The sequence below is a fragment of the Triticum aestivum genome, chromosome 3A (assembly GCF_018294505.1).
Source record: "Triticum aestivum cultivar Chinese Spring chromosome 3A, IWGSC CS RefSeq v2.1, whole genome shotgun sequence".
Lineage (NCBI taxonomy): Eukaryota > Viridiplantae > Streptophyta > Magnoliopsida > Poales > Poaceae > Triticum > Triticum aestivum.
The window spans coordinates 412,511,180-412,583,268 of record NC_057800.1 but is presented as its reverse complement, the minus strand read 5'-3'; the positions used below and the strand labels follow the sequence as shown (position 1 = coordinate 412,583,268).

At 47.2% G+C, this 72,089-nt stretch overlaps 2 long non-coding RNA genes across 27 annotated transcripts in view; both read left to right on the top strand.

Moving 5' to 3' along the window:
• Positions 1-5,979, top strand: part of LOC123061455 (uncharacterized) — a 28,047-nt gene extending 22,068 nt beyond the window's left edge. For 3 of the 11 annotated variants that reach the window (XR_006429019.1, XR_006429022.1, XR_006429031.1), the window contains 2 exons: positions 1-3,736; positions 4,629-5,104. The exon at positions 1-3,736 is cut by the window's left edge and continues 3,434 nt beyond it. This is a non-coding gene — a long non-coding RNA (uncharacterized lncRNA). Of the gene's footprint in view, positions 3,737-4,628; positions 5,473-5,584 lie in introns of those variants that run through there. The other 8 variants (XR_006429034.1, XR_006429030.1, XR_006429020.1 and 5 more) reach the window with 7 other exon arrangements.
• Positions 5,980-32,241: 26,262 nt separating this feature from the next.
• On the top strand, positions 32,242-46,679 carry LOC123061453 (uncharacterized). 16 transcript variants are annotated; one of them, XR_006429011.1, is made up of 11 exons: positions 32,242-32,404; positions 32,971-33,014; positions 33,075-33,149; positions 33,255-33,356; positions 33,490-33,621; positions 33,713-33,878; positions 34,733-34,837; positions 35,159-35,272; positions 35,887-35,990; positions 37,511-37,624; positions 45,569-46,679. It is a non-coding gene; the product is annotated as an uncharacterized lncRNA (long non-coding RNA). The 16 variants fall into 16 exon arrangements; XR_006429004.1 differs by having other exon boundaries at positions 32,242-32,451; positions 33,081-33,149; XR_006429007.1 differs by having other exon boundaries at positions 32,248-32,404; positions 33,081-33,149.
• The last annotated feature ends 25,410 nt before the right edge of the window (positions 46,680-72,089 follow it).

Genomic DNA, 72,089 nt, shown 5'->3' with positions numbered 1-72,089 from the left:
GATGGGGTATTTGTTTTTGATAGTCTGAGTATTGACCTTTTTGAAGTCATTGCAAAGTCTCCAAGATAGATCTTTCTTTTTCACCAAAATTGCAGGAGAGGAGTAAGGACTTGAACTATCTTTGATTACCTTATTTTTAATCATTTCCTGAATGATATTTTCCATAGCTTCCTTTTGGTGATAAGGTAATCTGTATGGCCTTTGGTTTATAACTTTTGCACCATGTTCAAAAGGAATTGCATGATCAACATTTCTCTTAGGAGGTAAATCAGTAGGAGTTCCAAAAATATCCTTGTACTGACCTAGAAGTTCTTGGACAGGTAGGGGAACAACAGTGTCCTTATGTTCTGTCAGAGCAATTTTGTTTAGTAGCAACACAGCCCCACAGATAGTGTCATCAGATAAGTGCTCCATGCTGTCCATTTCTTGAACTGGCTCACTGGGTAAGCTTTCATCCTTGAAGATTTTCTTTTCTCCTGATTTCAGTGTGACTTGCACTTCCATTTCCTCAAAATCTAGCTGGACAGGACTAACAGTTTTCATCCAATCAGCTCACAATATCACATCATAACCTTGCAACTGTAGGACTCGGAAATCATGGGAAAATTTAGTTCCTTGCACCACAAAAGGGCACTGGGTGGCAATGAATTCAGTCCATAGAGTTGCTCCATTGGCAACTAACACTTTCTTTTTCTTAGTTGGAGTAAGAGCACACAGAGCCAGCTTTGCAAGTGCAGGAGTTACAAATGTTGCGGTGCTGCCACTGTCAATGAGGTCAGTTGCAGGTCTGTCTCCCAACATGACTGTAACAGTGAAACTCAGCTTGGAGGAAGTGACTCCCATGAGGGCATGCATGGAGATTTGCAAGGGAGTGTCATCCAAGTCAGTGGGAGGTGGAGCTTCAGTATCATCAGCAGTGTAGTAGACCAGTTCTGCATCCTCAGGGCAGGTCTCTTGCAAGGCTTGTATCTGCATTTGATTTGCCAATTTGCAAACTTTCTTGTGGCCAGGAAACCATGGTTCTTTGCACTGGTAGCAGATTCCTTTCATTCTGGCCCGTTGGATGACAGTAGGTGTGTTGTTAGGAGGTGGCTTTCCTAGGTCCAACTGAAGTTGCCTCCTAACTGGCTGATTAATATAAGCCACTGGTGTTTTCTTGCTGGGCTGAGCTTGTTCCATTCTTCTGGCCAACCAGATAGCTTTTTGTAGGTCTGCTGGTTCATGACATTGAAAATAATGTTGGATAGTGTCACTCAGACCAGCAATGAAACTAGCTTTGTAATAATCAGCAGGCAGTGCAGGGTTGTCCCTCCTGAGTAAGTTCATGGACTGTTCAAACTTGAGCACATAGTCATTAACAGACCCAGTTTGGTTGAGAGCATGAAAAGTTCTGACATTGTCATATACTGAAGTTTCGGAAAACCTGTCTCCAATCAGTCTACAGAACCTGTACCAGGGTAGGGTATTGGCAATAATTCCAGTTCCTCTCCACCACTCTATTGCTGGCCCCTTTAAGTAAGTGACAACAATTTCAGTTTTCTGCTCCAGTGGTGTCCTAGCAGCTTCAAAGTACATTTCAATGGTTTGGATCCAAGAGTCAGTTCCACTGCCATCAAACTCCGGTATGTTATACTTAGCAGGTTTCACCAAAGTCAGAGGTCTTCTGTTGTCTTGGACTTGATCTCTCTGTGCATTGCCCCCTCTGCCAGCTATTTGCTGAACCTGCTCCTCAGCTTGCTCTTGTTCTAACTGAGTGATTTGTTGCATGTTTCCTATTTTAGGAATTGCAGTAGTTGCTCTGGCATTAGGTGGGAGAAGTTTGTTGTCCGCAAAGTGGGGGTGCCTGTACGAAATTTTGGTGCTGCCATCCAAGTTAAGTTCTTTTCCAGTGTGCTTATCCACCAAAGTTACAGAGCCTGCAGTAGGAGGGGTTTGGAGGCCATCGACTGGCCGAAGCACTGGGCCTTGTGGTGTATGATTTTGTCCACTGCCTTGAGGGATATCTTGGGAATGGGTGGGGTTTCATGTGGTTTTGGAAATCTAGAGATAAATTTGTTAAGTGTGCCCTGTAATTCCCCCAAAGACTTCTGCATTGACTGGAAGTTGTCTTGCACATGGTCCCTGAAGTCCTTGAAGTCCTGTCTGTCCTGCTCTCGATTTCTCATAGCACTTGCTGCAACCCGACCTTGACCGTAGATCCTGCCGCCGCCTGCACCGCCGCTGTCAGCTACACTGCCGCCAAGATTGTCCGGTGGGAAGTGAAGGATTTTACGGCTCCTCCAACTCCACCGCCGCCAAGCATGGAATTCAGTAAAACAGAGACTGAACTAGTGGAGTTTAGCTTGAATTTCAGAGGAATGATTAGCGAGTCTAGCTCGTTACAGAGGTTCTAGCCGACCAGGAACACTGGCGGCGGCAAGGGGGAAACCCTAACAAAAAAGATACCTAACCTCGATCCCAACTCCTGGCTTTATAGCCTTACAAAGGGAAGGAAAAAGAAGAGCAAAAGCAAAACAAAAAGGAGAGAAACGTTGCGGTCTTTGCCAGAAAGGGAACATCGACCTCCAGGGCAGTCCCCGCCACACGATGAAGATCGGACGCTCGTCGGGTCATCATAACTGGCGAAGTGGTACGACGACGTCTCGGCCGTGCGATCGAAGATGTGTGGCTCCTGACGTTTCCCGCCTGTTCGGACGGGTTTGAATTAACTGAATCCTATTTGCAGCGATCGGATCTTCAGACAGAGGCACTCGGGTCCTGACAACCTTGACTGAAATAAGTGTGCCTTTGAGCAATCGAGGCACCCGTGGGTATCAAGCTGGATCCTCCCTCTTGTCTCTGGAGTCCTTTTTGATCCTGTGATACTTGTTGTTCTGTCCTAGGATGGTCATTCTTGTTGAGTGATAACCAGGGCAGCTCCATTGTATAAACAGATTGATCTATGATAAAAGATGACGGGGGTAGGTTATATGATCGAGGAAAGCCGAATCTGAGCCCACAATGCAATGAACCCTGAACTATTTTTATTTGTACTTAAAGGTGTTACTTATTTATGCTCCGATGGCTTTCGTGCTGGGGCGATGATGATTAGCCGTGTCTGAAATAAGTGTGCCTTCGAGCAATCGAGGCACATGTGGGTATCAAGTTGAATCCTCCCTCTTGTCTCTAGAATCCTTTTTGATCCTGTGATACTTGTTGCTCTGTCCTTGGATGGTCATTCTTGTTGAGTGATAACCAGGGAAGCTCCACTGTATAAAAAGATTGATCTGGTGATAAGAGACGGGGGTAGGTTATATGATCGAGGAAAGTCAGATCTGTGCCCACTATGCAATGAACCCTGGATCCTTTTTATTTGTATTTAAAGGTGTTGCTTATTTATGCTCCGGTGTTTATAGTCGTCTTATGTAAAGATTTCTTCTCTCTCATACCTTTATTGCATATGAGTTGTTCTTGATCTTTTATTGTTTGTTGTTGGTCCTTGATTTAATCTGGTTAAGAGTAAGCTGCACTTTGTTATACTAGAAAGACATGCTCCCAGCAAGTTATAGGGGCCTCTCTTGCTGCCTTAAGTTTGTATGGTAAAGTATGCATCATGTGTGCCTCTGTTTTGTTTCCCTCTTGTATTCCTATGTCTTGCCTCACATATCATGGCACTTGATATATGCATGGTTGTTGGCGATCGGACGCCACCACCGCCGCCGATGCCATCGTGGCTCTTGCCGCCGTCAAACATTAAGTAAGTCGTGACCTTCTCTTTTTTTTTGCTAGTGATATGCGCATGGTTGCAACTACTCTACTGACTACAAAAGAAACATGAGCATGGCAGAGGTTGATTAAAAAAGTTTTCTTCATTCTTTCATGTTGGAGTCAGTGGCAGTACCTTGCCAGTTAAATTACCTTCTTTCCTATTAGAAAGCAGTGTATGCTCTCTAGCTACTTAGTTTTCTTTCTTGGCTGTAGTTTATTTCATATTTGTAGTTTAAAATGATATGTCAAACATGCTCTAATTTTTTCATGCCATTAGAGATTTCGGCTCATATTACTTCCTCTATGTTTATGGTTGGGTAGTGGTGCTTTACTGATTAGGTATTCTCAATCATGTATCATATCTACGTTCAAAAATATGTTGGAGTCAGTAGCTGCGACCGTGGTTCGGCCTGCAATTCGTGTTGGCTATGCTGATGGCCCTACCGCTGTGATTGACGCCGATGTCCTTCTGTAGTGACAGATGTTGCACGCCAGATAGGTCTCGACGGCGTGCAGTATTTAGTTTTAGCTTTATTGTGTGAGTTGTTTGTGTTTTTCTGGTTTTCCATTGGTCCTAAACTACACATCAAAATCAGTGTAGATGTATTAAGAGAGATGAACTACTATGTAGGCATTATTTGTTTTTGTTATGTACCTGGTTACTTAATAATCGTTCTTAATATTGAAAAGGGACAGAAATAGGCTGATTATTTGATCTGACTTGGTAGTGTTTGCCGTTTAACACATCTATGTCATTAGACCAGTTCTTTTTTCTTCTCACAGTTTGTCATTTAGAATGATTTTTTAGAGGAACCAGGAACTGGTTCCTGATTCACTTTGTCCTCTTTGTTGATGATCCTTTTCTTGCTATGGTTATGCAGGCTTGAGTCTCAGTTTGATCTTACGGTTCTACGGCTCAAAGGTTGATGACTGCCATGAGGCGCTACCCAGTTAAATCTTCGTAAGTTGTTGAGCATGAACTTTTCTTCTTAATTATTTTCATCTTCTTAGCCTTGCCACATCATCTCTTAAAAATAGTTTGAATCCATCAACTGTGTGCTCTGCCTATGCAATTCATTGAACCGTAAGATTAAAACCTTCATAAGGTGTAGCCCTGTCTCCAACTACCTTCTGAATATTAACATTTTTGTTGGAAAAAGAAGAAAGATTGAATCATAGTTTGCACTAAATGAAAATGAGTTTTTTTTACATTTTGTTCACTCACTAGGAGGGTCACTATTTATATGCTTGCTTCAACTTTTTCCGGATCACCATGTAAATCATTTGTACAGGAGCTCTGGAACAAGAAAAACAATAATCACAAGGATGGAGGCTTAACATGTATTTTGTTTGCCATCTGGTGTTTATCTAATTTTTTGACGGTGTGACCAAAACCAGATTACCTTTTCTAATGTTAGTATTGGAGTGCTATCTGCAATGGCATCTACTATATATATTGAAAGTAGTTTTATTTATCTTTAGAACTTGATATATTTTCTAAAACCACATATTATGCTTCTATTTGTATCTATGACTTCTGAAGCAAGTCAACACCCACACAGGCAAACAAACCAAACTGACGGTAGAGTCACTGCATATAAGGAAATTTACTTTGCTTCCAGTAGTGGGTTTAGGCTTGATAGAAGCTTCGTTGTTTATATTTTCAGAAAACTGGATCTATCATGATTAAGATATGGTCAACATGTATATATTTGGTTCTACTGTGCCCTCCAGTGTTGCTTACCAATGTGATTGCTTAATGATTACTATGACATATCTTGCTAGGTCCAAGCTGACAACAATCCTCTTGGTCTTAAATTTTTTTTCGAGGCGGCAGGGATCAAAGAATAACAGATCTGGGTCTTCGCCTTCCAAGATTAGAAGGGGGAAACCATCGCTCACTGTCCATATGCTTTAAAAACAAATCTCAAGTGCATTGCCTATACAAAAATAATTTTGTGGTCATCTATATCACAAACTATTCACATCAAGTTCATATGGAATGGCACTCACGGAGGCAATTGAGCCAAGCTATCTATTGTATGCCTAACTATGGCTTCGTAGTTTTATTGCCTCCATTGCCATTGTTGGCCTTTTCTTTCTTATGTTTCTGCTCATATTACTGAACTTAATGTTAACTAATTAGTTTTTCTATTCGTATGACCGTAGTGGATGCTGCCTTGCTTCTGGCACGGGTTAACTTTGATAGTCTCATGCCCATGTTTAACTTGATGATCGATGTTACTCTTCTGGTACATATTGAATGTTTCTTCTTACTCTTGAACCGGCCAGATAATCAGTTGTTCTGTTACATGTGCTAAAACTTGCCTTCATACTGATACATCATGCCATTTGATCTTCCATCGGTTGACCATATCGTTGGGACCGGCATCCTCGCGCCAAGGCGCGTTGCCGATATAGTGTGATAGTAGAAGAGCAGGCCACAGAGAAAACTCGTGTAGTGGCAACGACATTCCCCGCAACACAAACGGTAATATATAGAAGCACTCTCTGGTGTCCCACCGGGTCGGGGTGGCCTCTTCGGTTGGTGCTAGCGAGCCGACCTCCCGATGCGTCGGAAAGAGGGTGCGGTTGGCGAGCCACCTGAGTCGTCCGTTGGTCACGTCACACAACATCCACCGTTCTTTGTTAGGATTTGTGGTTCTGTTGATACGGCGATGACATAGACACGTACACCTTGTGATCAAAATGTTCGTACCTAATGCCAAAACGGCTCACAAATGTTAAAGTAAATATTGTCACCTTGATATATAATGAGAGAAACAGAGCAAATAATTGACATGGTTAAACGGGAGGGGGAGGGGGGGCTTGTAATCTCGAATTTTAGCTGAAAAAGGGGTTTTCCTTCACTTTGTATTTCAAAGCAAACCACCATTAAACACATCGCAATGCCGGGGCGAGCAGCACATCAAGCCCAAAGAAAAAGAAAAAGAAATAAATGCCAACAGCGGCAGCTCGACAAAGCGTGGCAGACCCGCGACCGCTGCGCCCTCCGAATACAAACTACTACAGCCCTAGGCTCCGATCTACCGTGAACTAAGCAGCACCTCCAGGAAGGGATGCGACGCCGACGACGCTGCTGCTCGGACAAGACCTAGGGTTTTCCCCAGTACGCGGAGGGAGGTGGGGGATAGCTACTCCCGACACCCTTCAAGAAGGGATAGTGGCACCCACCGGTGTCACCGCAACGGAGCCGGACGAACCGACAAGGATTTCTCCCGCACGCCAAACCCCACCAGCCAATCGGAGCCGACCAGCAAAACCATCGCCCAACCATGTGCCACCCCGGGTGCGCCGCCACCAACGCCGTCTCGCTGCGAGCACCACCACGAGGCCAAGAAGACCGGAGAGAAGATCCAAACGACGGGAACAGTAGCACCGAGGCCGAGCGGGAGGGAACCACCTCCACCGCCGTCGTGCGGGAGGCTCGCGCCTCCGGCACAGTCGCGGTAGCCGTCCGGACACGACATCGGGGCATACCAGGCCACCCCTGGCCCGGCCAGGCCCGAAATGGGCCCGCTAAGCCCCGTCGGCCACGCTGCAGCAGGCTGGCGTCGACGCCACCAGCCCCCACCGATCATCGCCGCTCACCACCGCCTCCTGATGGCCACGCCAACGCCACGCCTGTCGCCGGCCCACCCAGGCCCAGATTTGGGCCCCATCTGGGCCAGGCGGGCGCCGCCAGCCCACGCCGCCGCCAACGGCGCCGCCGCCGCACGGAACTCGCCCCTGCCGCAGCATAGGAAACCCCGCCGCCGCACAGGACCGCCGCCGCCTGAAGACACCGCCCGGAGCACTCCGTCCCGCCCCGGAGAAACCCTAGACGGGTAAGGGCCGGGGGCCGCCGCCGCCAACGTCGCCCGGGCCAGGCCGGCGGCGGGCGCCGGCAACGGCGGCAGGGAGGAGGAGGAGAGAGGGGGAGGGCTTGCGGGAAGGAGGGGAGGCGCGGCTGGCCGCCCGCGGGGGCGGCGCGGTCGCGGTCGAGAGGGGGGGTCTCGAATTTTCCTCTCTCCAGTTGGGTGTATATGGTGTGTGTTTGCTCTTAGGTTCTCGATTTGACTTGACAATATATGTGTTATGTGCGGTCAAAATGTTGTATTTACAATCTTTGTTCGAACATGAATCAAGTGACATATTTTTATCATATACAATGCATATTTCATTAATCAAATTGAGGAAAAGAATACCGTTGATCCTATTAACCCGACTGGAGAGAGTATTTGAAAAGGGCATGATAAACATGAATGAAGGTTGTATGACCATGTGTGTGTGGCAGACGAACAACGAGGCAGCTAGGATGTTGATTGTTTTTTATGTGTTTTTTATTGTCTAGATTTAATATTAGTTACCGAAAAAGGCTTTCGCCTCGCTTTAAATATAAAGCAATGATGAACCATAGCCAGGTACAAACGCACGCCACCACAATACAAGCACACACCTAAGGCAGGATACATAGGCGCTGAGCGCAGCAACACCACCCCTAGCACTACAAGAGCAACCCGATGTCCTCCACTGTGAACATGCCACCGTGAAGAAATGATGCCACATATGATGAACTGAGGGTTCCAAGGCGGCGCCTTCAGGAAGGTAATGCACCATAATGCCGCCACCGCCCGACCCGAGGGTCAGGGTTTCCCCTGGAGCAACATGATGGGTAATGAGAGCCGCGACAACACCTTCAAGAAGGGAACGAGCTTCGCCGTCGCCGGTCCATCCAAGGAAAGATCACATTTTCACCCCGGCCAACACTCACCGCCACCAAACGCCACACCCCAGCGACCACACCTCCCACACGCCCATGGCCACTGGGCAACACCAAGCCGCGGGCTCTACCCATGAGCACCACGGTACCACCACCAGGGCCGCCGCCCCGGAATCCAAGACCTTCACACCACCTCACCCGGGACTTGGTGCTACCCCAACCAAAGATACGAGCGGAAAGGACCCGCCTTTCGCATCCCTGGGCGCCCCCTGAAGGAAATATACCCTAGAGACAATAATAAAGTTGTTATTTATATTTACTTATATCATGATAAATGTTTATTATTCATGCTAGAATTGTATTAACTGGAAACTTACTACATGTGTGAATACATAGACAAATAGAGTGTCCCTAGTATGCCTCTACTTGACTAGCTCGTTAATCAAAGATGGTTAAGTTTCCTGACCATAGATATGTGTTGTAATTTGATGAATGGGATCACATCATTAGAGAATGATGTGATGGACAAGACCCATCCGTTATCTTAGCATAATGATCATTTAGTTTTATTGCTATTTCTTTCTTCATGACTTATACATATTCCTCGGACTATGAGATTATGCAACCCCCTAATACCGGAGGAACACCTTGTGTGCTATAAAACGTCACAACATAACTAGGTGATTATAAATATGCTCTACAGGTGTCTCCGAAGGTGATTGTTGGGTTGGCATAGATCGAGATTAGGATTTGTCACTCTGTGTACCAGAGAGGTATCTCTGGGCCCTCTCGGTAATGCACATCACTATAAGCCTTGCAAGCAATGTAACTAATGAGTTAGTTGTGGGATGATGCATTACGAAACGAGTAAAGAGACTTGCCGGTAACGAGATTTAACTAGGTATGATGATACCGACGATCGAATCTCGGGCAAGTAACATACCGATGACAAAGGGAATGACGTATGTTGTTATGCTTTGACCGATAAAGATCTTCATAGAATATGTAGGAACCAATATGAGCATCCAGGTTACGCTATTGGTTATTGACCGAAGATGTGTCTCGGTCATGTCTACACAGTTCTCGAACCCATAGGGTCCGCACACTTAACGTTCGATGACGATTTGTATTATGAGTTATGTGTTTTGGTGACCAAAGTTTGTTCGGAGTCCTGGATGAGATCACGGACACGACGAGGAGTCTTGAAATGGTCGAGAGGTAAATATTCATATATTGGAAGGTTATATACGGACACCGGAATGGTTCCGAAGAGGTTTGGGGATTTTTTGGAGTACCGGGAGGTTACCGGAACCCCTCGGGAAAGTTAATGGGCCTAATTGGCCATAGTGGAGAGGAGAAGGCATCCATAGGAGGTGGCGCCCCCCCTCCCAAGCCCAATCTGAATTGGACAAGGGGTGGGGCGCAGCCCTCCTTTCCTTCTCCCTCTCCCCTCTTTCCCCTTTCCCCTCTTCGTTGGAAGGAAGGGGGGGCGAATCCTACTAGGAGCGGAGTCCTAGTAGGACTCCCCCCTTGGCACGCCTCTCCTAGGCTGGCCACCTCATCCCCCTCTCCTTTATATACGGGGGCGGGGGGCACCCCCAAAACACAACAGTTTCTTAGCCGTGTGCGGTGCCCCCCTCCATAGCTTACTACTCCGGTCATATTGTCGTAGTGCTTAGGAGAAGCCCTGCACGGATCACATCACCATCACCGTCACCATGCCGTCGTGCTGACGGAACTCTCCCTCGACCCTCTACTAGATCAAGAGTTCGAGGGACATCATCGAGTTGAACGTGTGCTGAACACGGAGGTGCCGTACGTTCGATACTTGGATCTGTTGGATTGTGAAGACGTTCGACTACATCAACCGCGTTAACCTAATGCTTCCGCTTTCGGTCTACGAGGGTACGTGGACACACTCTCCCCCCTCTCGTTTCTCTACATCTCCTAGATAGATCTTGCGTGATCGTAGGAATTTTTTTGAAATTGCATGCTACGTTCCCCAACACCCCCAAGTGTTGTGACCCACTAGGCCAGCCAAAACTGGCCTCCCATCGACCTGTCCTGCTGCACCGGGCGCGAGACGAGCTCGGTCCCGTCGTCAGGCCCGAGACGAGCATAGTCTTGCTACCGGGCGCGAGATGAGCTCGATGCTGCTGCCGGGCACGAGATGAGGCCAGTCCCGCTGCCAGGCACGAGATGAGCTCAATCCTGCAGCACCGAGCATGAGATGAGCGATGGACCGCATCTGGGATTAGACGACCCCTTCAACGGGAGAAAGGGTCGAAGGCCGACACAGACCGCCTACAGACGGGCCGATGCCGGAAAAAACCAGCCACCACCCCAACCGATCTGCCACCACCACAACACCAACGCCTCCACGCCCTGGCCAGATCCACCCGAAGCAGCGGGGACACTAGCTGCATCACCACCACCTCATCAGGGCTGTCGGCCACCCCTGCCAACACAAACCCTCACCATCCACCGGATCTGGGTAGGGAATCCCAAATCCACAGCCCCCGCTAACCACCACCATCTAGAACGGGGCAGGGGCGAGATCCGCCACCAGCCCGCACCTGGGCACCGGAGCCCGAGCTATGCCCACGCCGCGCCGGAGGGAGGGGAGGAGGCGGCGCCAGCGACCGAAGGACGCCGGGAGGGGGAGAAGGAGCCGGGGTAGGGCTGGCCTGATGCCCAGCACCACCAGGCAGAGGGGAGGCACCCCGCGAAGCCCCTAACATCATGCGGGAGAGCCCCCCCGCCGCCAACGCCACACGATCTTTGGCCGGCGACGCCCCAGGCGGCAGCGAGGGAGGGGGTTGAGGCGAGGGGAGTGGAGGGGCAGCACTAGGGTTTCCTCCCGGGGCCTCCCGCGGGAGCGCCTCACGGAGGGAGCAATGGCGAACTCTAATATTAGTTAATACTTCTATCAGATATGTATCCTCTCACTAAGTCACCATAGTCGTAATCAACGGAAATGTCTCCGTGGTGTGAGCCCCTCGTCGTAATAATCTTAACTTGGAGACCCTTTGACTACAAGAGCACGCATTGAGCCCCTCGGTTGACTTTAATATGGCCGGGCCCTTGGTTGCTACTTGGAGAATTTAATATGATCCTTCATGCAGAGGAGAAGAGCAACAATAATCTTAACCGGTGGATCATGAGGAAGTTTAAGGAGTTCGTGGATAATTGTGAGCTCAAAGAAGTCTACATGCATGGGTGGCGTTTCACGTGGACTAACGAGAGGGAACAACTGGTGATGACTAAAATCGATAGAGTGCTTGTTTCCGTTGATTGGGAGCTTAACTTTCCGGACGTTCTACTGCAAGCCCTCTCCTCGAATATTTAGGATCATGCCCCGCTCCACCTGACCACGTAGGCCCCGTTCTACGTGAAGAGAAGGTTTCGTTTTGAGATGTTCTGGATGAGACTCCAAGGGTTTGAGCAGGCAGTTAGAGAGGCCTGGGTGTGCGATGATGATATTGTCGATCCTTTCAAGAGGCTTGACTCCCTCCTTTGCAACACCGCGACAGCCTTACAATCATGGGGGCAAAGGAAGTCTGGACACATTAAAACTCAAATGGCCATTGCGAACTACATCATCCTGAAGATGGATCGTGCCATGGAGGCTTGGGTTCTCACGATTGAAGAAAGATGGCTAAGGAGAACTCTAAAGCACACATTGCTAGGTTTGTCATCTTTGTAGCGCACCATTGAGCGGCAGCAATTGCGTTTACGCTGGATTCGGGAAGGAGATGCTAATACCAGGCTATTTCAAGCCGTGGCGAATGGATGCAGATCGAAGAATTTCATCCAGCACATTAGGCATAATAATGAATTGATCACGGATCAACAGAGGAAGGAGGAGGTTTTTACGGAGGCCTTTGAGCACCTTCTAGGCCATGCGTCCACAAGAGAGGCGGACCTGAACCTAGATTTTCTGGAGTTGGACAGGCACGATCTTTCGGATCTGGATGCGATCTTTACCGAGGAGGAAGTTTGGGATACGATTAAAGATATGCCGCTTGATCGTGCGCCTAGACCAGATGGGTTTATCCCTGCTTTCTACCAGAAGGCTTGGCCCATTGTCAAGAATGACCTAATGGCCGTGATAATTAAGTTGTATGTGGGGGTGGGAGGGGATTTGGCAAGTTGACAACGCATATTGTACTGATCCCGAAGAAACCGGACGCGGAGGTGGTGGGTGAATTCCGCCCGATAAGCCCGACTCACAGTGCTGCCAAACTATTCGCGAAGATGCTTGCCAATCGCGCTAGGCGCAGAATGTCAGAGACCATGGCCGTTAACCAATTTCCCTTCATTTGCGGAAGGCACCTCCATTATAATTTCCTTCTGGTTTGGCAAGTAGCGGGGAAGATTCACGCCCGTAAGGAGGCCACAGTTTTTCTGAAACTCGATATCTCGAGAGCTTTCAATTCGATTGCTTGGCCATTCCTCTTTGAGGTAATGAGACACAAAGGCTTTGTGTGTAAATGGTTGTCATGGATATCTATCCTGCTCAGGACGGCAACCACAAAAGTGATTGTTAACGGGATCCCAGGAAGAAGCTTCCAACATATGCAAGGGTTACGGCAAGGAGACCATGTCTCTCCCCTTCTGTCTGTCATCGCAATGGATGTTCTTTCCAAGATCATGATGAAAGTTGTAGACTCTGGGGTCTCAGCGACACATACTGTATCTATATATGCGGATGATGTGGCTATGTTTGTTAAGCCTTTTGAGGTGGACGTAAGGTTTGTTAGAGAGGCTTTAAAGATGTTTGGAGATGCGTCGGGCCTCAAGATAAACTATCACAAATCATCAGTGGTGATGATCCATGGCGATGATTCTGACAGGGACAGGCTGGTGTGTGTGATGCCCGGATAATTAGGCTACAATAATCCCACCTTAATGATGCCACGTCACCATGATTACTGTTGTTAATCTCGCGTTAGTCCAAAACCGAGTAAAATTCAAAATTCAAATAACAAGTCCAACTTTTTTTCTTCGAACAGTAAATTAAAAATGTTCGTTGGGTTGCCAAATTTCACAAACTAATTTTCATGAAGAAAGCAATGATTCTTCTTATTATTAAAATTCCCTTTCTTCATTTAAACAGAACCAACACCGTTAAATTGAGCTTTTTCAATTTAAACAAATTGTTAAACATTTCATGATGAGTTGAAACTATTTTTGATAGCTCAAAATGTGGTATGCTATTTATGTGCCCATTTTTAGATTCAACAAAAGTCAAACTGATTTTAGAATAAAATGCAAAGTAGAAAAGAATTAGAGAAAAACAGAAAAGAAAACAAAAATAAGGAGTAGGACCTAATCTTCTGGGCACTTTGGCCCATTAATCTAAAGGGCCAGCCCAGCCCACCTCCACCTTTCCTCCCACCTCACTACAGGAGACTTGGAAGCGTGGCGGCCATCCGCTGGCCGTGGCCACGCCATCCGCACGCGTCGGCCATCTGCTGTCGCTCTGGCATGGATGAGATCTCCTTGAGCCCCCGTCGATGAACCCTAGCCCCTGACTTTCCTCCCCTCATGCTGCTCCCCTCGATCCCAAGCTCGGCCTCACTACTGTCACCATGGACCTCGACGTCCGCGTGTACACTAAGCTCACCGCCGACTAGGACCTTGTCCTGGACCTCCTTCGCGCCCAGCTACATCACCTACGAAGACAAAATCGAGCTCAATGCCCCAGTATCAAGCGGATCGACCACGACTTCATCCTCGGTGTCCGCCACTCGTGGTCATCGATATCCACCACTGGTGCATCCCCGGCCAACTCGAGCACACCACCAGAACCGCGGTGAGCTCATCTCCCCGTTCCCCCTGGTTGCCCCTCGATTAGTCACCGTAGGTCGCCATTCCACCGTCGAGGCCGGAGCTTCGCTCGCGCGCGCCCCCTGGCCACGCTCGTCGCACCTTTGGCCGTGACCGGTTGTACCCAGCCACGCCCCCATGCGCGCTCCCGCACCACCAGCCGCCCCGCCGCTGCCGTCGCGCCCTACTCCCCTCGAGCACGTGCGCCCGCTGCCATCGCTACTTGCTTGTGCTCCCGTCGTCGTCGTGTGCAGGCCATGGCCTTGACCGCACCCTCGCTCGCTGCTTCTTCCCCGCGCTCGCCTCTCACCTGCTGCATGCGCCCCTAACGCCCAGCGCGCTTCCTGGCCGCGAGCCCGCCCGCGCTGCTGCCTGGTTACTGCTGCCGCTGTAGGCCGTCGCCACGAGCGCCGCCCCCTGCTCGTCGCCGCCTAGGGCCGCTCCGGCCGGCCGTGCCAACGCTCTCCCCGCGCCCGCGCTTGCGGCCCTGCCGCTCGCCGCCTGCCCGCGCTCCACCGCACCCCGCGTCGTCCGGCCGCCGTCGCCGGGACGCCCGCTCGTGCCCCTGCCGCAGCCCCGGCTGGCCTAGGCCAGCACCCAGTAGGGACGGCGCCCAGCGCCCAGTGCCCGCTTGTGGCCTGGGCCTATGGCACTGGGGCCCCACGACCCTGTTTACTTTAAAATAATAATAATTGTAATTGTAAAAATATATATTAATAAATTAAGTGATTAAATGGTCAATTAACTTAATTAATTAAATGGTTAATTAACTTAATTAATTAAATGGTTAATTAACTTAATTAATTAATCTTAATTAACCTAATGAAGTAGATTAGTTATTTTAAAACTGCAACTAGTTAAATCAGTCAATGACAGCGGGCCCCACCCCCTGTTGACCAGTCAAACGTTGACTAGTCAACTGGGATCCCCTGGACCCACTGTCAGCCTCTGGTGGCCTTGCTGTGTGCACTCTACTGGGTGCACATAGCAATTTAACCTTTTATTTTGAAATAACAATGATTTCAGAAAATCCAGAAAAATGTTTAAAAACTTTAATAATTCATAGAAAATAAACAGTAACTCCGATGAAAATGGTTTCTATATGAAAGTTGCTCAGAAAAATCCAACGAATCCGAATGCACGGTACATTTACCTATCGGATGCCACTAACTATATGAACATGGAACATTCCCCCTCCGGTCATCTGTTTGACACAGGTCCGGAACCGGCCATACGTTAGGTCACACCCGGCGCAACTTTTTGCCATGTTATGCTTTGTGATGCTTTGTTTGCTTTATATTTATTTTTCCTTCCCCCTCTTCTCTCCGGTAGACCCCGAGACCGATGCTGCCCCTGTGATCGACTACGTCGACGGCGACACTTCTTCCTTTTCAGCAGAGCTTCCAGGCAAGCAAACCCCCTTGAGCATTCCGATATCGCCCATTTCTTTCCCTCTCATGCTCGCATTAGAACTGCTACTGCTTTACGTATGATCCTACTCTGATGCATAGCCTGTTTTGTTACCTGCTTTCATACCTTACCTGCTTATCCTAAACTTCTTAGTATAGGTTGGTTAGAGATCCATCAGTGACCCCACCTTGTCCCAGTTCCCTCGCTTTATCTTCGATGACTCGATCAACATGATCGACGTCCAGGCTCCGGCACCGCACATCACCCCCTTAGTTGTACGGCTCTGCAGAGTTACCATCGAGTGCCGAGGGTGGAACCTCTTACATCACTCCTGATGAGAACTCTGTAGTGTAGCTATATGGTCGAGGTCATCGAGGGTGATTTCCTCCTTAACCACTTCCGTTACGGCTCCGTCGTGCAACCCCTCAAGTGTGAGCCTCGAGGGTGGATCCTCTTACGTTCACCTTGATGATAACATCGAGTGGAATTCACCGGGGGTGATTCCTCGGGTTTTCCCCTTGGTGTTAGACACCCAGTTACTATGATTACTACGACTTTACACTGAACCATGTTACTAAAGACGGGTCGGCCCTGAGGGGTACCCGCGCAAGCTTAATAGCGAGGGATGTGGAGTCGGGTTGACCTGGAAGGTGCCCGCGAGATACTTACGAGGCGTGGCAGGGCATTCTTAGCCCTTGCCGCAAGTACTCGAGACGGGGCGACGGGGTCACATCTTTTGTGAGTCTCTGCTTGTTACCGTGCGTTCCTAATCCACAACGATTTGGATATTTGATCCGCGAGGCCTCTGGCCTAATAGTACTAACCATCATGTGGGCATAGTATGGGCGTTCTGCGCCGTATACATCAGCCGAAGCTTAATAGACATCAGCGACTGAGCGGCGCGCGCTGGGTTGGACTGCGTAAGCACCTGCCTTTTGAAGGAGGTAGCTAGGTCTGCTCACCGGCGGCCCACGCAACGTGCAGGAGTTCCCGGGGCGATGGCCCATGACCCCTTGGGGCATAGGTTTAGTCCGGCGTGCTGGCCTCTCTATTAAGCCTAGGTCGGGCTGCGGCGTATTGTTTGGCCGAGGCCGTACATGACCCAGGAAAGTGTGTCCGGTCAGAGTTAATCGAGCGTGGTGGGTAAGTTGGTGCACCCCTGCAAGGAAGAAAATATCTATCGGTAGCCTGTCCTACGGTAACGGACACTTGGAGTTGTATCCCGATCGATACAACTAGAACTGGATACTTGAGATGATAAATGGAGATGAGAAATGGATATGAGAAATGGATAGTATGGCTCTGGGATTGCTTTCTCGCACGGAGTCGAGAAAGGATCTCTGGCTGAGGTTGATAACACTGCCTATTTTACATTATGTTAATCTGTACTCTTCTATATGCTGCAAGATGCTTGAAGATGCTAGTCTTTGATAGGATAGGATTTCCCCTTCTCTACTGGCATTCTGCAGTTTAGTCCACAGATACAACCCATTTCCTTTGATACAGATGCATACTTAGTTTAGATCTGATGTAAGTCTTGCGAGTACTTTGGATGAGTACTCACGGCTGCTTTGCTACCTCTTTCCCCCCATACCCGATTGTTGTGACCAGATGGTGGAGCCGAGGATCCAGACGACACCACCGACGACTCCTACTACCCCGAGGGTGCCTACTACTACGTGGAGACCGCCGATGACCAGGAGTAGTTAGGAGGCTCCTAGGCAGGAGGCCTTGCCTTTTCGATCGTTGTTGCTTTTGTGCTAGCCTTCTTAAGGCAAACTTGTCTAACTCATGTCTGTACTCAGATATTGTTGCTTCCTCCGACTCTTGTGTATTCGAGCCCTCGAGGCCCCTGGCTTGTAATATAAAGCTTATATTATTTTAATTTGTGTCTAGAGTTGTGTTGTGATATCCTCCCGCGAGTCCTTGATTTCGATCGTACACATTTGAGTGTATGATTAGTGTACGATTGAATCGAGGGCGTCACAAGTTGGTATCAGAGCCGACTGCCTGTAGGTAGCCCCCTTTCCAACTCCTTGGCCGAAGTTGAGTCTAGTCACTACAAAAACTTTTACTAACATGGCTATGTGTCTTACGGGCCCACGTCGCCATTTGGGTGGTATTAGTATCTTTTATTCCTCGTCTATACTCTAGGACTCTGATCTCTCTTCTATTCGGGTTAAATGGTTTTACTAACTCGAACATTAGGATCTCGTGATCACATCCGCCCGGAGAGCCCCTTATTTCAGATGATCGCCTGCTGCATCAGAAGATTCCGAAGATACTCTACGATATTCTCTCGAGACTTTGTGCCTGTTGCCTTTGCAATTCCTTACCACCGAAATATCCTTATGGATAACTACACACACTTACCAATCTTACATTCTATCCCATTGATCTTGTTATTACAAGATGCCCTGGACTGCTCTCCTTTTTCCGAGAATCCTTTGAGCTTACTGCCTTGCAGTTCCTTGTCATCTGAATACCCCTAAGGATAACTTTGTGCACCTATTGAGTATCCGCTCATCCTCAGTTGATTCTTGTACTTTACAAAAGTCTTTGTAATACCATTCGTTCTTGTGAAAATCCTCAACAACCTATTGTTCTTGAATTTCTTGCTTGCTTGCATTATGGTTAATACCATAAGTCTAGTAATCTTATTGTCAGACTTTGTCATTATCATTTTGAGTCCGTTGATACAATATGTTGCGTATGCTCGCAATCCTCAATCAGATCCTAGAATTCATCCTTCCGGCTCAGACGTCATTCTTGTTGGAAATATGCCCTAGAGGCAATAATAAAATGGTTATTATTATATTTCCTTGTTCATGATAATTTTCTATTGTTCATGCTATAATTGTATTATCCGGAAACAGCAATACGTGTGTGAATACATAGACCACAATGTGTCCCTAGTGAGCCTCTAGTTGACTAGCTCGTTGATCAATAGATGATTACGGTTTCCTGACCATGGACATTGGATGTCATTGATAAAAGGATCACATCATTAGGAGAATTATGTGATGGACAAGACCCAATCCTAAGCCTAGCACAAGATCGTGTAGTTCGTCTGCTAAAGCTTTTCGAATGTCAAGTATCTTTTCCTTAGACCATGAGATTGTGAAACTCCCGGATACCTAGGAGTACTTTGGGTGTGCCAAACGTCACAACGTAACTGGGTGGCTATAAAGGTACACTACAGGTATCCCCGAAAGTATCTGTTGGGTTGGCACGAATCGAGACTGGGATTTGTCACTCTGTATGACGGAGAGGTATCTCTGGGCCCACTCGGTAAGACATCATCGTAATGAGCTCAATGTGACTAAGGGGTTGGTCACGGGATGATGTGTTATGGAACGAGTAAAGAGACTTGCCATAACGAGATTGAACAAGGTATCGGTATGCCGAGGATCGAATCTCGGGCAAGTGCTATATCGATAGATAAAGGGAATTGTATACGGGATTGATTGAATCCTTGACATCGTGGTTCATCCGATGAGATCATCGTGGAACATGTGGGAGCCAACATGGGTATCCAGATCCCGCTATTGGTTATTGGCCGGAGAGATGTCTCGGTCATGTCTACATAGTTCCCGAACCCGTAGGGTCTACACACTTAAGGTTCGGTGACGCTAGAGTTGTAGAGATATTAGTATGCGGTTAACCAAAAGTTGTTCGGACTCCCTGATGAGATCCTGGACGTCACGAGGAGTTCCGGAATGGTCCGGAGGTAAAGATTTATATATAGGAAGTCCAGTTTCAGCCACCGGGAGAGTTTCGGGGACCACCGAAAGGGTCCCGGGGGTCCACCGGGTGGGGCCACCTATCCCGGAGGGCCCCATGGGATGAAGTGGCATGGGAACCAGCCCCTGGTGGGCTGGTGCGCCCCACCCAAGGGCCCAAGGCACCTAGGGTTGGAAACCCTAGGGGGGCGTTGCCCCCCAAGGGGGCATGCGCCCCCCGGATGGAAACCCTAAGGGGGTCGTTGCCCCCCGAGGGGCCGCCGCCCAGGGGGCCACCGCCCCCCCTCTAGATGGGATCTCCAAGGCCGCATGTGCCCCCTAGCCCCTCTATATAGTGGAGGGGAGGGAGGGCAGCCGCACCCTAAGCCCTGGCGCCTCCCTCTCCCTCCCGTGACACCTCTTCCTCCTCAAGTAGCACTTGGCGAAGCCCTGCTGGAATCCCGCTACTTCCACCACCACGCTGTCGTGCTGCTGGATCTCCATCAACTTCTCCTCCCCCCTTGCTAGATCAAGAAGGAGGAGACGTCTCCGCTCCGTACGTGTGTTGAACGCGGAGGTGCCATCCGTTCGACGCTAGGATCATCGATGATTTGGATCACGACGAGTACGACTCCATCAACCCCGTTCTCTTGAACGCTTCCGCTCGCGATATACAAGGGTATGTAGATGCACTCCTCTCTCTCTCGTAGCTAGATGACTCCATAGATTGATCTTGGTGATGCGTAGAAAATTTTAAATTTCTGCTACGATCCCCAACAGTGGCATCATGAGCTAGGTCTATGCGTAGTTTCTATGCACGAGTAGAACACAAGTTGTTGTGGGCATCGATTTTGTCAATTTACTTGCCATTACTAATCTTATCTTGATTCGGCGGCATCATGGGATGAAGCGGCCCGGACCGACCTTACACGTACACTTACGTGAGACAGGTTCCACCGACTGACATGCACTAGTTGCATAAGGTGGCTAGCGGTTGTCTGCCTCTCCCACTTTAGTCGGATCGGATTCGATGAAAAGGTTCATTTTGAAGGGTAAATAGAAATTGGCATATCACGTTGTGGTTTTGGCGTAGGTAAGAACGTTATTGCTAGAAACCTATAGCAGCCACGTAAAAATTTGCAACAACAATTAGAGGACGTCTAACTTGTTCTTGCAGCATATGCCGTGTGATGTGATATGGCCAAAAGGATGTTATGGATGATATATGTGATGTATGAGATTGATCATGTTCTTGTAATAGGAATCACGACTTGCATGTCGATGAGTATGACAACCGGCAGGAGCCATAGGAGTTGTCTTAATTTATTGTACGACCTGAGTGTCAATGAAAACGCCATGTAATTACTTTACTTTATTGCTAACCGTTAGCTATAGTAGTAGAAGTAATAGTTGGTGAGACAACTTCATGAAGACACGATGATGGAGATCATGGTGTCATGCTGGTGACGATGATGATCATGGCGCCCTGAAGATGGAGATCAAAAAGGAGCAAAATGATATTGGACATATCATGCCACTATTTGATTTCATGTGATGTTTATCATGTTTTGCATCTCATTTGCTTAGAACGACGGTAGCATAAATAAGATGATCCCTCACAATAATTTCAAGAAAGTGTTCCTCATAACTGTGCACCGTTGCTATGGTCCGTTGTTCCAAAGCACCACATAATGATCGGGTGTGATAGGTTCTAACATTCGCATACAATGGGTGTAAGCCAGATTTACATAGGCAATACACTTAGGTTGACTTGACGAGCCTAGCATGTACAGACATGGCCTCGGAACACGGAAGACTGAAAGGTCAAACATGAGTCGTATAGAAGATACGATCAACATGAAGATGTTCACCGATGATGACTAGTCCGTCTCACGTGATGATCGGACACGGCCTAGTTGACTCGGATCATGTATCACTTAGATGACTAGAGGGATGTCAATCTGAGTGGGAGTTCATTAAATAATTTGATTAGATGAACTTAATTATCATGAACATAGTCTAAAACTTTGCAATATGTCTTGTAGATCAAATGGCCCACGCTAATGTTGCCCTCAACTTCAATGCGTTCCTAGAGAAAACCAAGCTGAAAGACAGTGGCAGCAGCTACACGGACTGGGTCCGTAACCTGAGGATTATCCTCATAGCTTCCAAGAAAGCATATGTCCTTGATGCACCGCTAGGTGAAGCACCTGTTTTCCCAGCAACTCAAGACATTATGAACGCCTGGCAGTCGTGTAGTGATGATTACTCCCTGGTTCAGTGCGGCATGCTTGACAGCTTAGAATCGGGGCTCCAAAAGCGTTTTGAGCAGCACGGAGCATATGAGATGTTCCAAGAGCTGAAAATGGTTTTCCAAGATCATGCCCGGGTCGAGAGATATGAAGTCTCCGACAAGTTCTACAGTTGTAAGATGGAGGAGAATAGTTCTATCAGCGAGCACATACTCAAAATGTCTGCGTTGCACAACCGCTTATCTCAACTGGGAGTTAATCTCCCGGATGATGCAGTCGTTGACAGAATCCTTCAGTCGCTCCCACCTAGCTACAAGAGATTTGTGATGAACTTCAATATGCAGGGGATGGAAAAGACCATTCCTGAGGTATATTCAATGCTGAAATCAGCGGAGGTGGAGATCAAAAAGGAACATCAAGTGTTGATGGTGAATAAAACCACTAAGTTCAAGAAAGACAAGGGTAAGAAGAACTTCAAGAAGGACGACAAGGGAGTTGCCGCGCCCGGTAAGCCAGTTGCCGGGAAGAAGCCAAAGCATGGACCCAAGCCTGAGACTGAGTGCTTTTATTGCAAGGGAAACGGTCACTGGAAGCGGAACTGCATCAAGTACTTAGCGGATAAGAAGGCCCGCAATACCAAAGGTATATGCGATATACATGTTATTGATGTGTACCTAACTAGCGCTCGTAGTATCTCTTGGGTATTTGATACTGGTGCAGTTGCTCATATTTTTAACTCAAAACATGATATGTGGAATAAGCGGAGACTGGCGAAGGACGAGGTGACGATGCGCGTCGGGAATGGTTCCAAGGTCGATGTGATCATCGTCGGCACGCTACCTCTACATTTACCTACATGATTAGTTTTAAACCTCAATAATTGTTATTTAGTACCAGCTTTGAGCATGAACATTGTATCTGGATCTCGTTCAATGCGAGATGGCTACTCATTTAAATCTGAGAATAATGGTTGTTCTATTTATATGAGACATGTTTTATGGTCATGCCCTGCTGGTTAATGGTTTATTCTTATTTAATCTCGAGCGTGATGTTACACATATTCATAGTGTGAATGCCAAAAGATGTAAGGTTGATAATGATAGTCCCACATACTTGTGGCACTGCCGCCTTGGTCACATTGGTGTCAAACGCATGAAGAAACTCCATGCAGATGGAGTTTTGGAGTCTCTTGATTATGAATAATTTGACATGTGCGAAGCATGCCTCATGGGCAAAATGACCAAGACCCCGTTCTCTAGAACAATGGAGCGAGCAACCAACTTATTGGAAATCATACATACTGATGTGTGCGGTCCAATGAGTGTTGAGGCTCGTGGTGGTTATCATTATGTCCTCACCCTCACTGATGACTTAAGTAGATATGGGTATGTCTACTTGATGAAACACAAGTCTGAGACCTTTGAAAAGTTCAAGGAATTTCAGAGTGAGGTTGAGAATCAACGTGACAGGAAAATAAAGTTCTTACGATCAGATCGTGGAGGGGAATATTTGAGTCACGAATTTGGCACACACTTAAGGAAATCTGGAATTGTTTCACAACTCACGCCGCCTGGAACACCTCGGCGTAATGGTGTGTCTGAACATTGTAATCGCACTCTATTGGATATGGTGTGATCTATGATGTCTCTTACCGATCTACCGCTATCATTTTGGGGTTACGCTATAGAGACTGCCGCATTCACTTTAAATAGGGCTCCGTCGAAATCCGTTGAGACGACACCGTATGAATTGTGGTTTGGAAAGAAATCTAAGCTTTCGTTTTTGAAAGTTTGGGGATACGATGCTTATGTCAGAGACATGTTTTATGGTCATGCCCTGCTGGTTAATGGTTTATTCTTATTTAATCTCGAGCGTGATGTTACACATATTCATAGTGTGAATGCCAAAAGATGTAAGGTTGATAATGATAGTCCCACATACTTGTGGCACTGCCGCCTTGGTCACATTGGTGTCAAACGCATGAAGAAACTCCATGCAGATGGAGTTTTGGAGTCTCTTGATTATGAATAATTTGACATGTGCGAAGCATGCCTCATGGGCAAAATGACCAAGACCCCGTTCTCTGGAACAATGGAGCGAGCAACCAACTTATTGGAAATCATACATACTGATGTGTGCGGTCCAATGAGTGTTGAGGCTCGTGGTGGTTATCATTATGTCCTCACCCTCACTGATGACTTAAGTAGATATGGGTATGTCTACTTGATGAAACACAAGTCTGAGACCTTTGAAAAGTTCAAGGAATTTCAGAGTGAGGTTGAGAATCAACGTGACAGGAAAATAAAGTTCTTACGATCAGATCGTGGAGGGGAATATTTGAGTCACGAATTTGGCACACACTTAAGGAAATCTGGAATTGTTTCACAACTCACGCCGCCTGGAACACCTCGGCGTAATGGTGTGTCTGAACATCGTAATCGCACTCTATTGGATATGGTGTGATCTATGATGTCTCTTACCGATCTACCGCTATCATTTTGGGGTTACGCTATAGAGACTGCCGCATTCACTTTAAATAGGGCTCCGTCGAAATCCGTTGAGACGACACCGTATGAATTGTGGTTTGGAAAGAAATCTAAGCTTTCGTTTTTGAAAGTTTGGGGATACGATGCTTATGTCAAGAAACTTCAACCTGAAAAGCTCAAACCCAAATCGGAAAAATGCGTCTTCATAGGATACCCTAAGGAAACTATTGGGTATACCTTCTACCTCAGATCCTGTCGGTGTTCTGGGAACGGGGGTCCCCAGACTTGCCTGCTTGTGGCCTGCGGTGTGGCTCAAAAGGGGGCCCAGCGCGGCCCATCTTCACCAACACAAAACCAAGACCCTCGCGAGGGGCCAAGCCTCGCGGGGCGGACGACGCGGAGCTTCCTCAGGCACGGCCTCATCAGGCTGGCTCACGAGGAGGCGGAGAGACCAAGGCGGGGTACCTCACGAGGTGCCCGTGACACAAGCCATGACAACCAAGGGCGCCAGGCGGGTGCCAGCCCACGCAGTGTCCTCCTTTCCTCTTTGGTGCAAAGGTGGCAAGCGCAGTCGCGGAGTACCGAGGCATCAGGAAAAGGTTGCCATTTTGGTGCAACGAGACCAAGACCATGAGGACTACAAGACGGAGGTCATCGTGGAGCCGAGACAGCGTCATCACCAGAGCTTTGTGCAGGCGAAGACTACTTTTGTCAGGGTAGCTGGTACTAGCTGTCCCCTTTCAGATTAGCCCGCCATTGTTGGCTCCCTTCCCGCTCGATATTTGGAAAGAGGACCAGGGCCTCTATAAATAGGATCAGCCACTCGCAAGAGGGGGCTGCTGAGAAGGAGGAGGCTCTTTAGAGAGGGGTTTCGATCAGAGAAAGAGAGAGAGAAAGGTGACTGAACTCCTCCCAGCAGTTCATCGCCCCAGCCAAGAACAGACCCTCGCGAGGCCGTTCTTCCTTGTATTGTTCATCATCATCAGCCCAAGAGGCAATCCACCACACCACACACTGGAGTAGGGTATTACACCACAACGGTGGCCCGAACCAGTATAAACCCTGTGTCTCTTGTGTTGTTCTTTCCATAGTTTATATCTTAGCGAGGTGGAGGGGTGCAGGTAGGTAGGAGGCGAAATCTCCGCGCGCACCCCAGAGTTCGAACCTCAAGGGTCTGCCAGAACCCGAAATCCGACAGATCCGAAGGCAAGATCTTTGTTGCCAAGAGTGGATCCTTTCTAGAGAAAGAGTTTCTCTAGAAAGAAGTAAGTGGGAGGAAAGTAGAACTTGATGAAGGATTGCCTCTTGAACCGGAGAGTAGAGCAGCTCGAGAAAATGTTCCTGTGGTGCCTGCTCCAATTAGAGAGGAAGTTAATGATGATGATCAAGATACTTCTGATCAAGCTCCTACTGAACTTCGAAGGTCCACAAGGACACGTTCCGCACCAGAGTGGTACGGCAACCCTGTCTTGGAAATCATGTTGTTAGACAACGGTGAACCTTCGAACTATGAAGAAGCAATGGCGGGCCCGGATTCCGACAAATGGCTGGAAGCCATGAAATCCGAGATAGGATCCATGTATGAAAACGAAGTATGGACTTTGACTGACTTGCCCGATGATCGGCGAGCCATAGAAAATAAATGGATCTTTAAGAAGAAGACAAACGCGGATGGTAATGTGACCATCTATAAAGCTAGGCTTGTCGCTAAGGGTTATCGACAAGTTCAAGGGGTTGACTACGATGAGACATTCTCTCCTGTAGCAAAGCTGAAGTCCGTCCTAATCATGTTAGCAATTGCCGCATACTATGATTATGAGATATGGCAAATGGACGTCAAAACGGCATTCCTTAACGGTTATCTTAAGGAAGAACTGTATATGATGCAGCCGGAAGGTTTTGTCGATCCTAAGAATGCTGACAAGGTGTGCAAGCTCCAACGCTTGATTTATGGGTTGGTGCAAGCATCTCGGAGTTGGAACATTCGCTTTGATGAGATGATCAAAGCGTTTGGGTTTATGCAGACTTATGGAGAAGCCTGCGTTTACAAGAAAGTGAGTGGGAGCTCTATAGCATTTCTCATATTATATGTAGATGACATACTTTTGATGGGAAATGATATAGAGCTTTTGGACAGCACTAAGGCCTACTTGAATAAGAGTTTTCAATGAAGGACCTTGGAGAAGCTGCTTATATATTAGGCATCAAGATCTATAGAGATAGATCAAGACACCTCATAGGTCTTTCACAAAGTACATACCTTGATAAGATATTGAAGAAGTTCAATATGGATCAGTCTAAGAAGGGGTTCTTGCCTGTGTTGCAAGGTGTGAAATTGAGCTCAGCTCAATGTCCGACCACAGCAGAAGATATAGAAGAGATGAGTGTCATCCCCTATGCCTCAGCCATAGGTTCTATTATGTATGCCATGCTGTGTACCAGACCTGATGTAAACCTTGCCGTAAGTTTGGTAGGTAGGTACCAAAGTAATCCCGGCAAGGAACACTGGACAGCGGTCAAGAATATCCTGAAGTACCTGAAAAGGACTAAGGAAATGTTTCTTGTTTATGGAGGTGACGAAGAGCTCGTCGTAAAGGGTTACGTCGACGCTAGCTTCGACGCAGATCTGGATGACTCTAAGTCACAAACCAGATACGTGTATATTTTTAATGGTGGGGCAGTAAGCTAGTGCAGTTGCAAGCAAAGCGTTGTGGCGGGATCTACATGTGAAGCGGAGTACATGGCAGCCTCGGAGGCAGCACACGAAGCAGTCTGGGTGAAGGAGTTCATTACCTACCTAGGAGTCATACCCAATGCATCGGGCCCGATGACTCTCTTCTGTGACAACACTGGAGCTATTGCCCTTGCCAAGGAGCCCGGGTTTCACAGGAAGACCAGGCATATCAAGCGTCGCTTCAACTCCATTCATGAAAGTGTTCAAAATGGAGACATAGAGATTTGTAAAGTACATACAGACCTGAATGTAGCAGATCCGTTAACTAAACCTCTCCCTAGAGCAAAACATGATCAACACCAGAATTCCATGGGTGTTCGATTCATCACAATGTAACTAGATGATTGACTCTAGTGCAAGTGGGAGACTGTTGGAAATATGCCCTATAGGCAATAATAAAATGATTATTATATTTCCTTGTTCATGATAATTGTCTATTGTTCATGCTTTAATTGTATTATCCGGAAATCATAATACATGTGTGAATACATAGACCACAATGTGTCCCTAGTGAGCCTCTAGTTGACTAGCTCATTGATCAACAGATAGTCATGGTTTCCTGGCAATGGACATGGGGATGTCAATGATAACGGGATCACATCATTAGGAGAATGATGTGATGGACAAGACCCAATCCTAAACATAGCACAAGATCGTATAGTTCGTTTGCTAGAGTTTTTACAATGTCAAGTATCTTTTCCTTAGACCATGAGATCGTGTAACTCTCGGATACCGTAGGAGTGCTCTGGGTATACCAAACGTCACAACGTAACTGGGTGACTATAAAGGTATACTACGGGTATCTCCGAAAGTGTCTGTTGGGTTGACACGGATCAAGACTGGGATTTGTCACTCCGTATGACGGAGAGGTATCTCTGGGCCCACTCGGTAATGCATCATCATAATGAGCTCAAAGTGACCAAGTGTCTGGTCATGGGATCATGCATTACGGTACGAGTAAAGTGACTTGCCGATAACGAGATTGAACGAGGTATTGGGATACCGACGATCGAATCTCGGGCAAGTAACGTACCGATTGACAAAGGGAATTGTATACGGGGTTGCTTGAATCCTCGACATCATGGTTCATCCAATGAGATCATCGAGGAGCATGTGGGAGCCAACATGGGTATCCAGATCCCGCTGTTGGTTATTGACCGGAGAGTCGTCTCGGTCATGTCTACATGTCTCCTGAACCCGTAGGGTCTACACACTTAAGGTTCGGTGACGCTAGGGTTGTAGAGATATGAATATGCAGTAACCTGAAAGTTGTTCAGAGTCCCGGATGAGATCCTGGACGTCACGAAGAGTTCCAGAATGGTCCGGAGGTGAAGAATTATATATAGGAAGTGCAGTTTCGGCCATCGGGAGAGTTTCGGGGTCACCGGTATTGTACCGGGACCACCGGAAGGGTCCCGGGGGTCCACCGGGTGGGGCCACCCATCCCGGAGGGCCCCATGGGCCATAGTGGGGAGGGGAACCAGCCCATAGTGGGCTGGTGTGCCCCCTTAGGCCCACCCACTACGCCTAGGGTTGGAAACCCTAGGGTGGGGGGGGGGCAACCCACTTGCCTTGGGGGCTACTCCACCCTTGGCCGCCGCCCCCCTTAGGAGATCCCATCTCCTAGGGCCAACGCCCCCCTAGGGGAGCCTATATAAAGGGGGGGAGGGAGGGGCAGCCGCACCCTTGGGTCTTGGCGCCTCCCTTTCCCCTGCTACACCTCTCCCTCTTGCAGTATAACGGCGAAGCCCTGCTGCGGTGACGCCCTGCATCCACCACCACGCCGTCGTGCTGCTGGATCTTCATCAACTTCTCCTTCCCCCTTGCTGGATCAAGAAGGAGGAGACGTCACGCTGACCGTACGTGTGTTGAACACGGAGGTGCCGTCCGTTCGGCGCTAGGATCTCCGGTGATTTGGATCACGTCGAGTGCGTCTTCCTCATCCCCGTTCTTTGAACGCTTCCGCGCGTGATCTACAAAGGTATGTAGATGCAATCCAATCACTCGTTGCTAGATGAACTCATAGATGGATCTTGGTGAAACCGTAGGAAATTTTTGTTTTCTGCAACGTTCCCCAACACCCATTGTCGGCGAAAGATTCCATGCTCCTACCCACCGCCGAGCTCGCCATGGGTTCATGTCCATGTTATTCCTACCCAGAGTTGGCCTTCGAGCGATGTTCATGGATGCTTGCCTATCTGCTCTCTTCTGTGTGCACACGAGGAGGTGCAAACCTTAGTGCGCATATTTTCTAATGTCTGCTTTCTGCGTTTTCCTTTTGGTTCTTGGCGGAGTGCGCGGCTGTGTTCTCATTAAGGTGATCGTCGTTGCCATCATGCTCTTCTTCGTGGTCTGTCGCCCCAACTTTCCATCGGAGATGTCGCTGGAACTAGGCAGGGCATCCTCATCGTCGTTGTTGCGTGCGTTGGTGATACACTCATACGACTAGTGTATGTCTATTGAGGCCGTGTTCCCGGGGAACAGATTCATGGAGATAAGATGTTTGTAGCCCTTGACGCTCCTATAGTATGAAATGAACCAAAAGCCTCCTTGAATATATGGGACCAAGGGATCAAAATCTATAGGCTGGATCAAGGGGTTGCGAAAAATGTGCTAAAATAGCATGATTCTCACATGTAAGCGGTTGAAGGAGACAAATAAGAAATGACAGGTGAGAAGCTGGGTGAGAGATACATACATTCATGGGCGGAGGTTGAAGGGAATACGGTTGGATGGTGGACTTGGTTGGTATGTCGTCTGCCCTTGCTTTTACTATCATGGTCGTTGTCGTCTGAAGCGGCTTTGCATCGTAGTTGATGGGAAACTACTCAATGTCTTCCAAGGGTCCGACGTACTCATACATTGGGTTGGGCCTAGCCTAAGGGGTTGTGTCCTCCTATCTAGCCAAGTAAACAAAATCTCCATCCCTGTGAGGCGGTGTTGATGAGGCGTTGAACTTTCTGGTGGAGGTGCTCAACGTCCTGCATCTCCGTAATGGATGGTTTCATGCCCTATGAACGTCGGCGTTGAGGCCGGGCAGACGAGTACGACGGGAGTCCCTTGGCTATGCTATGTATTGGGACATCCGGATAGTAGAATCAGATCCATTTTCCATTTCTTGACTAAATTGGGTAATCCTAGGCTAAAGTATTTGGCGTGTGGCTTCAATTGAATGTTGGCTCGCCGCACTCGTAGAGCTTGCCCCATTTTCCAGGGGCGTCACCTGAAAGTATTTCTTCCACAACCTGAAGTGTGGATTGGTCTGTAGGAAGCTTTTCACACATTTTACATTCTTAAGAAGTTGCTTCCCATTTCTACCAATTCTCTCAACATGCACAATGTCCACGTCATCATAATGCCACCTCAGCGTTCAGTTGCAAATCCCAACCAATCGACACCGGACCCTCTCGGCCTCTCTCCTAGCGCTCTTCCCCTCATCATGAAAAATAAAAGAGAGCGACGGATCCACTGCCTGCCTACGACTACAGAGTACAGACTACGGCGGATCGACTCCTCTCCCCTCAGAAAATTACTAATTCCCATGCCTCAGCTACAGACAGCGCCGGATCCTCTCCTCTCCGCTCGAGAAAATAACTAATTGCCCCTGCCTCACAGTGATCTCCAGCCAATCTTCATGTGAAGGTCGCTCCTCACGTACGTCTGCTAGCCAGCGATCCCCATCAAATCTCGGCTTGAATCCCGCTCATCCCGCATGGCCACCGGTCTTCATCGCCATCGACACCACCCTGGGAGCTAGGGCGCATGCCCGACCTTGGTTCCATTGCCACGCACCCCGGCCCGGGTCGTCGAGGAGCAAGCCGATTCAACCCATGCGCATGTTTGTCGATCTCCTTAGGCATGCCCTTTGGATGCTGAGACTTGGGACGCGGGTTGTTCGTTGTTTAGTGGCCGGCCGCCCAGATCCTTAGATCATCGAGCAGGGAACTATCGATGGAGCCTCTGTCCGCTATTGTTCTGCTCCACGACCGTTGCCGGTGGCGAGGAGTCCGGCTTGATCAGCGACGTCCCCCATGACAACACCTTCAGGTTTGGTGCATATCTTATTACATTATAGGATCACGGCCTCTACTTTCTGCGTGTGATGTGATGAATCCATTGTATCCCAGACACCTTCCCATCTTTTATAAGCACTGCAGGTTAAATTTTTGCCTCGACTCTAATGGAAAGCTTCTACTGGGTGAGGATGGTGACCTACGATCTAAGCTGGCCACACTTTGGAATTGGAGGTCATGTACTCCTGTCTTCTGCACTATTTTTTTCTTTTGCTGACACAAACAATACACATCCCATGCCGACCACACTTCTAAACTTAGAGGTCATGTACTTCCTTAGGTACTGGACGAATTGGATGCCCGCCCAGTGATCTTGGTTGTTCTTCCCTTGCAAAATACACAAACGCCTCAGATTTACACCTCCTATAGGTATACATTGTTGCCCTCTATATTGCAAATTCTGAATTTTTGTGTGCTTGATTAATATCTAAATTTAATTTCTAATTCTGAACTTTTGTATGGTTGATTAATTTATAAATTTAATTTTGCTGGATTGAGTACATAGCCTCGCATGACATATTGGTGGTTGAATCACAAGGTTGAACTTCCTTAGGCGCTCGACGACTGGACACCATGGCAGCCATCTTGGTTGTTCAACCCATGATGTATACCCAGGCGCTTCAGATTTACCACTCCTGGTACATATTGTTTCCATGCATTGCTAATTTTGAATCTTTGTGTGTTTGATTAATATTTCAATTTAATTTTTCTTGATAGCCTTGCATTTTATTTTTTGCCCATTCTAAATTTTTGTTTGCTTGATCCAGATCTGGATTTAATTTTGCTGGATTTAACACATATGCAGGCACACACATCCCTGAACTTTAATTCTTTTTATGGTACGAGAACACATACAACCTGCCCGTCAAAAAGAGAACACATACGTCCTGCATTGCGTCTTACATAGGTTTCATCAGATGGTACGAGAACTGTAGGATGGTGGAGCGGAATCACTCTTTTGGTGTAGGATGGTGGAGCGGAATCAAGAGATAAGAGATAAGAATAGAAGCTCCTCAGCCCGTTCCTCAGCGATTTGGGATTCCTGGCCGTTGGATCTGGTTGCTTGATGGATCTTGGGCCGTCGGATCGACCCCTGGAACGACCTCGTCAGTCGGATAAAAAAAAGTTACTGCTGGAATGAATAGTTACTCCCATTTCGTGCCACCGCTCGTAAATAGTCTGTCCAGCCGGGGGCATTTTCGTCATTTCACTTGCGCGGTTATAAAAGGACCGGCTCCTGTGGTTAACCCTAGCCTCCTCCTCTCCCCTCCTGAGCGCCTCCTCTCCCTATCTCTCTCTCTCGTTCCCCTCCCCTCCCACGCGCCTCCTCTCCCGCTCGCCCTCGCGCCGCCGCCTCCGCTCGCGCTCGGAAGGGTGACGATGATTTAGATCGGAAGGGTAGCTTATCTTCCTCAAGATTTGTCTGTAGGTGTTCGACAAAACTCCTATAGACTGCCGGGAAGATTATATATGTAATATGTGTGCTCTTTTATTTACTCAGTAATTTCCAACTTATGTATTTCTTATTAATTCCCTTCCAAAAGAGTTCAGATTATGTAGTGTATAGGCTTACGTTCCATCAGCAGTTCTGTACACACTTGAAAGATTTGCTGGGACGAAGAGTATAAGCAATTCCATTGAATATTTGGATAGGTTTTCACTTTTTAGTTAAATGACAGGAGCAGGAATTTAGTGTAGTATTTTCTCTGTCCTACTCTTACATTGTATATCAGCAGCTCTTTTTCTTCAACTTATATTTCTGAAGCAAAGGTTCTTTTTATATTAGACCAGTGCTTCAAGGAAGCATGAATGTCCCCCCAGCCTATGTATAATATCCATGAAAGCATGGATTATGTGGAATTTGATAATGTTAAAGGAAAGGCAATTTAATACCCCGTTCAAGAAAATTTATAATACACCTATGTAATAAGTCTCTTTGTTTTCCTTTTTCATTGCTTTCGGTTTGTTTACTGTCAACTCTCTCTCTACAGCCACACATCTATCACCAGCTGGTCCATATAGAGGAGGAGATAAGGTACATATCAAGACACCTTTCTCCGTGACTTCCGTTGTTGATGGTCATGATTCTGTTTAGTTACAGGGCGTGGGGTGCTCTTCTTGGAAGACGGTTAGCGGAGCGTGGAATTATAGTCGCTTGCATTGATTATAGGTGCTTACCCTTTGATGGCATTTCTATCTAATTTCATGACTTCTAGGCGAGTAAGTATAGATTGACATATGTCTAGTTGATGAAATATGTAAATATATCTTGCAGAAATTTGCCCCAAGGAGCAATAAGTGACATGGTCAGTGATGCTTTTGAGGCATTTTCATTTATTTGTGATACTATTGCTAGCTATGGAGGAGATCCTAATCAGTAAGTGATCATTCGTTATATATTTATATCACAGTACACTACTTTGGATGGACTACTTGAATATATCACAGTACACTACTATGGACGGACTATTTGAAACATCACATAGTCAGCTGTTCTTTTTATCTTGAAGGAACTATGCGCCGCACTTGAATATTTGATCCTTTTGGGCGGTGATTCTATCCAAAGTCGTCGTTGTGACGTCGGTGAGCAACCTCGGGCACCACACTGAGTGCTACCGCCTCCCCACCACTCATGACGCCAGGTGAGCTCACTCATGCAGCCTCCAGCCTCTTCGTTCATGTTGCGTTTCTCATGATGATCCTATGCCTTACATCTGCCACTTTTTCGTGGAGGCTGTTCTACTTCTTCGAATTCAGGTGGCACAAGGAGGACCCAGTGGTGATCTGGCTGATGGGAAGGCCCGGCTACTGCAGCGAGCTAGCCCTCTTCTACGAGAACGGCGCCTTCCACATAGCAGACAACATGTCGCTACTCTAGAATGAGTTTGGTTGGGATCAGGTATATTATATATACCGACAGTTTGCGTACTAATCAATCAATCTGTATAATATTTTTCTTAGAGATTGTTTAGACCCTGTATAATCTTCTCTCTGTTTGGAATTGGATATTGGCTACTGCAGGAGTCGAATCTTATCTATGTTGATCAGCAAACTGAGACTGGGTTCAGCTACATGTCTGATTCTGATTATTCACTATATGTAGTTTTGCAATTGATGCGATTAGGATATTACTGGGGGATTTTATCTAGGTTCCAGGGTGTTGAAAATTAAAAAGAATGTAACTAAAATTTTACTAAATTTAAAGCTGCATGTAAGATTTATGGTTTAAAAAGAACATACTTCCAAGTTCCAGATCAGTTTGCGGTGTGTGTGTGCGCGCGCTTAAAAGGTATAATTCAGTTTAATGGATGCTATGCATCATGAGAGTACTTGATCTTTGTATATGTATTATAGTTTGCCATCTGGTGTCAATCTAATTTCTTAACACGAAAATGAGCAATTGTGATGCACCTCTTCTTTCCTAATAATAGTTTGCTTCTGACTAGCGACTGGTGGCGCTGGGTGCGCTTGCTTACTTTGTCGCGCAACTTCTTTGATCACCGCGTAGAACCTGACCTGGGTGTTGCAGGTTGCTCTCCCGATCTCTCTCTCATTAGCTACCGTGGTGTGCTATATAGACTGATATCTGAGTTTCATGCACCTTTTGGAAAAATGACTTGCCTTAATTGTTATGTACTATCCATTCAACTTGCTAAATGTCAAAGTAATACTACATTCTTCGACATATACCAATGGATAGAATGTGCACATCCGACCATCGATAAGAATTTTTTTTGTATTACTTTCTTGTAGCTCTGTCCGTGGTGGTCTCATGGATGTAGTGGTGACACCTCTCCTAGTATACATGTCCAAAATCATTATTTTGTGGGAATTCTCGCAGACTTTGCCTTTGTTCCGGTAATTCTTTAACAAGTATTCTTCTTCTTTTCTCAACCTCTTGCATGCAATTTCAGGCCACTCCATCTATCCATGAAATATACATGTTTGTAGCATATTTTGTGATATCTTATACTACCATCTTATCTTATATTCACATTACCTCTGTAAAAAAATATATACAATAGACTGCCTGCTACTTGATGCAATTTTAATATCTTCCTAAGAATACATACACAACTCATGTTTTGTACGAGTTATGAGAGAATACACAACTCTCAGGTTTATGTGATTGTGAGCTAGATGTTCATGCGTGTGGTTGTTTTGGCCGGTGATGTGCAGGGAGGCGTGCAACGACGGCATGAAGAACAACATCGAGACCATACGTTCGGTTTCTCTGTGCCCGCTCTGCTGCCATCCACACCCGCACTATCCCAGCTCGTGTGCCGGCTCGAGGTTGGAGATCTTCTCCTCTCCCCTCCTCCTTCACACACCTTATCTTGGGGCTGCCATCGTGGTGCTTTGTATCCGCACATAATCTGTAGGTGTTCTCATCGGATAAACGTACCAGATTTTCAATCCACGACATGATATGTGATGGAATTTTCAGCTAGAGATGGTTGTTACCTATTGGTCAGAGAAGCTATTGATAACACACCATGCATTGCAAACACAAACAAAAACGTGATTATGCATAATTCATGTACTACTGATGCTATTTTACATGGAAATCATGGGAAAAAGCCCCTATCATCGATCTGATTGTTATACTACTGATTGGTTTGGTTTGCAATGTTGTAGTGATAGTAGAGAGATTTCCTTATATTATTTTACTTTTGATAGACACCAAGTTCAGAAATTATTGCTCTATAATGATAATATTCTTAGATTATTTTTGTGTATTTTTTAATTTGATGCCACTTCTATAATTAAAACAATGATGTCTCCAATGCGTATGCTACTTCTTTGCTTCAAACTATAGCATGCATTTTTAGTTTCACCGATTTTGCATTACGAAAGTCACCCACTCACCGATTCTGCTCGATCTCTTCCTCCTTGGCGCTCGGCAGGAGAAGCTCAGGCCGCCACCACACAAAGGGAGAGGAACCCAAGAAGAATCTATCCCGCCTTACTGTCCATGACCCGACGACAGAGACAGCTACTTCGAGCCTAGGTGAGTAGCCGCCAACCCTGCATTTCGAGCCTAGGTAACCAAGTTTGTGTCTACTTCTCTGATTAGTTGCTTATGCTTCATGGTCTTTGTGGGAAACACAACATGATGCCTTGCTGGTTCCTGAGCAAGGCCTTTTGGGACCGATCTCTTTAGCGTTAAAGAAAGCAAGATTGATGCTCTGTTTTCTCTATTTTTGTTGGGTTGGAGCAGAGTGCGTGGGTTACCGATCCCATATGCCAGTGTATAGCAAGAACAAAAAAACTTTAGTTGATTTGACTTTTAACCTAAATTTATTTAGGAAACTTATACTAACCTTTATCTTAGTTAGTTGCACCAGCTTGCATGTATTTAAGTAACTAGAGAAGTTTGGTCCTTTCTTAGCCATATAATCATAGGACAAATATGTCGTGGTTGCAATTGTTATCCAGGTGATGTTTTTAGGAGCTAGATTAAATTCAGTACAGTGATTTGGCCATCGACTGTGTGAAAATATCTACAGCTTTCTGTTTGAGATGGGGATATTTGTTAGATTAGCAGATGCACATTTAAGTATGATGTTATGTTGTGTTGTTAGCATGTAGAAATATTAGTATAAGCTCCGCAGAGAAGAAAAACCACAAATTTGTATGAGCTGGTTACATCATTTATTTGTGTTGTTTATGGTTGTAGTGGTTGACGGCGACTAGGTTCTCAATACAGGTTCCGATCATTATTAAAGGTTACTATGTCAAAATTAGGATGTGCAAGTTGATGACGGTGACTATGGTTGTAGTGGCAAGGTATTTAGTCTTCTAAAATGATATGCATCATTGTTAAATGTCGAAATTAGGCAGTTCAACAAGAAACTTGATGGCAACATGCCTCCTAGGAATAATATGGACATTCTTTATATAGAGGGAAAGCAAAGACATAATTGTTTCTTCTGGTTTATTGTTACTTCTTATATGTTGAGGCGCGACTAAATCATTTATGAAATGCCATAATAAACCTTTTATTCTTACTTATATAGAGGGAAAGCAAAGACATAATTGTTTCTTCTGGTTTATTGTTACTTCTTATATGTTGAGGCGCGACTAAATCATTTATGAAATGCCATAATAAACCTTTTATTTCTTACTGTAGAAAGATAAAAATGTTCACCGTTATGCACAAAATAGTTTGTCTTAAGGATTGACAATTAGGATGGGCAAGCATACTCAGCCATGGCACCTTGCTGAATGAAAATATTATTTTAGACTCCTGGTAATATATTCTTCCTTGCATCTGTTGCAATTTTTCCCACTTATGCCTTGCATTTATGGATTCCCCCCCCTATGGTGTAGGTTGTAGTTGCTGCTGTATGATGCTTGTGTGGCTTAGGAATCGATGCTACTCCCTTTAAGATTGTTGCTTCTTGATTTTTCTTACCAGGGGTTGTCATCTAAAGTTGATTTTTATAGGAATCAGAATATGTTCTTTTTTCTTCACCAGGAACTGGTTCCTAATTTGGCTGATGATCCTTTTCTTCCTATGGTATGCAGGCTCGTCGGCGGGGCAGTGCAAGGCGTAACTCCGACGTGGTTCCTCGCTGGTTGGACGGTGTTCAGGCGCAACCCGGTGCCCACTGAGTACTGCCTCGGCTACAACCTCCCTTGGTGAGCTCCATCTTCCTCCTGCTCATCTGCTTCGGCTACTGCATTGGACATGGCCGTGGCTATATTGATGTGGTGCTCGTCTGGTTGATGCTCTATTCCCTGCTCATGCATCGGTTCCTACTTGAGCTCTTTAGTTGTAGATGCATGCTATTCTAGGGTTTGCAGGCTGAGTTCATGTTTGGTTTCTATAATAGGAGTTCCTGCAATGATCTGGTTTACATGTGGATGCTCTGGTTGTATAGTTATGCTCCTGGATTTGCTAAATTGACCAGTAGTGTTCGTGCTAGGGCGATGATGATCAACCTGTCAGACCCAGGTGGTCTGAAGCATGGAATTCAGTAAAACAGAGACTGAACTAGTGCAGTTTAGCTTGAATTTCAGAGGAATGATTAGCGAGTCTAGCTTGTTACAGAGGTTCTAGCCGACCAGGAACACTGGCGGCGGCAAGGGGGAAACCCTAACAAAAAAGATACCTAACCTCGATCCCAACTCCTGGCTTTATAGCCTTACAAAGGGAAGGAAAAAGAAGAGCAAAAGCAAAACAGAAAGGAGAGAAACGTTGCGGTCTTTGCCGGAAAGGGAACAGCGACCTCCAGGGCAGTCCCCGCCACACGATGAAGATCGGACGCTCGTCGGGTCATCATAACTGGTGAAGCGGTACGACGACGTCTCGGCCGTGCGATCGAAGATGTGTGGCTCCTGACGTTTCCCGCCTGTTCGGACGGGTTTGAATTAACTGAATCCTATTTGCAGCGATCGGATCTTCAGACAGAGGCACTCGGGTCCTGACAACTCCCCCCCTTCCAGATCAGACCTGTCCTCAGGGCTGGAAATTAGGAAACACTTTTTGTATGAATGTGGCGTCCTCCCAAGTGGCCTCCTCCAGAGGTAGATTACTCCATTTGATGAGCCATCGAACCACGGGGATACTGATGTTGCCTTGCACACGCGGTACCAGTTTGCGTTCGAGCAGTTGTTCTGGTTCTAGTAAGATTGTTCCATCCGGGTTGAGCAAGGGGAGCTTGGGGTTTGGAATCGTCATTGGGCCAATATGCTTCTTGAGCTGGCTCACATGAAAAGTATCATCCAGTTTGCAATCGTCAGGAAGAAGGAGCTTGTAAGCCATTGTACCAACTTTCAGGATAACTCTGAATAGGCCATAAAATTTGGAATGCAACTTGAGACATCTATGGATACTGAGAGTGGTATGCCTGTAAGGTTGTAGTTTTAGGTATACCATGTCACCAACTTCCAATGTTCTCTCAGATCTCTTCTTGTCGGCGTAATGTTTCATTCTGGCTTGAGCCCTCAAGAGGTGTTCTTTAATATGTGCTGCGGTTTGTTCAGCAGTGAGTACATCAGGGAACTGTTCCAGTTCTTCCACAGGATAAAGAGCAGATTCAGCTAACATATGAGGAGGTCTGCCATACAAGGCTTGGAATGGGGTGATCTTGAGAGCTGTGTGATAGCTAGTGTTGTACCACCACTCTGCTAGGGATATCTAGTTGAGCCACTTTTGTGGTTGGATGAAAGCCATGCATCTGAGATAATTTTCCAAGCATTGGTTAACTCTCTCTGTCTGACCATCAGACTGAGGGTGGTACGAAGTGCTCATGTGTAATTTTATTCCCAACTTCTTGAACAAGTCCTGCCAGAGCTTGCTAGTGAAGATTTTGTCTCTGTCAGTGACAATCACAGCTGGTAATCCATGGAGTTTGAAGATGTTATCAGTGAAAGCCTTAGCTACAGTATTAGCTGTAATGGGGTGTTTCATTGGGATAAAGTGGTTGTATTTAGTGAACCTGTCCACCACAACCAAAATCATGTTCTTGTTGTGAGAAGTAGGAAGACCTTCCACAAAATCCATGCTTATGTGGCACCAGGCAAAGTCTGGGACTGGCAGAGGTTGGAGCAGCCCAGGGTACTTGCAGTGTTCAGCTTTGTTTATTTGACAGGTTGGGCATTGTTTAATATAGTCAACAACAAATTGCTTCATGCCAGGCCAATGGAAGAGAAGCTTAACTCTTTGGTATGTAGCTCTGTGACCAGAATGGCCACCAAGTTCAGAGCTATGTAAAGCAGCTAGCACTTTCGTTCTGATGGTGTTATCAGCTCCAATGACAATTCTGTTTTTGTATCTGAGCACACCCTGTTTCACAGTGTAGTTGGTCACAGAATCAGGGTTTACAGTTAGTTGAGCTAGGAGATCCTTGCATCTTTGGTCATTCTTGTAGCTGTCAACAACTTCAGTTACCCAGGCAGGTTTGACAGTAGAAGCAATTAGAGCATGAATTTTGTGGTGCACCCTGGAAAGGGCATCAGCCACTTTATTTTTCTTGCCCTGCTTGTACTCCACAGTGTAATTGTAGCCAAGGAGTTTGACCAGAAGCTTGTGCTGAATTCCCTCGGTGAGTTTTTGTTCTTGTATATATTTTAAACTCTGTTGATCAGTTCTGATTATGAGAGAGGATGCAGCAAAATAATGTTTCCAGTGCTTGAGAGCTTCAATAATTGCTAAAGCTTCCTTGTCATAAGTGGAATATGCAGCTGCTCTAGGGCCAATTGCTTTACTAAAAAAGGAAATAGGTCTCCCCTCTTGCATTAGAACTGCACCCAGTCCATAGGCACAAGCATCTGTTTCCAAGATGAAAGGCTTGGAGAAGTCTGGTAGGGCCAACACTGGGGCTTGTGTCATTTTGTTCTTCAGGGTATTGAAAGCTTGAACTTGCTCTTGCCCCCAAGTGAAACTGTCCTTTTTCAGGGAGTTAAACAGTGGCCTGCAAATGAGTCCATACTTTTCCACAAATCTTCTATAGTAACCTATCAACCCTAAAAAGCTCCTGAGCTGTGTGACATTTTCAGGTTCTGGCCATTGTTGTACAGCCTGAATTTTGACTGGGTCAGTTGCAACTCCATCAGCCCTAATAACATGTCCCAAGTACTCCACCTGAGGCTGAGCAAAGACACATTTGCTTGCTTTAATATACAGCTGGTGTTCCTTCAGAGTTTCAAATACTTGTTGCAAGTGGATTATGTGCTCCTTCATATTTTTACTGAACACCAAAATATCATCAAAGAATACTAGTACAAATTTTCTGAGATACTTGGCTAAGATAGTATTCATGAGCATTTGGAAAGTTGCAGGAGCATTGGTTAAACCAAAGGGCATAACCAAGTATTCATAGTGCCCACAGTGAGTGCTAAAAGCAGTTTTCTCAATATCCTCTTCCTTCATTCTGATCTAATGGTATCCACTTCTGAGATCAAGCTTAGTGAAAATAGTGGCTCCATGCAATTCATCCAACAAATCCTCAATAACAGGGATGGGGTATTTGTTTTTGATAGTCTGAGTATTGACCTTTCTGAAGTCATTGCAAAGTCTCCAGGATAGATCTTTCTTTTTCACCAAAATTGCTGGAGAGGAGTAAGGACTTGAACTATCTCTGATTACCTTATTTTTAATCATTTCCTGAATGATATTTTCCATAGCTTCCTTTTGGTGATAAGGTAATCTGTATGGCCTTTGGTTTATAACTTTTGCACCAGGTTCAAAGGAATTGCATGATCAACATTTCTCTTAGGAGGTAAATCAGTAGGAGTTCCAAAAATATCCTTGTACTGACCCGGAAGTTCTTGGACAGGTGGGGGAACAATAGTGTCCTCATGTTCTGTCAGAGCAATTCTGTTTAGTAGCAACACAGCCCCACAGATAGTGTCATCAGATAAGTGCTCCATGCTGTCCATTTCTTGAATTGGCTCACTGAGTAAGCTTTCATCCTTGAAGATTTTCTTTTCTCCTGATTTCAGTGTGACTTGCACTTCCATTTTCTCAAAATCTAGCTGGACAGGACTAACAGTTTTCATCCGATCAGCTCCCAATATCACATCATAACCTTGCAACTATAGGACTCGGAAATCATGGGAAAATCCAGTTCCTTGCACCACAAAAGGGCACTGGGGGGCAATGAATTCAGTCCATAGAGTTGCTCCATTGGCAACTAACACTTTCTTTTTCTTAGTTGGAGTAAGAGCACACAGAGCCAGCTTTGCAAGTGCAGGAGTTACAAATGTTGCAGTGCTGCCACTGTCAATGAGGGCAGTTGCAGGTCTGTCTCCCAACATGACTGTAACAGTGAAACTCAGCTTGGAGGAAGTGACTCCCATGAGGGCATGCATGGAGATTTGCAAGGGAGTGTCATCCAAGTCAGTGGGAGGTGGAGCTTCAGTATCATCAGCAGTGTAGTAGACCAGTTCTGCATCCTCAGGGCAGGTCTCTTGCAAGGCTTGTATCTGCATTTGATTTGCCAATTTGCAAACTTTCTTGTGGCCAGGAAACCATGGTTCTTTGCACTGTAGCAGATTCCTTTCATTCTGGCCTGTTGGATGACAGTAGGTGTGTTGTTAGGAGGTGGCTTTCCTGGGTCCAACTGAAGTTGCCTCCTAACTGGCTGATTAATATAAGCCACTGGTGTTTTCTTGCTGGGCTGAGCTTGTTCCATTCTTCTGGCCAACCAGATAGCTTTTTGTAGGTCTGCTGGTTCATGACATTGAACATAATGTTGGATAGTGTCACTCAGACCAGCAATGAAACTAGCTTTGTAATAATCAGCAGGCAGTGCAGGGTTGTCCCTCCTGAGTAAGTTCATGGACTGTTCAAACTTGAGCACATAGTCATTAACAGACCCAGTTTGGTTGAGAGCATGAAAAGTTCTGACATTGTCACATACTGAAGTTTCGGAAAACCTGTCTCCAATCAGTCTACAGAACCTGTACCAGGGTAGGGTATTGGCAATAATTCCAGTTCCTCTCCACCACTCTATTGCTGGCCCCTTTAAGTGACAGCAATTTCAGTTTTCTGCTCCAGTGGTGTCCTAGCAGCTTCAAAGTACATTTCAATGGTTTGGATCCAAGAGTCAGTTCCACTGCCATCAAACTCTGGTATGTTATACTTAGCAGGTTTCACCAAAGTCAGAGGTCTTCTGTTGTCTTGGACTTGATCTCTCTGTGCATTGCCCCCTCTGCCAGCTATTTGCTGAACCTGCTCCTCAGCTTGCTCTTGTTCTAACTGAGTGATTTGTTGCATGTTTCCTATTTTAGGAATTGCAGTAGTTGCTCTGGCATTAGGTGGGAGAAGTTTGTTGTCCGCAAAGTGGGGGTGCCTGTACGAAATTTTGGTGCTGCCATCCAAGTTAAGTTCTTTTCCAGTGTGCTTATCCACCAAAGTTACAGAGCCTGCAGTAGGAGGGGTTTGGAGGCCATCGACTGGCCGAAGCACTGGGCCTTGTGGTGTATGATTTTGTCCACTGCCTTGAGGGATATCTTGGGAATGGGTGGGGTTTCATGTGGTTTTGAAAATCTAGAGATAAATTTGTTAAGTGTGCCCTGTAATTCCCCCAAAGACTTCTGCATTGACTGGAAGTTGTCTTGCACATGGTCCCTGAAGTCCTTGAAGTCCTGTCTGTCCTGCTCTCGATTTCTCATAGCACTTGCTGCAACCCGACCTTGACCGTAGATCCTGCCGCCGCCTGCACCGCCGCCGTCAGCTACACTGCCGCCAAGATTGTCCGGTGGGAAGTGAAGGATTTTACGGCTCCTCCAACTCCACCGCCGCCAAGCATAGAATTCAGTAAAACAGAGACTGAACTAGTGGAGTTTAGCTTGAATTTCAGAGGAATGATTAGCGAGTCTAGCTCGTTACAGAGGTTCTAGCCGACCAGGAACACTGGCGGCGGCAAGGGGGAAACCCTAACAAAAAAGATACCTAACCTCGATCCCAACTCCTGGCTTTATAGCCTTACAAAGGGAAGGAAAAAGAAGAGCAAAAGCAAAACAAAAAGGAGAGAAACGTTGCGGTCTTTGCCAGAAAGGGAACATCGACCTCCAGGGCAGTCCCCGCCACACGATGAAGATCGGACGCTCGTCGGGTCATCATAACTGGCGAAGCGGTACGACGACGTCTCGGCCGTGCGATCGAAGATGTGTGGCTCCTGACGTTTCCCGCCTGTTCGGACGGGTTTGAATTAACTGAATCCTATTTGCAGCGATCGGATCTTCAGACAGAGGCACTCGGGTCCTGACAACCTTGACTGAAATAAGTGTGCCTTTGAGCAATCGAGGCACCCGTGGGTATCAAGCTGGATCCTCCCTCTTGTCTCTGGAGTCCTTTTTGATCCTGTGATACTTGTTGTTCTGTCCTAGGATGGTCATTCTTGTTGAGTGATAACCAGGGCAGCTCCATTGTATAAACAGATTGATCTATGATAAAAGATGACGGGGGTAGGTTATATGATCGAGGAAAGCCGAATCTGAGCCCACAATGCAATGAACCCTGAACTATTTTTATTTGTACTTAAAGGTGTTACTTATTTATGCTCCGATGGCTTTCGTGCTGGGGCGATGATGATTAGCCGTGTCTGAAATAAGTGTGCCTTCGAGCAATCGAGGCACATGTGGGTATCAAGTTGAATCCTCCCTCTTGTCTCTAGAATCCTTTTTGATCCTGTGATACTTGTTGCTCTGTCCTTGGATGGTCATTCTTGTTGAGTGATAACCAGGGAAGCTCCACTGTATAAAAAGATTGATCTGGTGATAAGAGACGGGGGTAGGTTATATGATCGAGGAAAGTCAGATCTGAGCCCACTATGCAATGAACCCTGGATCCTTTTTATTTGTATTTAAAGGTGTTGCTTATTTATGCTCCGGTGTTTATAGTCGTCTTATGTAAAGATTTCTTCTCTCTCATACCTTTATTGCATATGAGTTGTTCTTGATCTTTTATTGTTTGTTGTTGGTCCTTGATTTAATCTGGTTAAGAGTAAGCTGCACTTTGTTATACTAGAAAGACATGCTCCCAGCAAGTTATAGGGGCCTCTCTTGCTGCCTTAAGTTTGTATGGTAAAGTATGCATCATGTGTGCCTCTGTTTTGTTTCCCTCTTGTATTCCTATGTCTTGCCTCACATATCATGGCACTTGATATATGCATGGTTGTTGGCGATCGGACGCCACCACCGCCGCCGATGCCATCGTGGCTCTTGCCGCCGTCAAACATTAAGTAAGTCGTGACCTTCTCTTTTTTTTGCTTAGTGATATGCGCATGGTTGCAACTACTCTACTGACTACAAAAGAAACATGAGCATGGCAGAGGTTGATTAAAAAAGTTTTCTTCATTCTTTCATGTTGGAGTCAGTGGCAGTACCTTGCCAGTTAAATTACCTTCTTTCCTATTAGAAAGCAGTGTATGCTCTCTAGCTACTTAGTTTTCTTTCTTGGCTGTAGTTTATTTCATATTTGTAGTTTAAAATGATATGTCAAACATGCTCTAATTTTTTCATGCCATTAGAGATTTCGGCTCATATTACTTCCTCTATGTTTATGGTTGGGTAGTGGTGCTTTACTGATTAGGTATTCTCAATCATGTATCATATCTACGTTCAAAAATATGTTGGAGTCAGTAGCTGCGACCGTGGTTCGGCCTGCAATTCGTGTTGGCTATGCTGATGGCCCTACCGCTGTGATTGACGCCGATGTCCTTCTGTAGTGACAGATGTTGCACGCCAGATAGGTCTCGACGGCGTGCAGTATTTAGTATTAGCTTTATTGTGTGAGTTGTTTGTGTTTTTCTGGTTTTCCATTGGTCCTAAACTATACATCAAAATCAGTGTAGATGCATTAAGAGAGATGAGCTACTATGTAGGCATTATTTGTTTTTGTTATGTACTTGGTTACCTAATAATCGTTCTTAATATTGAAAAAGGACAGAAATAGGCTGAGTATTTGATCTGACTTGGTAGTGTTTGCCGTTTAACACATCTATGTCATTAGACCAGTTCTTTTTTCTTCTCACAATTTGTCATTTAGAATGATTTTTTAGAGGAACCAGGAACTGGTTCCTGATTCACTTTGTCCTCTTTGTTGATGATCCTTTTCTTGCTATGGTTATGCAGGCTTGAGTCTCAGTTTGATCTTACGGTTCTACGGCTCAAAGGTTGATGACTGCCATGAGGCACTACCCAGTTAAATCTTCGTAAGTTGTTGAGCATGAACTTTTCTTCTTAATTATTTTCATCTTCTTAGCCTTGCCACATCATCTCTTAAAAATAGTTTGAATCCATCAACTGTGTGCTCTGCCTATGCAATTCATTGAACCGTAAGATTAAAACCTTCATAAGGTGTAGCCTTGTCTCCAACTACCTTCTGAATATTAACATTTTTGTTGGAAAAAGAAAAAAGATTGAATCATAGTTTGCACTAAATGAAAATGAGTTTTTTTTACATTTTGTTCACTCACTAGGAGGGTCACTATTTATATGCTTGCTTCAACTTTTTCCGGATCACCATGTAAATCATTTGTACAGGAGCTCTGGAACAAGAAAAACAATAATCACAAGGATGAAGGCTTAACATGTATTTTGTTTGCCATCTGGTGTTTATCTAATTTTTTGATGGTGTGACCAAAACCAGATTACCTTTTCTAATGTTAGTATTGGAGTGCTATCTGCAATGGCATCTACTATATATACTGAAAGTAGTTTTATTTATCTTTAGAACTTGATATATTTTCTAAAACCACATATTATGCTTCTATTTGTATCTATGACTTCTGAAGCAAGTCAACACCCACACAGGCAAACAAACCAAACTGACGGTAGAGTCACTGCATATAAGGAAATTTACTTTGCTTCCAGTAGTGGGTTTAGGCTTGATAGAAGCTTCGTTGTTTATATTTTCAGAAAACTGGATCTATCATGATTAAGATATGGTCAACATGTATTGTATGCACTCACGGAGGCAATTGAGCCAAGCTATCTATTGTATGCCTAACTATGGCTTCGTAGTTTTATTGCCTCCATTGCCATTGTTGGCCTTTTCTTTCTTATGTTTCTGCTCATATTACTGAACTTAATGTTAACTAATTAGTTTTTCTATTCGTATGACCGTAGTGGATGCTGCCTTGCTTCTGGCACGGGTTAACTTTGATAGTCTCATGCCCATGTTTAACTTGATGATCGATGTTACTCTTCTGGTACATATTGAATGTTTCTTCTTACTCTTGAACCGGCCAGATAATCGGTTGTTCTGTTACATGTGCTAAAACTTGCCTTCATATTGATACATCATGCCATTTGATCTTCCATCGGTTGATCATATCGTTGGGACCGGCATCCTCGCGCCTTGGCGCGTTGCCGATATAGTGTGATAGTAGAAGAGCAGGCCACGGAGAAAACTCGTATAGTGGCAACGACATTCCCCGCAACACAAACGGTAATATATAGAAGCACTCTCTGGTGTCCCACCGGGTCGGGGTGGCCTCTTCGGTTGGTGCTAGCGAGCCGACCTCCCGATGCGTCGGAAAGAGGGTGCGGTTGGCGAGCCACCTGAGTCGTCCGATGGTCACGTCACACAACATCCACCGTTCTTTGTTAGGATTTGTGGTTCTGTTGATACGGCGATGACATAGACACGTACACCTTGTGATCAAAATGTTCGTACCTAATGCCAAAACGGCTCACAAATGTTAAAGTAAATATTGTCACCTTGATATATAATGAGAGAAACAGAGCAAATAATTGACATGGTTAAACGGGAGGGGGAGGGGGGGCTTGTAATCTCGAATTTTAACTGAAAAAGGGGTTTTCCTTCACTTTGTATTTCAAAGCAAACCATCATTAAACACATCGCAATGCCGGGGCGAGCAGCACATCAAGCCCAAAGAAAAAGAAAAAGAAATAAATGCCAACAGCGGCAGCTCGACAAAGCGTGGCAGACCCGCGACCGCTGCGCCCTCCAGATACAAACTACTACATCCCTAGGCTCCGATGTACCGTGAACTAAGCAGCACCTCCAAGAAGGGATGCGACGCCGACGACGCTGCTGCTCGGACAAGACCTAGGGTTTTCCCCAGTACGCGGAGGGAGGTGGGGGATAGCTACTCCCGACACCCTTCAAGAAGGGATAGTGGAACCCACCAGTGTCACCGCAACGGAGCCGAACGAACCGACAAGGATTTCTCCCGCACGCCAAACCCCACCAGCCAATCGGAGCCGACCAGCAAAACCGCCGCCCAACCATGCGCCTCCCCGGTTGCGCCGCCACCAACGCCGTCTCGCTGCGAGCACCACCACGAGGCCAAGAAGACCGGAGAGAAGATCCAAACGACGGGAACAGTAGCACCGAGGCCGAGCGGGAGGGAACCACCTCCACCGCCGTCGTGCGGGAGGCTCGCGCCTCCGGCACAGTCGCGGTAGCCGTCCGGACACGGCATCGGGGCATACCAGGCCACCCCTGGCCCGGCCAGGCCCGAAATGGGCCCGCTAAGCCCCGCCGGCCACGCTGCAGCAGGCTGGCGTCGACGCCACCAGCCCCCACCGATCATCGCCGCTCACCACCGCCTCCTGATGGCCACGCCAACGCCACGCCTGTCGCCGGCCCACCCAGGCCCAGATGGGGCCCAAAGGGTCCAGATCTGGGCCAGGCGGGCGCCGCCAGCCCACGCCGCCGCCAACGGCGCCGCCGCCGCACAGAACTCGCCCCTGCCGCAGCACAGGAAACCCCGCCGCCGCACAGGACCGCCGCCGCCTGAAGACACCGCCCGGAGCACTCCGTCCCGCCCCGGAGAAACCCTAGACGGGTAAGGGCCGGGGGCCGCCGCCGCCAACGTCGCCCGGGCCAGGCCGGCGGCGGGCGCCGGCAACGGCGGCAGGGAGGAGGAGGAGAGAGGGGGAGGGCTTGCGGGAAGGAGGGGAGGCGCGGCTGGCCGCCCGCGGGGGCGGCGCGATCGCGGTCGAGAGGGGGGGGGGGGTCTCGAATTTTACTCTCTCCAGTTGGGTGTATATGGTGTGTGTTTGCTCTTAGGTTCTCGATTTGACTTGACAATATATGTGTTATGTGCGGTCAAAATGTTGTATTTACAATCTTTGTTCGAACATGAATCAAGTGACATATTTTTATCATATACAATGCATATTTCATTAATCAAATTGAGGAAAAGAATACCGTTGATCCTATTAACCCGACTGGACAGAGTATTTGAAAAGGGCATGATAAACATGAATGAAGGTTGTATGACCATGTGTGTGTGGCAGACGAACAACGAGGCAGCTAGGATGTTGATTGTTTTTTATGTGTTTTTTATTGTCTAGATTTAATATTAGTTACCGAAAAAGGCTTTCGCATCGCTTTAAATATAAAGCAATGATGAACCATAGCCAGGTACAAACGCACGCCACCACAATACAAGCACACACCTAAGGCAGGATACATAGGCGCTGAGCGCAGCAACACCACCCCTAGCACTACAAGAGCAACCCGATGTCCTCCACTGTGAACATGCCACCGTGAAGAAATGATGCCACATATGATGAACTGAGGGTTCCAAGGCGGCGCCTTCAGGAAGGTAATGCACCATAATGCCGCCACCGCCCGACCCGAGGGTCAGGGTTTCCCCTGGAGCAACATGATGGGTAATGAGAGCCGCGACAACGCCTTCAAGAAGGGAACGAGCTTCGCCGTCGCCGGTCCATCCAAGGAAAGATCACATTTTCACCCCGGCCAACACTCACCGCCACCAAACGCCACACCCCAGCGACCACACCTCCCACACGCCCATGGCCACTGGGCAACACCAAGCCGCGGGCTCTACCCATGAGCACCGCGGTACCACCACCAGGGCCGCCGCCCCGGAATCCAAGACCTTCACACCACCTCACCCGGGACTTGGTGCTACCCCAACCAAAGATACGAGCGGAAAGGACCCGCCTTTCGCATCCCTGGGCGCCCCCTGAAGGAAATATACCCTAGAGACAATACTAAAGTTGTTATTTATATTTACTTATATCATGATAAATGTTTATTATTCATGCTAGAATTGTATTAACTGGAAACTTAGTACATGTGTGAATACATAGACAAATAGAGTGTCCCTAGTATGCCTCTACTTGACTAGCTCGTTAATCAAAGATGGTTAAGTTTCCTGACCATAGATATGTGTTGTAATTTGATGAATGGGATCACATCATTAGAGAATGATGTGATGGACAAGACCCATCCGTTATCTTAGCATAATGATCATTTAGTTTTATTGCTATTTCTTTCTTCATGACTTATACATATTCCTCGGACTATGAGATTATGCAACCCCCTAATATCGGAGGAACACCTTGTGTGCTATAAAACGTCACAACATAACTAGGTGATTATAAAGATGCTCTACAGGTGTCTCCGAAGGTGATTGTTGGGTTGGCATAGATCGAGATTAGGATTTGTCACTCTGTGTACCAGAGAGGTATCTCTGGGCCCTCTCGGTAATGCACATCACTATAAGCCTTGAAAGCAATGTAACTAATGAGTTAGTTGTGGGATGATGCATTACGAAACGAGTAAAGAGACTTGCCGGTAACGAGATTTAACTAGGTATGATGATACCGACGATTGAATCTCGGGCAAGTAACATACCGATGACAAAGGGAATGACGTATGTTGTTATGCTTTGACCGATAAAGATCTTCATAGAATATGTAGGAACCAATATGAGCATCCAGGTTACGCTATTGGTTATTGACCGAAGATGTGTCTCAGTCATGTCTACACAGTTCTCGAACCCATAGGGTCCGCACACTTAACGTTCGATGACGATTTGTATTATGAGTTATGTGTTTTGGTGACCAAAGTTTGTTCGGAGTCCTGGATGAGATCACGGACATGACGAGGAGTCTCGAAATGGTCGAGAGGTAAATATTCATATATTGGAAGGTTATATACGGACACCGGAATGGTTCCGAAGAGGTTTGGGGATTTTTCGGAGTACCGGGAGGTTACCGGAACCCCTCGGGAAAGTTAATGGGCCTAATTGGCCATAGTGGAGAGGAGAAGGCAGCCATAGGAGGTGGCGCCCCCCCTCCCAAGCCCAATCTGAATTGGACAAGGGGTGGGGCGCAGCCCTCCTTTCCTTCTCCCTCTCCCCTCTTTCCCCTTTCCCCTCTTCGTTGGAAGGAAGGGGGGGCGAATCCTACTAGGAGTGGAGTCCTAGTAGGACTCCCCCCTTGGCACGCCCCTCCTAGGCTGGCCACCTCATCCCCCTCTCCTTTATATACGGGGGCGGGGGGCACCCCCAAAACACAACAGCTTCTTAGCCGTGTGCGGTGCCCCCCTCCATAGCTTACTACTCCGGTCATATTGTCGTAGTGCTTAGGAGAAGCCCTGCACGGATCACATCACCATCACCGTCACCATGCCGTCGTGCCGACGGAACTCTCCCTCGACCCTCTACTAGATCAAGAGTTCGAGGGACATCATCGAGTTGAACGTGTGCTGAACACGGAGGTGCCGTACGTTCGATACTTGGATCTGTTGGATTGTGAAGACGTTCGACTACATCAACCGCGTTAACCTAACGCTTCCGCTTTCGGTCTACGAGGGTACGTGGACACACTCTCCCCCCTCTCGTTTCTCTGCATCTCCTAGATAGATCTTGCGTGATCGTAGGAATTTTTTTGAAATTGCATGCTACGTTCCCCAACACCCCCAAGTGTTGTGACCCACTAGGCCGGCCAAAACTGGCCTCCCATCGACCTGTCCTGCTGCACCGGGCGCGAGACGAGCTCGGTCCCGTCGTCAGGCCCGAGACGAGCATAGTCTTGCTACCGGGCGCGAGATGAGCTCGATGCTGCTGCCGGGCACGAGATGAGGCCAGTCCCGCTGCCAGGCACGAGATGAGCTCAATCCTGCAGCACCGAGCGTGAGATGAGCGATGGACCGCATCTGGGATTAGACGACCCCTTCGACGGGAGAAAGGGTCGAAGGCCGACACAGATCGCCTATAGACGGGCCGATGCCGGAAAAAACCAACCACCGCCCCAACCGATCTGCCACCACCACAACTCCAACGCCTCCACGCCCTGGCGAGATCCACCCGAAGCAGCGGGGACACTAGCCGCATCACCACCACCTCATCAGGGCTGTCGGCCACCCCTGCCAACACCAACCCTCACCATCCACCGGATCTGGGCAGGGAATCCCAAATCCACAGCCCCCGCTAACCACCACCATCTAGAACGGGGCAGGGGCGAGATCCGCCACCAGCCCGCACCTGGGCACCGGAGCCCGAGCTATGCCCACGCCGCGCCGGAGGGAGGGGAGGAGGCGGCGCCAGCGACCGAAGGACGCCGGGAGGGGGAGAAGGAGCCGGGGTAGGGCTGGCCTGATGCCCAGCGCCACCAGGCAGAGGGGAGGCACCCCGCGAAGCCCCTAACATCATGCGGGAGAGCCCCCCCGCCGCCAACGCCACACGATCTTTGGCCGGCGACGCCCCAGGCGGCAGCGAGGGAGGGGGTTGAGGCGAGGGGAGTGGAGGGGCAGCACTAGGGTTTCCTCCCGGGGCCGCCCGCGGGAGCGCCTCAGGGAGGGAGCAATGGTGAACTCTAATATTAGTTAATACTTCTATCAGATATGTATCCTCTCACTAAGTCACCATAGTCGTAATCAACGGAAATGTCTCCGTGGTGTGAGCCCCTCATCGTAATAATCTTAACTTGGAGACCCTTTGACTACAAGAGCACGCATTGAGCCCCTCGGTTGACTTTAATATAGCCGGGCCCTTGGTTGCTACTTGGAGACTTTAATATGATCCTTCATGCAGAGGAGAAAAGCAACAATAATCTTAACCGGTGGATCATGAGGAAGTTTAAGGAGTTCGTGGATAATTGTGAGCTCAAAGAAGTCTACATGCATGGGTGGCGTTTCACGTGGACTAACGAGAGGGAACAACTGGTGATGACTAAAATCGATAGAGTGCTTGTTTCCGTTGATTGGGAGCTTAACTTTCCGGACGTTCTACTGCAAGCCCTCTCCTCGAATATTTAGGATCATGCCCCGCTCCACCTGACCACGTAGGCCCCGTTCTACGTGAAGAGAAGGTTTCGTTTTGAGATGTTCTGGATGAGACTCCAAGGGTTTGAGCAGGCAGTTAGAGAGGCCTGGGTGTGCGATGATGATATTGTCGATCCTTTCAAGAGGCTTGACTCCCTCCTTTGCAACACCGCGACAGCCTTACAATCATGGGGCAAAGGAAGTCTGGACACATTAAAACTCAAATGGCCATTGCGAACTACATCATCCTGAAGATGGATCGTGCCATGGAGGCTTGGGTTCTCACGATTGAAGAAAGATGGCTAAGGAGAACTCTAAAGCACACATTGCTAGGTTTGTCATCTTTGTAGCGCACCATTGAGCGTCAGCAATTGCGTTTACGCTGGATTCGGGAAGGAGATGCTAATACCAGGCTATTTCAAGCCGTGGCGAATGGATGCACATCGAAGAATTTCATCCAGCACATTAGGCATAATAATGAATTGATCACGGATCAACAGAGGAAGGAGGAGGTTTTTACGGAGGCCTTTGAGCACCTTCTAGGCCATGCGTCCACAAGAGAGGCGGACCTGAACCTAGATTTTCTGGAGTTGGACAGGCACGATCTTTCGGATCTGGATGCGATCTTTACCGAGGAGGAAGTTTGGGATACGATTAAAGATATGCCGCTTGATCGTGCGCCTAGACCAGACGGGTTTATCCCTGCTTTCTACCAGAAGGCTTGGCCCATTGTCAAGAATGACCTAATGGCCGTGATAATTAAGTTGTATGTGGGGGTGGGAGGGGATTTGGCAAGTTGACAACGCATATTGTACTGATCCCGAAGAAACCGGACGCGGAGGTGGTGGGTGAATTCCGCCCGATAAGCCCGACTCACAGTGCTGCCAAACTATTCGCGAAGATGCTTGCCAATCGCGCTAGGCGCAGAATGTCAGAGACCATGCCCGTTAACCAATTTCCCTTCATTTGCGGAAGGCACCTCCATTATAATTTCCTTCTGGTTTGGCAAGTAGCGGGGAAGATTCACGCCCGTAAGGAGGCCACAGTTTTTCTGAAACTTGATATCTCGAGAGCTTTCAATTCGATTGCTTGGCCATTCCTCTTTGAGGTAATGAGACACAAAGGCTTTGTGTGTAAATGGTTGTCATGGATATCTATCCTGCTCAGGACGGCAACCACAAAAGTGATTGTTAACGGGATCCCAGGAAGAAGCTTCCAACATATGCAAGGGTTACGGCAAGGAGACCCTGTCTCTCCCCTTCTGTCTGTCATCGCAATGGATGTTCTTTCCAAGATCATGATGAAAGTTGTAGACTCTGGGGTCTCGGCGACACATACTGTATCTATATATGCGGATGATGTGGCTATGTTTGTTAAGCCTTCTGAGGTGGACGTAAGGTTTGTTAGAGAGGCTTTAAAGATGTTTGGAGATGCGTCGGGCCTCAAGATAAACTATAACAAATCATCAGTGGTGATGATCCATGGCGATGATTCTAACAGGGACAGGGTGGTGTGTGTGATGCCCGGATAATTAGGCTACAATAATCCCACCTTAATGATGCCACGTCACCACGGTTACTGTTGTTAATCTCGCGTTAGTCCAAAACCGAATAAAATTCAAAATTCAAATAACAAGTCCAACTTTTTTTCTTCGAACAGTAAATTAAAAATGTTCGTTGGGTTGCCAAATTTCACAAACTAATTTTCATGAAGAAAGCAATGATTCTTCTTCTTATTAAAATTCCCTTTCTTCATTTAAACAGAACCAACACCGTTAAATTGAGCCTTTTCAATTTAAACAAATTGTTAAACATTTCATGATGAGTTGAAACTGTTTTTGATAGCTCAAAATGTGGTATGCTATTTATGTGCCCATTTTTAGATTCAACAAAAGTCAAACTGATTTTAGAATAAAATGCAAAGTAGAAAAGAATTAGAGAAAAACAGAAAAGAAAACAAAAATAAGGAGTAGGACCTAATCTTCTGGGCACTTTGGCCCATTAAGCTAAAGGGCCAGCCCAGCCCACCTCCACCTTTCCTCCCACCTCACTACAGGAGACTTGGAAGCGTGGCGGCCATCCGCCGGCCGTGGCCACGCCATCCGCACGCGTCGGCCATCTGTCGTCGCTCTGGCGTGGATGAGATCTCCTTGAGCCCCCGTCGATGAACCCTAGCCCCTGACTTTCCTCCCCTCATACTGCTCCCCTCGATCCCAAGCTCGGCCTCGCTACTGTCACCATGGACCTCGACGTCCGCGTGTACACTAAGCTCGCCGCCGACTAGGACCTTGTCCTGGACCTCCTTCGCGCCCAGCTACATCACCTACGAAAACAAAATCGAGCTCAAGGCCCCAGTATCAAGCGGATCGACCACGACTTCATCCTCGGTGTCCGCCACTCGTGGTCATCGATATCCACCACCGGTGCATCCCCGGCCTCCTCGAGCACACCACCGGAACCGCGGTGAGCTCATCTCCCCGTTCCCCCTGGTTGCCCCTCGATTAGTCACCGTAGGTCGCCATTCCACCGTCGAGGCCAGAGCTTCGCTCGCGTGCGCCCCCTGGCCACGCTCGTCGCGCCTTTGGCCGTGACCGGTTGTGCCCAGCCACGCCCCCATGCGCGCTCCCGCCCCGCCGGCCGCCCCACCGCTGCCGTCGCACCCTACTCCCCTCGAGCACATGTGCCCGCTGCCGTCGCTACTTGCTGGTGCTCCCGTCGTCGTCGCGTGCAGGACATGGCCTCGACCGCACCCTCGCTCGCTGCTTCTTCCCCGCGCTCGCCTCTCGCCTGCTGCATGCGCCCCTGACGCCCAACGCGCCCCCTGGCCGCGAGCCCGCCGGCGCTGCTGCCTGGTTACTGCTGCCGCTGTAGGCCGTCGCCACGAGCACCGCCCCCTGCTTGTCGCCGCCTAGGGCCGCTCTGGCCGACCGTGCCAACGCTCTCCCCGCGCCCGCGCTTGCGGCCCTGCCGCTCGCCGCCTGCCCGCGCTCCACCGCACCCCGCGTCGTCCGGCCGCCGTCGCCGGGACGCCCGCTCGTGCCCCCGCCGCAGCCCCGGCTGGCCTAGGCCAGCACCCAGTAGGGCCGGCGCCCAGCGCCCGCTGCCCGCTAGCGCCCAGTGCCCGCTTGTGGCCTGGGCCTATGGCACTGGGGCCCCACGACCCTGTTTACTTTAAAATAATAATAATTGTAATTGTAAAAATATATATTAATAAATTAAGTAATTAAATGGTTAATTGACTTAATTAATTAAATGGTTAATTAACTTAATTAATTAATCTTAATTAACCTAATGAAGTAGATTAGTTATTTTAAAACTACAACTAGTTATATGAGTCAATGACAGCGGGCCCCACCCCCTGTTGACCAGTCAAACATTGACTAGTCAACTGGGATCCCCTGGACCCACTGTCAGCCTCTGGTGGCCTTGCTGTGTGCACTCTGCTGGGTGCACATAGCAATTTAACCTTTTTATTTCGAAATAATAATGATTTCGGAAAATCCAGAAAAATGTTTAAAAACTTTAATAATTCATAGAAAATAAACGGTAACTCCGATGAAAATGGTTTCTATATCAAAGTTGCTCAGAAAAATCCAACGAATCCGAACGCGCGGTATGTTTACCTGTCGGATGCCACTAACTATATGAACATGGAACATTCCCCCTCCGGTCATCTGTCTGACACAGGTCCGGAACCGGCCATACGTTAGGTCACACCCGGCGCAACTTTTTGCCATGTTATGCTTTGTGATGCTTTGTTTGCTTTATATTTATTTTTCCTTCCCCCTCTTCTCTCTGGTAGACCCCGAGACCGATGCTGCCCCTGTGATCGACTACGTCGACGGCGACACTTCTTCCTTTTCAACAGAGCTTCCAGGCAAGCAAACCCCCCTTGAGCATTCCGATATCGCCCATTTCTTTCCCTCTCATGCTTGCATTAGAACTGCTACTGCTTTATGTATGATCCTACTTTGATGCATAGCCTGTTTTGTTACCTGCTTTCATACCTTACCTGCTTATCCTAAACTTCTTAGTATAGGTTGGTTAGAGATCCATCAGTGACCTCACCTTGTCCCAGTTCCCTTGCTTTATGTTCGATGACTTGATCAACATGATCGACGTCCAGGCTTCGGCACCGCACATCACCCCCTTAGTTGTACGGCTCTGCAGAGTTACCATCGAGTGCCGAGGGTGGAACCTCTTACATCACTCCTGATGAGAACTATGTAGTGTAGCTATATGGTCGAGGTCATCGAGGGTGATTTCCTCCTTAACCACTTCCGTTACGGCTCCGTCGTGCAAGCCCTCAAGTGTGAGCCTCGAGGGTGGATCCTCTTACGTTCACCTTGATGATAACATCGAGTGGAATTCACCGGGGGTGATTCCTCGGGTTTTCCCCTTGGTGTTAGACACCCAGTTACTATGATTACTATGACTTTACACTGAACCATGTTACTAAAGACGGGTCGGCCCTGAGGGGTACCAGCGTGAGCTTAATAGCGAGTGATGTGGAGTCGGGTTGACCTAGAAGGTGCCCGCGAGATACTTACGAGGCGTGGCAGGGCATTCTTAGCCCTTGCCGCAAGTACTCGAGACGGGGCGACGGGGTCACATCTTCTGTGAGTCTCTGCTTGTTACCGCATGTTCCTAATCCATAATGATTTGGATATTTGATCCGCGAGGCCTCTGGCCTAATAGTACTAACCATCATGTGGGCATAGTATGGGCGTTCTGCGCCGTATACATCAGCGGAAGCTTAATAGACATCAGCGACTGAGCGGCGCGCGCCGGGTTGGACTGCGTAAGCACCTGCCTTTTGAAGGAGGTAGCTAGGTCTGCTCACCGGCGGCCCACACAACGTGCAGGAGTTCCCGAGGCGATGGCCCATGACCCCTGGGGGCATAGGTTTAGTCCGACGTGCTGGCCTCTCTATTAAGCCTAGGTCGGGCTGCGGCGTATTGTTTGGCCGAGGCTGGACATGACCCAGGGAAGTGTGTCCGGTCAGAGTTAATCGAGCGTGGTGGGTAAGTTGGTGCACCCCTGCAAGGAAGAAAACATCTATCGATAGCCTGTCCTACGGTAACGGACACTTGGAGTTGTATCCCGATCGATACAACTAGAACTGGATACTTGAGATGATAAATGGAGATGAGAAATGGATATGAGAAATGGATATGAGAAATGGATAGTATGGCTCTGGGATTGCTTTCTCGCATGGAGTCGAGAAAGGATCTCTGGTCGAGGTTGATAACACTACCTATTTTACATTATGTTGATCTGTACTCTTCTATATGCTGCAAGATGCTTGAAGATGCTAGTCTTCGATAGGATAGGATTTCCCCTTCTCTTCTGGCATTCTCCAGTTTAGTCCACAGATACAACCCATTTCCTTTGATACAGATGCATACTTAGTTTAGATTTGATGTAAGTCTTGCGAGTACTTTGGATGAGTACTCACGGCTGCTTTGCTACCTCTTTTCCCCCATACCCGATTGTTGTGACCAGAAGGTGGAGCCGAGGATCCAGACGACACCACCGACGACTCCTACTACCCCGAGGGTGCCTACTACTACGTGGAGACCGCCGATGACCAGGAGTAGTTAGGAGGCTCCTAGGCAGGAGGCCTTGCCTTTTCTATCGTTGATGCTTTTGTGCTAGACTTCTTAAGGCAAACTTGTCTAACTCATGTCTATACTCAGATATTGTTGCTTCCGCCGACTCTTGTGTATTCGAGCTTATGTATTCGAGCCCTCGAGGCCCCTGGCTTGTAATATAAAGCTTGTATTATTTTAATTTGTGTCTAGAGTTGTGTTGTGATATCCTCCCGTGAGTCCTTGATTTCGATCGTACACATTTGAGTGTATGATTAGTGTACGATTGAATCGAGGGCGTCACAAGTTGGTATCAGAGCCAACTGCCTGTAGGTAGCCCCCTTTCCAACTCCTTGGCCGAAGTTGAGTCTAGTCACTGCAAAAACTTTTACTAACATGGCTATGTGTCTTACGGGTCCACGTCGCCATTTGGGTGGTATTAGTATCTTTTATTCCTCGTCTATACTCTAGGACTCTGATCTCTCTTCTATTCGGGTTAAATGGTTTTACTAACTCGAACATTAGGATCTCGTGATCACATCCGCCCGGAGAGCCCCTTATTTCAGATGATCTCCTGCTGCATCAGAAGATTCCGAAGATACTCTACGATATTCTCTCGAGACTTTGTGCCTGTTGCCTTTGCAATTCCTTACCACCGAAATATCCTTATGGATAACTACACACACTTACCAATCTTACATTCTATCCCATTGATCTTGTTATTACAAGATGCCCTGAACTGCTCTCCTTTTTCCGAGAATCCTTTGAGCTTACTGCCTTGCAGTTCCTTGTCATCTGAATACCCCTACGGATAACTTTGTGCACCTATCGAGTATCCGCTCATCCTCAGTTGATTCTTGTACTTTACAAAAGTCTTTGTAATACCATTCGTTCTTGTGAAAATCCTCAACAACCTATTGTTCTTGAATTTCTTGCTTGCTTGCATTATGGTTAATACCATAAGTCTAGTAATCTTATTGTCAGACTTTGTCATTATCATTTTGAGTCCGTTGATACAATATGTTGCATATGCTCGCAATCCTCAATGAGATCCTAGAATTCATCCTTCCGGCTCAGACGTCATTCTTGTTGGAAATATGCCCTAGAGGCAATAATACCATAAGTCTCATAATCTTATCGTGTGAATACATAGACCACAATGTGTCCCTAGTGAGCCTCTAGTTGACTAGCTCGTTGATCAATAGATGGTTACGGTTTCCTGACCATGGACATTGGATGTCATTGATAAAAGGATCACATCATTAGGAGAATTATGTGATGGACAAGACCCAATCCTAAGCCTAGCACAAGATCGTGTAGTTCGTCTGCTAAAGCTTTTCGAATGTCAAGTATCTTTTCCTTAGACCATGAGATTGTGAAACTCCCGGATACCTAGGAGTACTTTGGGTGTGCCAAACGTCACAACATAACTGGGTGACTATAAAGGTACACTACAGGTATCCCCGAAAGTATCTGTTGGGTTGGCACTAATCGAGACTGGGATTTGTCACTCCGTATGACGGAGAGGTATCTCTGGGCCCACTCGGTAAGACATCATTGTAATGAGCTCAATGTGACTAAGGGGTTGGTCACGGGATGATGTGTTATGGAACGAGTAAAGAGACTTGCCGTAACGAGATTGAACAAGGTATCGGTATACCGAGGATCGAATCTCGGGCAAGTGCTATATCGATAGACAAAGGGAATCGTATACGGGATTGATTGAATCCTTGACATCGTGGTTCATCCGATGAGATCACCGTGGAACATGTGGGAGCCAACATGGGTATCCAGATCCCGCTGTTGGTTATTGGCCGGAGAGATGTCTCGGTCATGTCTACATAGTTCCCGAACCCGTAGGGTCTACACACTTAAGGTTCAGTGACGCTAGAGTTGTAGAGATATTAGTATGCGGTTAACCGAAAGTTGTTCGGACTCCCTGATGAGATCTTGGATGTCACGAGGAGTTCCGGAATGGTCCGTAGGTAAAGATTTATATATAGGAAGTCCAGTTTCAGCCACCGGGAGAGTTTCGGGGGTCACCGGTATTGTACCGGGACCACCGGAAGGGTCCCGGGGGTCCACCAGGTGGGTCCACCTATCCCGAAGGGCCCCATGGGATGAAGTGGCATGGGAACCAGCCCCTGGTAGGCTGGTGCGCCCCACCCAAGGGCCCAAGGCACCTAGGATTGGAAACCCTAGGGGGGCGTTGCCCCCCAAGGGGGCATGCGCCCCCCGGATGGAAACCCTAAGGGGGTCGTTGCCCCCCGAGGGGCCGCCGCCCAGGGGGCCACCGCCCCCCCTCTAGATGGGATCTCCAAGGGGGCATGCGCCCCCTAGCCCCTCTATATAGTGGAGTGGAGGGAGGGCAGCCGCACCCTAAGCCCTGGCGCCTCCCTCTCCCTCCCGTGACACCTCTTCCTCCTCAACTAGCACTTGGCGAAGCCCTGCTGGAATCCCGCTGCTTCCACCACCACGCCGTCGTGCTGCTGGATCTCCATCAACTTCTCCTCCCCCCTTGCTGGATCAAGAAGGAGGAGACGTCTCCGCTCCGTACGTGTGTTGAACGCGGAGGTGCCGTCCGTTCGGCGCTAGGATCATCGATAATTTGGATCACGACGAGTACGACTCCATCAACCCCGTTCTCTTGAACACTTCCGCTCGCGATCTACAAGGGTATGTAGATGCACTCCTCTCTCTCTCGTTGCTAGATGACTCCATAGATTGATCTTGGTGATGCGTTGAAAATTTTAAATTTCTGCTACGATCCCCAACAGTGGCATCATGAGCTAGGTCTATGCGTAGTTTCTATGCGCGAGTAGAACACAAGTTGTTGTGGGCGTTGATTTTGTCAATTTACTTGCCATTACTAATCTTATCTTGATTCGGCGGCATCGTGGGATGAAGCGGCCCGGACCGACCTTACACGTACACTTACGTGAGACAGGTTCCACCGACTGACATGCACTAGTTGCATAAGGTGGCTAGCGGTGTCTGCCTCTCCCACTTTAGTCGGATCGGATTCGATGAAAAGGGTCATTTTGAAGGGTAAATAGAAATTGGCATATCACATTGTGGTTTTGGCGTAGGTAAGAACATTCTTGCTAGAAACCTATAGCAGCCATGTAAAAATTTGCAACAGCAATTAGAGGACGTCTAACTTGTTCTTGCAGCATATGCCGTGTGATGTGATATGGCCAAAAGGATGTGATGGATGATATATGTGATGTATGAGATTGATCATGTTCTTGTAATAGGAATCACGACTTGCATGTCGATGAGTATGACAACCGGCAGGAGCCATAGGAGTTGTCTTAATTTATTGTACGACCTGAGTGTCAATGAAAACGCCATGTAATTACTTTACTTTATTGCTAACCGTTAGCTATAGTAGTAGAAGTAATAGTTGGTGAGACAACTTCATGAAGACACGATGATGGAGATCATGGTGTCATGCTGGTGACGATGATGATCATGGCGCCCTGAAGATGGAGATCAAAAAGGAGCAAAATGATATTGGACATATCATGTCACTATTTGATTGCATGTGATGTTTATCATGTTTTGCATCTCATTTGCTTAGAACGACGGTAGCATAAATAAGATGATCCCTCGCAATAATTTCAAGAAAGTGTTCCCCCTAACTGTGCACCGTTGCTATGGTCCGTTGTTCCAAAGCACCATGTAATGATCAGGTGTGATAGTTTCTAACGTTCGCATACAATGGGTGTAAGCCAGATTTACACATGCAATACACTTAGGTTGACTTGACGAGCCTAGCATGTACAGACATGGCCTCGGAACACGGAAGACCGAAAGGTCGAACATGAGTCGTATAGAAGATACGATCAACATGAAGATGTTCACCGATGATGACTAGTCCGTCTCATGTGATGATCGGACACGGCCTAGTTGACTCGGATCATGTATCACTTAGATGACTAGAGGGATGTCAATCTGAGTGGGAGTTCATTAAATAATTTGATTAGATGAACTTAATTATCATGAACATAGTCTAAAACTTTGCAATATGTCTTGTAGATCAAATGGCCCACGCTAATGTTGCCCTCAACTTCAATGCGTTCCTAGAGAAAACCAAGCTGAAAGACAGTGGCAGCAGCTACACGGACTGGGTCCGTAACCTGAGGATTATCCTCATAGCTGCCAAGAAAGCATATGTCCTTGATGCACCGCTAGGTGAAGCACCTGTTTTCCCAGCAACTCAAGACGTTATGAACGCCTGGCAGTCGTGTAGTGATGATTACTCCCTGGTTTAGTGCGGCATGCTTGACAGCTTAGAACCGGGGCTCCAAAAGCGTTTTGAGCAGCACGGAGCATATGAGATGTTCCAAGAGCTAAAAATGGTTTTCCAAGATCATGCCGGGGTCGAGAGATATGAAGTCTCCGACAAGTTCTACAGTTGTAAGATGGAGGAGAATAGTTCTATCAGCGAGCACATACTCAAAATGTCTGGGTTGCACAACCGCTTATCTCAACTGGGAGTTAATCTCCCAGATGATGCGGTCGTCGACAGAATCCTTCAGTCGCTCCCACCTAGCTACAAGAGCTTTGTGATGAACTTCAATATGCAGGGGATGGAAAAGACCACTCCTGAGGTATATTCAATGCTGAAATCAGCGGAGGTGGAGATCAAAAAGGAACATCAAGTGTTGATGGTGAATAAAACCACTAAGTTCAAGAAAGACAAGGATAAGAAGAACTTCAAGAAGGACGACAAGGGAGTTGCCGCGCCCGGTAAGCCAGTTGCCGGGAAGAAGCCAAAGCATGGACCCAAGCCTGAGACTGAGTGCTTTTATTGCAAGGGAAACAGTCACTGGAAGCGGAACTGCCCCAAGTACTTAGCGGATAAGAAGGCCGGCAATACCAAAGGTATATGTGATATACATGTTATTGATGTGTACCTAACTAGCGCTCGTAGTATCTCCTGGGTATTTGATACCGGTGCAGTTGCTCATATTTTTAACTCAAAACATGAGATGTGGAATAAGCGGAGACTGGCGAAGGACGAGGTGACGATGCGCGTCGGGAATGGTTCCAAGGTCGATGTGATCGCCGTCGGCACGCTACCTCTACATTTACCTACATGATTAGTTTTAAACCTCAATAATTGTTATTTAGTACCAGCTTTGAGCATGAACATTGTATCTGGATCTCGTTCAATGCAAGATGGCTACTCATTTAAATCTGAGAATAATGGTTGTTCTATTTATATGAGAGACATGTTTTATGGTCATGCCCCGCTGGTTAATGGTTTATTCTTATTTAATCTCGAGCGTGATGTTACACATATTCATAGTGTGAATGCCAAAAGATGTAAGGTTGATAATGATAGTCCCACATACTTGTGGCACTGCCGCCTTGGTCACATTGGTGTCAAACGCATGAAGAAACTCCATGCAGATGGAGTTTTGGAGTCTCTTGATTATGAATAATTTGACATGTGCGAAGCATGCCTCATGGGCAAAATGACCAAGACTCCGTTCTCTGGAACAATGGAGCGAGCAACCAACTTATTGGAAATATACATACTGATGTGTGCGGTCCAATGAGTGTTGAGGCTCATGGTGGTTATCATTATGTCCTCACCCTCACTGATGACTTAAGTAGATATGGGTATGTCCACTTGATGAAACACAAGTCTGAGACCTTTGAAAAGTTCAAGGAATTTCAGAGTGAGGTTGAGAATCAACGTGACAGGAAAATAAAGTTCTTACGATCAGATCGTGGAGGGGAATATTTGAGTTACGAATTTGGCACGCACTTAAGGAAATCTAGAATTGTTTCACAACTCACGCCGCCTGGAACACCTCGGCGTAATGGTGTGTCTGAACATCGTAATCGCACTCTATTGGATATGGTGTGATCTATGATGTCTCTTACCAATCTACTGCTATCATTTTGGGGTTATGCTATAGAGACTGCCGCATTCACTTTAAATAGGGCTCCGTCGAAATCCGTTGAGACGACACCGTATGAATTGTGGTTTGGAAAGAAACCTAAGTCGTCGTTTCTGAAAGTTTGGGGATGCGATGCTTATGTCAAGAAACTTCAACCTGAAAAGCTCAAACCCAAATCAGAAAAATGCGTCTTCATAGGATACCCTAAGGAAACTATTGGGTATACCTTCTACCTCAGATCATGTCGGTGTTCTGGGAACGGGGGTCCCCAGACTTGCCTGCCTGCGGCCTGCGGCATGGCTCAAAAGGGGACCCAGCACGGCCCATCTTCACCAACACAAAACCAAGACCCTCGCGAGGGGCCAAGCCTCGCGGGGCGGATGACGCGGAGCTTCCTCAGGCACGGCCTCATCAGGCTGGCTCACGAGGAGGCGGAGAGACCAAGGCGGGGTACCTCACGAGGTGCCCGTGATGCAAGCCATGACGACCAAGGGCGCCAGGCGGGTGCCAGCCCGCGCAGTGTCCTCCTTTCCTCTTTGGTGCAAAGGGGGCAAGCGCAGCCGCGGAGTACCGAGGCATCAGGCAAAGGTTGCCATTTCGGTGCAACGAGACCAAGACCATGAGGACTACAAGATGGAGGTCATCATGGAGCCAAGACGGCGTCATCACCAGAGCTTTGTGCAGGCGAAGACTACTTTTGTCAGGGTAGCTGGTACTAGCTGTCCCCTTTCAAATTAGCCCGCCATTGTTGGCTCCCTTCCCATTCGATATTTCGGAAGAGGACCAGGGCCTCTATAAATAGGATCAACCACTCGCAAGAGGGGGCAGCTGAGAAGGAGGAGGCTCTTTAGAGAGGGGTTTCGATCAGAGAAAAGAGAGAGAGAAAGGTGACTGAACTCCTCCCAGCAGTTCATCGCCCCAGCCAAGAACAGACCCTCGCGAGGCCGTTCTTCCTTGTATTGTTCATCATCATCAGCCCAAGAGGCAATCCACCACACCACACACTGGAGTAGGGTATTACACCACAACGGTGGCCCGAACCAGTATAAACCCTGTGTCTCTTGTGTTGTTCTTTCCATAGTTTAGATCTTAGCGAGGTGGAGGGGTGCAGGTAGGTAGGAGGCGAAATCTCCACGCGCACCCCATAGTTCGAACCTCGAGGGTCTGCCAGAACCCGAAATCCGACAGATCCGAAGGCAAGATCTTTGTTGCCAAGAGCGGATCCTTTCTAGAGAAAGAGTTTCTCTAGAAAGAAGTAAGTGGGAGGAAAGTAGAACTTGATGAAGTATTGCCTCTTGAACCGGAGAGTAGAGCAGCTCGAGAAAATGTTTCTGTGGTGCCTGCACTGACTAGAGAGGAAGTTAATGATGATGATCATGAAACTTCAGATCAAGTTGCTACTGAACTTCGTAGGTCCACAAGGACATGTTCCGCACCAGAGTGGTACGGCAACCCTGTCCTGGAAATCATGTTGTTAGACAACGGTGAACCTTCGAACTATGAAGAAGCGATGGCGGGCCCGAATTCCGACAAATGGCTTGAAGCCATGAAATCCGAGATAGGATCCATGTATGAAAACAAAGTATGGACTTTGACTGACTTTCCCGATGATCGGCGAGCCATAGAAAATAAATGGATATTTAAGAAGAAGACAGATGCGAATGGTAATGTAACCATCTATAAGGCTCGGCTTGTCGCTAAGGGTTATCGACAAGTTCAAGGGGTTGACTACGATGAGACCTTCTCACCCGTAGCGAAGCTGAAGTATGTCCGAATCATGTTAGCAATTGCCGCATTCTATGATTATGAGATATGGCAAATGGACGTCAAAACGGCATTCCTTAATTGTTTCCTTAAGGAAGAATTGTATATGATGCAGCCGGAAGGTTTTGTCGATCCTAAGAATGCTGACAAGGTATGCAAGCTCCAACGCTCGATCTATGGGCTGGTGCAAGCATCTCGGAGTTGGAACATTCGTTTTGATGAGATGATCAAAGCGTTTGGATTTACGCAGATTTATGGAGAAGCCTGTGTTTACAAGAAAGTGAGTGGGAGCTCTGTAACATTTCTCATATTATATGTGGATGACATACTATTGATGGGAAATGATATAGAACTCTTGGAAAGCATAAAGGCCTACTTGAATAAGTGTTTTTCAATGAAGGACCTTGGAGAAGCTGCTTACATATTAGGCATCAAGATCTATAGAGATAGATCGAGACGCCTCATTGGTCTTTCACAAAGCACGTACCTTGACAAGATATTGAAGAAGTTCAATATGGATCAGTCCAAGAAGGGGTTCTTGCCTGTATTGCAAGGTGTGAGATTGAGCACGGTTCAATGCCCGACCACGGCAGAAGATAAAGAAAAGATGAGTGTCATCCCCTATGCCTCGGCCATAGGGTCTATTATGTATGCCATGCTGTGTACCAGACCTGATGTAAACCTTGCCGTAAGTTTGGTAGGAAGGTACCAAAGTAATCCCGGCATGGAACACTGGACAACGGTCAAGAATATCCTGAAGTACCTGAAAAAGACTAAGGATATGTTCCTCATTTATGGAGGTGACGAAGAGCTCATCGTAAAGGGTTACGTCGATGATAGCTTCGACACAGATCTGGATGACTCCAAGTCACAAACCGGATATGTGTATATTTTGAATGGTGGGGCAGTCAGCTGGTGTAGTTGCAAGCAAAGCGTCGTGGCGGGATCTACATGTGAAGCGGAGTACATGGCAGCCTCGGAGGCAGCACATGAAGCAATCTGGATGAAGGAGTTCATTACCGACCTAGGAGTTATTCCCAATGCATTGGGCCCGATGACTCTCTTCTGTGACAACACTGGAGCCATTGCCCTTGCCAAGGAGCCCAGGTTTCACAAGAAGACCAGGCATATCAAGCGTCGCTTCAACTCCATTCGTGAAAATGTTCAAAATGGAGACATAGATATTTGTAAAGTGCATACGGACCTGAATGTCGGAGATCCATTGACTAAATCTCTTCCACGAGCAAAACATGATCAACACCAGAACTCTATGGGTGTTCGGTTCATCACAATGTAACTAGATTATTGACTCTAGTGCAAGTGGGAGACTGTGGGAAATATGCCCTAGAGGCAATAATAAAATGGTTATTATTATATTTCCTTGTTCATGATAATTGTCTATTGTTCATGCTATAATTGTATTATTCGGAAACAGTAATATGTGTGTGAATACATAGACCACGACGTGTCCCTAGTGAGCCTCTAGTTGACTAGCTCGTTGATCAATAGATGGTTACGATTTCCTGACCATGGACATTGGATGTCATTGATAATGGGATCACATCATTAGGAGAATGATGTGATGGACAAGACCCAATCCTAAGCCTAGCACAAGATCGTGTAGTTTGTCTGCTAAAGCTTTTCTAATGTCAAGTATATTTTCCTTAGACCATTAGATTGTGAAACTCCCGGATACCTAGGAGTAATTTGGGTGTGCCAAACATCACAACGTAACTGGGTGGCTATAAAGGTACACTACAGGTATCCCCGAAAGTTGGCACGAATCGAGACTGGGATTTGTCACTCCGTATGACGGAGAGGTAACTCTGGGCCCACTCGGTAAGACATCATCGTAATGAGCTCAATGTGACTAAGGGATTGGTCACGGGATGATGTGTTATGGAACGAGTAAAGAGACTTTCCGCAACAAGATTGAACAAGGTATCGGTATACCGACGATCGAATCTCAGGAAGTGCTATATCGATAGACAAAGGGAATCGTATACGGGATTGATTGAATCCTTGACATCGTGGTTCATCCGATGAGATCATCATGGAACATGTGGGAGCCTACATGGGTATCCAGATCCCGCTGTTATTTATTGGCCGGAGAGATGTCTCGGTCATGTCTACATAGTTCCCGAACCCGTAGGGTCTACACACTTAAGGTTCGGTGACGCTAGAGTTGTAGAGATATTAGTATGTGGTTAACCGAAAGTTGTTAGGAGTCCCTGATGAGATCCTGGATGTCACGAGGAGTTCCGGAATGGTCCGGAGGTAAATATTTATATATAGGAAGTCCAGTTTTGGCCACCGGGAGAGTTTCGTGGGTCACCGGTATTGTACCGGGACCACCGGAAGGAGCCCGGGGGTCCACCGGGTGGGGCCACCTATCCCGGAGGGCCCCATGGGCTGAAGTGGCATGGGAACCAGCCCCTGGTGGGCTGGTGCGCCCCACCCAAGTGCCCAAGGTGCCTAGGGTTGGAAACCCTAGGGGGCCATTGCCCCCCGTGGGGGCATGCGCCCCCCAGTTGGAAACCCTAAGGGGGCCGTTGCCCCCCGAGGGGTCGCCGCCCCGGACCCCCCTCTCTATATGGGATCTCCAAGGGGGCATGCGCCCCCTAGCCCCTATATATAGTGGAGGGGAGGGAGGGCAGCCGCACCCTAAGCCCTGGCGCCTCCCTCTCCCTCCCGTGACACCTCTTCCTCCTCAAGTAGCGCTTGGCGAAGCCCTGCTGGAATCCCACTGCTTCCACCACCACGCCATCGTGTTGCTGGATCTCCATCAACTTCTCCTCCCCCCTTGCTGGATCAAGAAGGGGGAGACGTCTCCGCTCCGTATGTGTGTTGAACGCGGACGTGCCGTCCGTTCGGCGCTAGGATCATCGGTGATTTGGATCATGACGAGTACGACTCCATCAACCCCGTTCTCTTGAAATGGGTATGTAGATGCACTCCTCTCTCTCTCTCTCGTTTCTAGATGACTCCATAGATTGATCTTGGTGATGCATAGAAAATTTGAAATTTCTGCTACGATCCCCAAGAATTCTAACATGTGCTGAATCTCGATTAATCAAATCGCCATCGATTGTACCCCTAAGGCTATTCTACCTATCCATCCCTTATCAGAGCATTGCTTCTGATCCCTTGTCTTGAAATTCATAATTCCTTTGCAATTGAGCTTTGAGTTAGTCAGTTGTTTCTATAATCTGATCTCCTTGCATTCTTTCTTCCTCTGGTTGAATATTGATGCTCACATCAGATCCCTTGTGGACCACCAGACCCCTTTTTCGGATTTTATCCAACAACGTCCTTCATATTCAATAAGCTTGTGAGCCTTTCCTCGGATACATAATGCTTTTGGTAAATTGTATCCTCCGCTTTCTCAAGCATGCTCTACTACCGAGCTTGTGTTATTTATTCTCGAAATTTATGATATATGTTCCTAAGATGCCCCGATGGGTTGAACCTATGCCTTCCCTAATCTGTGTGAACTCGAAAGTTATGCGGGTTATACTCTACTGGCTTTTCATCAGATAAAATTTCAATACTACAACTTCATCAAGAGCGAGAAGTAAAATGAAAGGTTATGCATTGTAGAAGTGGGAGTCGACCCTGAACCTTGTGTTCATGCCCACGGACACGGTGGGGGACTTATCATGAAAGCTTCTTGCAAGGATATTTAATCATTTGAATATTCTTCCGGTATCGTAAATTGGATCCCTTGCAGTTATGGTCCCGACCATATTTCCTCCTTGATCCCATTTACTGGGTATGGTACAATTACTTATCCTCTGCAAATCATTCCCCCGTCCAACCTCTACTCCGTTTTACGTTCTGACATTACACCTAGTACTTGATACTGGGAAGCTTTATACCCCATCACATCATTCCTAGCCTGATCGACTATATTTTTATCATGTCAACTTTTTAACTGTGCTACCTGGTCCTTAAGCCCAGAGCAACTTCTGACGATGAGCTAAGCTTACGTCGATCTTCCTCATCTTATCATTTCACCTCGAACAACAAGCTTGACTTTGAGCTTGTGTAGAATCCGTGGTTCTCACAGCCCTTCACTTCTTCCTTCCTTTTCTGCTCGGTGACATCTTCATGAAATCTCTCGACAAATGTGTCGTGATCATCATCAACATTCTGAGCTTTTCCAGGATATCAATCGAATTCATGGTGAGAAATACAATCCTCCCCCTCGATGATTTATGTTATCATCACAACATTCTTGCCTTCCCCAACACAAACTTGTTTATATAATTTTGGAAATACATCCTTTTTGGCATGTCGATGGATTGTGGCTGAGCCCGTCGGCCACACACTCATCTTTTCCCTGCTAAAATTGTATGGATTATTTCCTAAGTTGTTTCCGATGGATCCTTGGTGTATCCAAAGTCTGACCTTTGCTTGAAACCATGTCAATTTTATCTCAAAGCATGTCTGTGGTACTCCGATTTTCAACAAAGAACATTTGATGCACGATGGTAAACTTTTATTTATCAGTTATCCAAACACCATTGTATGGGTAATGTCATGAAATTTCTTTCCCTTTACCTAATTGGTTATCTACTTACTATCCTGTCATGGATATCTTCCTCTGCTTGTCCTTGGGAAGGATATACTCCTGATAATTGTGTTTAAACACGTTTTCCTTTCCATTGTTCTGATTAATATACTAATCATTTTTCCTATCCATTCTTTTGTTTAACCTTTCCGGTACACTAACTTATCTCAGTAGAGATAAATTCCTGCTTAGGTAAGCGCCTCAATGTACAGCTCTGTCAGTAAAGACCCTGTTACTATTGTTGATGGCATTCCGGTAGCCATCGATGGACGAAAACTTTGCCTAACGGCCCGCCTCGTTCAACGAGCAGGAAAATGGTTCTCTTCATCCCTCGCCCTTGGTACCGACGTTGTTGCTGACATAACTGACAGGCTACCCTTTGACATGCCTTGCTATCATGACCGTGCAAGATGTCATCGCTCCTTCTATTTTAACCCACATGGTGGGCCCATAAACCATAGGTCCCATGATCGAAACCTGACTCTCATGTATACCCCTATTTCTAAAAGTTTTTCCTTACGCTTAGCTTCATATGAAAATCCCGAGCCGCCTTCCGAGAGGCGATCTATTTTGGTATCATATGCAATACTTATTCCCATTGCTCTGAACCCCTTTCACCCTTTGTTTCAGGTAACAAACGATTGTCTACCAGGTTGAAGCTTCTTATTGCACCTCACCTTGCTCTCGATGACTTTCTTGAATTTTAACTCGAGAGATGCATCTATGCCACGTTCACTGACATAGTCCCCACGTACCTATCTGGTGTTGAGCTTCGTCCTTCCCGAGTCTTTCCCCTTACTCCACCTCTTAAATCTCGGGACGAGATTTCTTGTAGTAGAGGAGAATTGTGACGCCCGGATAATTAGGCTACAGTAATCCTACCTTAATGATGCCACGTCACCATGATTACTGTTGTTAATCTCGCGTTAGTCCAAAACCGAGTAAAATTCAAAATTCAAATAACAAGTCCAACTTTTTTTTTTCTTCGAATAGTAAATTAAAAATGTTCGTTAGGTTGCCAAATTTCACAAACTAATTTTCATGAAGAAAGCAATGATTCTTCTTATTATTAAAATTCCCTTTCTTCATTTAAACAGAACCAACACCGTTAAATTGAGCTTTTTCGATTTAAACAAATTGTTAAACATTTCATGATGAGTTGAAACTGTTTCTGATAGCTCAAAATGTGGTATGCTATTTATTTGCCCATTTTTAGATTCAACAAAAGTCAAACTAATTTTAGAATAAAACGCAAAGTAGAAAAGAATTAGAGAAAAATAGAAAAGAAAACAAAAATAAGGAGTAGGACCTAATCTTCTGGGCACTTTGGCCCATTAATCTAAATGGCCAGCCCAGCCCACCTCCACCTCTCCTCCCACCTCACTACATGAGACTTGGAAGCGTGGCGGCCATCCGCCGGCCGTGGCCGCGCCATCCGCATGCGTCGGCCATCTGCCGTCGCTCTAGCGTGGATGAGATCTCCCTGAGCCCCCGTGGATGAACCCTAGCCCCTCACTTTCCTCCCCTCGTGCCGCTCCCCTATCCCGAGCTCGGCCTCGCTAGTGTCACCATGGACCTCGACGTCCGCGTGCACGCCGAGCTCGCCGCCGACTAGGACCTTGTCCTGGACCTCCTTCGCGCCCAGCTACATCACCTACGAAGACAAACTCGAGCTCAAGGCCCCAGTAGCAAGCGGATCGACCAGGAATTCATCCTCAGTGTCCGCCACTCATTGTCGTCGATCTCCACCACCGGTG